The sequence below is a fragment of the Ranitomeya imitator genome, chromosome 1 (assembly GCF_032444005.1).
Source record: "Ranitomeya imitator isolate aRanImi1 chromosome 1, aRanImi1.pri, whole genome shotgun sequence".
Classification (NCBI taxonomy): domain Eukaryota; kingdom Metazoa; phylum Chordata; class Amphibia; order Anura; family Dendrobatidae; genus Ranitomeya; species Ranitomeya imitator.
Window position 1 is genome coordinate 674,418,229 of NC_091282.1, and position 72,089 is coordinate 674,490,317.

Below are 72,089 nucleotides of genomic sequence, written 5' to 3' on the forward strand. Positions count from 1 at the left end.
CTCATGCTTATTATGGCGTTGTCTGCACTAACCAGCCGTGTGCATTCCTCAAAACACTGAAGGACTTGACACATGTCTTGTATCTTCGACCACTGCACACCTGACAACTCCATGTCTGCCATCCTACTGCCTGCCCGTGTATGTGTATCCTCCCACAAAAACATAACAGCCCGCCTCTGTTGGCACAGTCTCTGAAGCATGTGCAGTGTTGAGTTCCACCTTGTTGCAACGTCTATGATTAGGCGATGCTGGGGAAGGTTCAAAGACCGCTGATAGGTCTGCATACGGCTGGAGTGTACAGGCGAACGTCGGATATGTGAGCAAAGTCCACGCACTTTGAGGAGCAGGTCGGAGAACCCAGGATAAGTTTTCAATAAGCACTGCACCACCAGGTTTAAGGTGTGAGCCAGGCAAGGAATGTGTTTCAGTTGGGAAAGGGAGATGGCAGCCATGAAATTCCTTCCGTTATCACTCACTACCTTGCCTGCCTCAAGATCTACTGTGCCCAGCCACGACTGCGTTTCTTGTTGCAAGAACTCGGACAGAACTTCCGCGGTGTGTCTGTTGTCGCACAAACACTTCATAGCCAATACAGCCTGCTGACGCTTGCCAGTAGCTGGCCCATAATGGGACAACTGGTGTGCAACAGTGTCAGCTGCCGATGGAGTGGTTGGCCGACTGCGGTCTGTGGAAGAGCTGTCGATTCTGCAGGAGGACGAGGAGGAGGGGGTGCGAACACCTACAGCCAACTGTTTCCTAGACCGTGGGCTAGGCACAAGTGTCCCGAAATTGATGTCCCCTGTGGACCCTGCATCCACCACATTCACCCAGTGTGCCGTGATGGACACGCAACGTCCCTGGCCATGCCTACTGGTCCATGCATCTGTAGTCAGGTGCACCTTTGTACTCACAGATTGCCTGAGTGCATGGACGATGCGCTGTTTAACATGCTGGTGCAGAGCTGGGATGGCTTTTCTGGAAAAAAAGTGTCGACTGGGTAGCTCGTAGCATGGTTCAGCGTACTCCATCAGGGCTTTGAAAGCTTCGCTTTCAACTAACTGGTAGGGCATCATCTCTAACGAAATTAGTCTAGCTATGTGGGCGTTAAAACCCTGTGTACGCGGATGCGAGGATAAGTACTTCCTTTTTCTAACCAGAGTCTCATGTAGGGTGAGCTGGACTGGAGAGCTGGAGATCGTGGAACTTGCGGGTGTGCCGGTGGACATGGCAGACTGAGAGACGGTTGGAGACGGTATTGTTTCCGCCGGTGCCCTAGATGCAATATTTCCTCCTACAAAACTGGTGATTCCCTGACCCTGACTGCTTTTGGCTGGCAAAGAAACCTGCACAGATACTGCCGGTGGTGCGGAAAATGGTGGCCTTACAGTGACGGAAGGGATGTTGCGTTGCTGACTAGCTTCATTGGCCGAGGGTGCTACAACCTTAAGGGACGTTTGGTAGTTAGTTCAGGCTTGAAAATGCATGGTGGTTAAATGTCTATGCATGCAACTTGTATTGAGACTTTTCAGATTCTGACCTCTGCTTAAGCTAGTTGAACATTTTTGACAGATGACTTTGCGCTGATCAATTGGATGTTGTTTAAAAAAATGCCAGACTGCACTCTTCCTAGCATCGGATCCCTTTTCAGGGATTGCAGACTGAGCTTTAACCGGATGGCCATGCTGTCCTCCAACAGGTTTTGGCTTTGCCACGCGTTTTGGGCCAGATACGGGCCCGGCAGATGGAACCTGTTGCGATGTTGATGCCTGCTGTGGCCCCTCCTCCACCTCCGCTTCTGAACTACTGCCGCCTGCACCCTGTTCCCCCAATGGCTGCCAATCGGGGTCAACAACTGGGTCAGCTATTACCTCCTCTTCTAGCTCGTGTGCAACTTCGTCTGTGTCACCGTGTCGGTCGGTGGTATAGCGTTCGTGACGGGGCAACATAGTCTCATCAGGGTCTGATTGTGGATCAGTACCCTGAGAGGGCAATGTTGTGGTCTGAGTCAAAGGACCAGCATAGTAGTCTGGCTGTGGCTGTGCATCAGTGCACTCCATGTCAGAATCTACTTGTAATGGGCATGGCCTGTTAAGTGTTTCACTTTCTAAGCCAGGGACAGTATGTGTAAAGAGCTCCATGGAGTAACCCGTTGTGTCGCCTGCTGCATCCTTCTCTCTTGTTGTTGTTTTTGCTGAAGAGGACAAGGAAGCGACTTGTCCCTGACCGTGAACATCCACAAGCGACGCACTGCTTTTACATTTACCAGTTTCAGAAGAGGAGGCAAAAGAGCTAGAGGCTGAGTCTGCAATGTAAGCCAAAACTTGCTGTTGCTGCTCCGGCTTTAAAAGCGGTTTTCCTACTCCCAGAAAAGAGAGCGTTCGAGGCCTTGTGTAGCCAGACGACGAACCTGGCTCCACAGCTCCAGACTTAGGTGGAATATTTTTTTTCCCACGACCACCTGATGCTCCACTACCACTACCATCATTACCAGCTGACAATGGACGCCCACGGCCACGACCTCTTGCACCAGACTTCCTCATTGTTTTAAAAACTTAACCAAAGTAACTTTATTTGTTGCTGTCAAACAACTTACACGGTGAGCTATAACTTCAGTATGATTTCAATATCCCTTTACAGGTTGGTGAGACCACAAGGAAAATCAGGCACAATGTTACACACTCTGTTTTCTGTGGCACCAAATCACAGAGATGCCACACACGCAGGACTGTCACTCAAGCACAAATGTCAATATTAATCTCCCACTGTTTTTTTTTTTTTTTCAGGGAGACTTTAGAAAAAAATAAAATAAAATGATTTTTTCAGGAAGAATTTAGAAACCAAATAAAATAAAATGATTTTTCAGGGACAATTTAGAAACCAAATAAAAAAAAAAGGCTTTCTATGGCCCACTGAGTGAGAGATGGCACACACAGGAGTCAGGAGTGGCACAAAAGCCCAGAGGGCAATATTTTTCTCCCACTGATTGATGTACTGATTTTTTCAGGTAGATTTTGGAACCCAAATCAAGCAAAAAAATAAATAGGCTTTCTATGGCACACAATTTGAGAGAGAGAGAGAGAGATGGCACACCCAGGAGTCAAGACTGGCACACAAGCAGATAGGGCAATATTAATCTCCCACTGTTTTATTTATTTATTTATTTTTTCAGGGAGACTTTAGAAACAAAATAAAATAAAATGATTTTTTCAGGGACAATTTAGAAACCAAATAAAAAAAAAAAAGGCTTTCTATGGCACACTGAGTGAGAGATGTCACACACAGGAGTCAGGAGTGGCACACAAGCCCAGAGGCCAATATTTTTCTCCCACTGATTGATGTACTGATTTTTTCAGGTAGATTTTAGAACCCAAATCAAGCAAAAAAATAAATAGGCTTTCTATGGCCCACTGAGTGAGAGATGGCACACACAGGAGTCAGGAGTGGCACACAAGCCCAGAGGTCAATATTTTTCTCCCACTGATTGATGTAGTGATTTTTTCAGGTAGATTTTAGAACCCAAATCAAGCAAAAAAATAAATAGGCTTTCTATGGCCCACTGAGTGAGAGATGGCACACACAGGAGTCAGGAGTGGCACACAAGCGCAGAGGCCAATATTTTTCTCCCACAGATTGATGTAGTGATTTTTTCAGGTAGATTTTAGAACCCAAATCAAGCAAAAAAAATAGGCTTTCTATGGCCCACAATTTGAGAGAGAGAGAGAGAGAGATGGCACACCCAGTAGTCAAGACTGGCACATAAGCAGATAGGGCAATATTAATCATCCACTGTTTTATTTGTTTTATTTTTTTTCAGGGAGACTTTAGAAACAAAATAAAATAAAATGATTTTTTCAGGAAGAATTTAGAAACAAAATAAAATAAAATGATTTTTTTCAGGAAGAATTTAGAAACCAAATAAAATAAAATGATTTTTTCAGGGACAATTTAGAAACCAAATAAAAAAAAAAAAGGCTTTCTATGGCCCACTGAGTGACAGATGGCACACACAGGGATGGCACTCTAGCAGAAATGCCAATCTTAATCTCCCAAAAAAAAACAAAAAAAAACAGGGACTGTCCTACAATTACTATCTCCCTGCAGTAATCTCAGCCAGGTATGGCAGGCAGCAATAAGGAGTGGACTGATGCACAAATTAAATAAAAAGTGTGGACAAACAAAAAAGATAGCTGTGCAGAAAGGAAGGAACAACAGAATTTGTGCTTTGAAAAAAGCAGTTGGTTTGCACAGCGGCGTACACACAGCAATGCAGCTATCAGGGAGCCTTCTAGGGCAGCCCAATGAGCTACAGCGCTGAGAAAAAAAAAAAAATGTAGCTTCCACTGTCCCTGCACACTGAAGGTGGTGTTGGACAGTGGAAATCGCTACAGCACAAGCGGTTTGGTGGTTAATGGACCCTGCCTAACGCAATCCCTGCTTCTGACGAAGCGGCAGCAACCTCTCCCTAAGCTCAGATCAGCAGCAGTAAGATGGTGGTCGGCGGGAACGCCCCTTTATAGCCCCTGTGACGCCGCAGACAGCAAGCCAATCACTGCAATGCCCTTCTCTAAGATGGTGGGGACCAGGACCTATGTCATCACACTGCCCACACTCTGTGTTCACCTTCATTGGCTGAGAAATGGCGCTTTTCGCGTCATTGAAACGCGACTTTGGCGCGAAAGTCGCGTACCGCATGGCCGACCCCGCACAGGGGTCGGATCGGGTTTCATGAAACCCGACTTTGCCAAAAGTCGGCGACTTTTGAAAATGAACGACCCGTTTCGCTCAACCCTAGAAATCAGATTTTAGCATAGGAGGCCATACTAGCTAAAAAGATAGAATAGAACAGAGTACTATGCGGTTAGTATTAAAACACTAGAAAATATCCACCACAGAAAATACAGATCTCCACATCTGACTAAGGACCTGGAGGGTATATCTGCATCTCCAGAGACACAGCTTGGCTGCAAAAAAATCCTTCACAGACAAAGCTGGACAAGACAAACATGAATATGCACAGAACTATAAGGTCCACAGCAGGTGGACAGCAAAACAAAAGCCAGGACTTATCTTTGTAGAAAAGCACAGCAAACTGGAGAGACCAGCAAGGAAGTGAATCCTCCAAAAACAATGGACAACTGGCAGTGACTAAAGAGTCCTGCAAGGCTATATTCCCCAGTCAGTCTTGCAATTAGTAGATACACCTGTCCAATCCTGCAGTCCAGGCACAACTGCATTACCCTCTACAACCACCGGAGGGAGCCCAAAAGCTGAATTCACAACAGATGAGACACTGTGTGGGCAAGAGGGGGATGATGAGGTAGTGTGTGGGGAATAGGGGGATGATGAGGAGCTGTGTGGGGAATGGGGGGATGATGAGACTTTGTGTTGGGAATGGGAGATGATTTGACGCTATGTGGGGAATAGGGGGATGATGAGGAGCTGTGTGGGGAATGGGGTGATTTATTGTGTGGGGAGAATTGGAGTGGGGATGGGGGTATTTAATGTGTGTGGGGAGATTTGGAGAGGAGATGGGGGATTTAATGTGTGGGGAAGATTTGAGGACACAAAATGAAGAGCAAAGGGGGAAATGGGGGGCATATATGAGGAAACAGTACAGGGGAATGGGTTGGCATGTATGATTAAACAGTACGGGGGAATGAGGGCATGTATGAGGAAACATGTATGAGGGTGATGGGATGCGTGCAGACACAGTATGGGGAGCCAGGTGAGCAGGCAGTATAAAAAGTGAGGGGTTAAATATATGAAGAGACAGTATGGTGAACAGGAGGGATGTGAAAGGAGTCAGTATGAGGAGGGAGAGGAATAGTGTGAGGAGACAGTATGGGGGAGAAAAGTGAGTGGGCACAGAATAGAAACTGAGTAGTGGGGTTGTAGTGTGGAGGGACAGTGTGAGGGCACAGCCAGGAGGGGACAGCATACCAAGGAGGGGGAGTGTGATGAGAGTACAGTATAAATGCTGGGCCCTATAGGGGGACACAGTATGAGAGGACAGTGTGAAGAGGCGCCGGTATGGAAAGGAGAGGTCAGTGTGAAGAGCATGTACTATAAGAGGGACAGTGTGGGGGTCATATTTTGTGCAGACAATATAGTGAGGGGCAATTTTTAAAAAGGAACATTATAATGACACTTGTATCTTTAAGGGCATCATGTGGAGATTTTCTGCAAAAGAGCGGAGAAGATGGAGGTCTGCATAGACTGCTGTGGATGAGAAAACTCAACATGGGGTCTGGACAAGATGAAGAAAAGAAGAACGACTCCAGAGACTACGTCATCTATAAGGTACCTGGATGTAAATGTTATTTGTGATACTGACTAATTCTCATGTTTTTATTTATGTTAGGAGCATTAAAGCGAATGTCCAGGTTTGTGATGAGTCTGCAGTCATTCTTTGTGACTTCTGAATTCTCACAGTGCGCCCTGCACGCTGTCAAGATTCTCTCGTGCTGGCGATTTACATACATGTGGTCATGTGCTGACTAGTGTGGCCTCACTCAGTGAAAATGAACTGAGTGAGGCCAGGCACGTCTAGTCGGAATGTGGCCAGAGGTATACAAATCGCATGATTGTGCTGACATGACTGTCACCGGCAAGGGAGAATGCTAAAAGTGTGCAGTGCATTAGCTGTGAGAATTCAGAAGCCTGCGATGTCAGGATTCAGCTCTGCAGGTTCCAGCAGTCCCAGCAGTCGTCACATGGTTACTTCACTCATATGCGATTTTCAAACTTATAGTCCTGTGACAATGAGCTTCTCTTCCTGCTTCTCTGTTTTTCACTGAACATTGAGAGCATTAGAGAGAGGAGCTCGTGGGTACATGACTAAAGCCCCCGTCTCACATAGCGAGATCGCTAGCGAGATCGCTGCTGAGTCACAAGTTTTGTGACGCAACAGCGATCTCAGTAGCGATCTCGCTATGTGTGACACGTAGCAGCGATCAGGAACCTGCTGTGAGATCGCTGGTCGTGTCGGAATGGCCTGGACCATTTTTTGATCGTTGAGGTCCCGCTGGGTAACACACATCGCTGTGTTTGACACCTTACCAACGACCTCATTGACGACTCAGACACCGACATATAGGCGTGCATTTGCGTTGCCTTTTACGCGCCCATTCAGTTCCGATTGGTGGTCGCTACTGCGTTCTGATTGGTTTGCGGCCAAGAGGCGACACATTACTTCCGTCCTTTGTTCCTGAGCGCGTGGTGGATTGCAGATCGTTGTAGAGTTCTCCGGCCTGCGACTCCTCTTCCATTTCGATAATCTGTTATTCAAGGATTCTTCTGACAACTATACATTGTGCACGGTAGGTATTGTTTGGGGTCGCAAGTGCGTTTTCATTTTCCCCTAAATTTTTTATAGGGCACCTACAAATAATTTCCTGCTATCATAGCTGTGGAGGGAGGGAGTGAGGGCTTGGCTGCTATCTGTGTACATATACTTTTAGGCCGGCGTCACACTTGCGAGTTTTACGGACGTAAGAGCGCAGAAACTACGTCCGTAAAACTCGCAAAAAATACGGCACAATTATTCTCTATGCCCCTGCTCCTATCTGCCGTATTTTACTGATCAGCATTATACGGCTTTCTACGGCCGTAGAAAATCGCAGCATGCTGCGTTTGTAACCGTATTGCGCAAATAAAATACCAATGAAAGTCTATGGAAGCCCCAAAAATACGGATTACACACGGACCAGCAGTGTGACTTGCGAGAAATACGCAGCGCTGTTACAGAGAAAAGCCGGCAATTCAGTGCGGTGTACAGTAAAATCACACTGACAGCTTACAGTAGAATAGGTAGAATAAATATGTACACATAGAATAGGTATATACAGTTAGGGCCAGAAATATTTGGACAGTGACACAATTTTCGCGAGTTGGGCTCTGCATGCCACCACATTGGATTTGAAATGAAACCTCTACAACAGAATTCAAGTGCAGATTGTAACATTTAATTTGAAGGGTTGAACAAAAATATCTGATAGAAAATGTAGGAATTGTACACATTTCTTTACAAACACTCCACATTTTAGGAGGTCAAAAGTAATTGGACAAATAAACATAACCCAAACAAAATATTTTTATTTTCAATATTTTGTTGCAAATCCTTTGGAGGCAATCACTGCCTTAAGTCTGGAACCCATGGACATCACCAAACGCTGGGTTTCCTCCTTCTTAATGCTTTGCTAGGCCTTTACAGCCGCAGCCTTCAGGTCTTGCTTGTTTGTGGGTCTTTCCGTCTTAAGTCTGGATTTGAGCAAGTGAAATGCATGCTCAATTGGGTTTAGATCTGGAGATTGACTTGGCCATTGCAGAATGTTCCACTTTTTGGCACTCATGAACTCCTGGGTAGCTTTGGCTGTATGCTTGGGGTCATTGTCCATCTGTACTATGAAGCGCCGTCCAATGAACTTTGCAGCATTTGGCTGAATCTGGGCTGAAAGTATATCCCGGTACACTTCAGAATTCATCCGGCTACTCTTGTCTGCTCTTATGTCATCAATAAACACAAGTGACCCAGTGCCATTGAAAGCCATGCATGCCCATGCCATCACGTTGCCTCCACCATGTTTTACAGAGGATGTGGTGTGCCTTGGATCATGTGCCGTTCCCTTTCTTCTCCAAACTTTTTTCTTCCCATCATTCTGGTACAGGTTGATCTTTGTCTCATCTGTCCATAGAATACTTTTCCAGAACTGAGCTGGCTTCTTGAGGTGTTTTTCTGCAAATTTAACTCTGGCCTGTCTATTTTTGGTATTGATGAATGGTTTGCATCTAGATGTGAACCCTTTGTATTTACTGTCATGGAGTCTTCTCTTTACTGTTGACTTAGAGACAGATACACCTACTTCACTGAGAGTGTTCTGGACTTCAGTTGATGTTGTGAACGGGTTCTTCTTCACCAAATTAAGTATGCGGCGATCATCCACCACTGTTGTCATCCGTGGACGCCCAGGCCTTTTTGAGTTCCCAAGCTCACCAGTCAATTCCTTTTTTCTCAGAATGTACCCAACTGTTGATTTTGCTACTCCAAGCATGTCTGCTATCTCTCTGATGGATTTTTTCTTTTTTTTCAGCCTCAGGATGTTCTGCTTCACCTCAATTGAGAGTTCCTTTGACCGCATGTTGTCTGCTCACAGCAACAGCTTCCAAATGCAAAACCACACACCTGGAATCCACCCCTGACCTTTTAACTACTTCATTGCTTACAGGTTAACGAGGGAGACGCCTTCAGAGTTAATTGCAGCCCTTAGAGTCCATTGTCCAATTACTTTTGGTCCCTTGAAAAAGAGGACGCTATGCATTACAGAGCTATGATTCCTAAACCCTTTCTCTGATTTGGATGTGGAAACTATCATATTGCAGCTGGGAGTGTGCACTTTCAGCCCATATTATATATATAATTGTATTTCTGAACATGTTTTTGTAAACAGCTAAAATAACAAAACTTGTGTCACTGTCCAAATAGTTCTGGCCCTAACTGTATATATATATATGTCAGTGAGACACATATATGTATATATATTCTTACTTCATACAGCCGCGATATAGCAAAAAGCCGGTAATTCAATTACCGGCTTTTGCTTTCTCCTTCCTAAAACCCGACATGATATGAGACATGGTTTACATACAGTAAACCATCTCATATCACCATTTTTTTTGCATAATCCACTGGCTGTTCATAGATCGTGGGAACTTTCCTAGAAAGCCTGGGAGCTTTCTAGGTAAGTTCCCACGATCTATGAACAGCCAGCAGAGGGCGCCTCACCGCAAATGAAGCTAAATATAAATCATTGACCTATATTTAGCTTCATTCCCCGGGGTTTTGCAGCAAGGAGCAGCCTGCATTAGCGGAACTCCTTGCTGCAAAATGTTTTAACCCCTTCAGAAGGATTTACATCGTTGGACTTTACAGATCTGCGGAAGGTAAGTATATTGTTGGTTTATTATGTTTTTTCTTTTACAGAACGAGGGTCTTCAGTGATTGGATTGGGCGTTAAATAAAATATTACAACAACCTTTGTTTTTATTTCATTAAAATAATTTTTAATAATGTGTGTGGTTTTTTTTTAACCCTTTCATTCAATTGGATTAATAATGGATAGGTGTCATAATTGACGCCTCTCCATTATTAATTAGGCTTAATGTCACCTTACAATAGCAAGGTGGCATTAACCCTTCATTACCCCATATCCCACCGCTACACGGGAATGGGAAGAGAGTGGCCAAGTGCCAGAATAGGCGCATCTTCCAGATGTGCCTTTTCTGGGGTGGCTGGGGGCAGGTGTTTTTAGCCAGGGGGGGGCCAATAACCATGGACCCTCTCTAGGCTATTAATATCTGCCCTCAGTCACTGGCTTTACTACTCTGGCGGAGAAAATTGCGCGGGAGCCCACGCCAATTTTTTCCGCCATTTAACCCTTTATTTTAAGAGCTAGAACGGCCAAATTTTGCAGATACACACTACTAACATTAGTAGTGTGGATCATGCAAAAAAAAATGGTGATATGAGATGGTTTACTGTATGTAAACCATGTCTCATATCATGTCGGGTTTTAGGAAGGAGAAAGCAAAAGCCGGTAATTGAATTACCGGCTTTTTGCTATCTCGCGCTGTATGAAGGAATAATATATATATATATATATATATATATATATATATGTGTCTACTGACATATATATATATATATATATATACATATATATATATATATATACAGTATATATGTTTTTATTTTTTTTTTAACACATGGATCCCTTGTATAGGTGTATGTCGGTTTGGCAAGCCTGCGATAAAAACACGCAGTACGGCTGCCATACGGATTACATACGGAGGATGCCATGCGCAAAAAACGGTGACACACCCTGCCTACGGAGGAGCTACGGACCACTATTTTCGGGACTTTTCAGCGTATTACGGCCGTAATATACGCTGAGTGTGACGCCGGCCTTACATGGGCTGCTATTTTAGGGGGTCTTGTGCTTGCACACCCGTACAGCATGTTTTCTGTCATGCATGGTAACGGAATGGAGTGCATTTATTTTTTTATAATTTTTTTTTTTTTTTTATTTATTAACTTTCTCATCTTTTTCTTTTATGTGTTTCAGTTTGCAGCATCATGAACAATGCGCAGTGATGAGGCCCGGATGCTAGAGAGGCGTTCCAAAACGAAAGCGTCGCATGTGGACCAGAGAATGGCTGCAGAAGAGGTATGATTTGTCCCACATGCAACTTGTAAGAGAGCTTCAGGATAAGAATCCTCATGATTTCCGCAACTATCTGCGGATGTCTGAGGAATCCTTCAAACATTTACTGGAAAGAATTACTCCACTGATTCAACGGAAGGATACAGCGATGCGTGCTGCCATCCCGGCAGATGAAAGATTGACAGTCACGCTGCGATTCCTGGCCACCGGGCGCTCGCTACAAGACTTGCATTTTTCTTCAGCCATTTCAAGGACCCTGCTCAGCGTTCTAATTCCAGAGACATGTGATGCGATTTTCCACAGTCTACGTAGCTACATGCAGTTTCCCAACACGGAGGAGGAATGGAAAAAGATTGCCTCCGATTTTGAGCAGCTTTGGCAGTTCCTTAACTGTGGTGGGGCTTTGGACGGGAAACATGTCCGGATCACTCAACCACCGAACAGCGGATCCTACTTCTTTAATTATAAGGGCTATTTCAGCATCATCCTGATGGCCCTTGTTAACGCGAATTACGAATTTATAAATGTAGATGTTGGCATGAACGGAAGGGTTTCCGATGGTGGTGTTTTAGAGCACACACTCTTTGGAGAGCGTTTGAACAACTGTGACCTTCACTTGCCTCCCAACTCTGAGACTAGAGGCAACCTTAATTTTGTTTTTGTCTGTGATGAGGCCTTCCCGCTTCATCCCAATCTTATCAAACCGTTCCCCCAAAAATGTCTAACAGAGGAAAGAAGAATTTTCAATTACCGCTTGTCAAGGGCACGTCGGGTTGTAGAAAATGCATTCGGTATCATGGCTAATCGCTTCAGAGTTTTCCACACGCATATTAACATGAAGCTTGAATCGATAGACTCCGTTGTTTTGGCTTGTTGTGTGCTTCACAACTTCCTTCGCCGTCGCGATGCTTTGGCGTACAGTCCACCTGGCTTCATGGACTCTGTGGGCCTAGTAAATGGGGAAGTGCAGCTCGGTGAATGGCGCGCAAATGATCCCGCAATTGCAGGCCTTCAACCATTGGGACCTGGCAGAAACACCCACGATGCGAAGACCTGCCGAGACAACTACTGCCAATATTTTAACGGTCCTGGTGCTGTTACTTGGCAGCATCAGAACTTATAGTGGGCTACTACTGACATTTATACACTGTATTAATTATTGTACTGATTTGTCTAATAAACTGTGTGTTTTACTTTGCAAAAGCTTTGTTTCTCATTCTTTCTGCAGTAAGGGCCCGTATATACATACGTGTATTCCTATGTATACAGATACATCCATATACATCAACATTGAAATCTACACAGATACCTACATATACACATACATACTCACAGACATACAAATATAAATACCTATCTAAACATAAATACATATCCATACATTAAACCACCAACACTCCAGTCTTCCAGTGCAACCGGAGACGCTGTATTGATAATGCGTAACTTTTAGAACGCAGTAGCGTCTTCGGTCTGACCTGGAGATTACAATACAGGCCGCTTCCTTCGCGAACGCAGTAGCATCCTATAATAACCGCGGTGACGTTGATGCGTCGTGGGCGTGGTTTACGGCGCTGATGCGTTGTGGGCGGGTTAAAGGACATTGCTGCGGCCTTGCTTGTAACTAGTGGCGGCAAAATGGCGGCCAGGCGACGTGCAACACCTTGGGGCGACGCAGAAGTGCGGTACTTAGTTAAAGAGGTAGATGCCCGTGATTATGGGTGTCATGAGCACTCTGAACATCCAGTCCTCCACAAGCAGGCTGTGCTGCGGAGGATGAGTCGGGGCCTAGCCCAGAGATTTGGGGTGCAGCGCTCCAGTACCCAGATCCGGAAGAAGCTGGCGGATCTGCAGTACAGGTCCAGTGAGCGCCTAGCCAGCATCCGGTCACAGAGCCTTCCACATCGTGGTGAGTGGTGTTAAGATAGGTTAGCATAGTATATGGCCACGACCGTTTTTAGTGTTTCTGCTGCCCTCGGCACTTTTCGTGCTGCCTCCCCAGTTGATAAGTATGCAGAGACTGTAAGCACATTCATGGCAGATCCAACAGTTTTTGGGTGGCGTGCACCCAACGTCAGACACACCATTGTAAAATGAGGGGCATGTATACACACATATACGTATACACCACACAGTGCTCCATCTTGTATATTAGCAGCACGTAATGCTCTGCTCCGTACACACACACGCATGTGGCTCTGCACACATGCCGGTCCGCTCCACACACACCCGGCTCGGCTCCGCACGCCTAGTACACACTCGGCTCGGCTCCGCACGCCTCGTACACACCCGGCTACGCTCCGCACACCTCGTACACACCCGGCTACGCTCCGCACTAGGGTTGAGCGAAACGGGTCGAGATTTTTCAAAAGTCGCCGACTTTTGGCAAGGTCGGGTTTCATGAAACCCGACCCGACCCCAGTGTGGGGTCGGCCATGAAGTCGGCGATCTTTTGAATCTGGAATCGGTATTCCTGTTAGGTATATTAGGTATATATATTAGGTATAACAATATTCCTGTTAGGTATATACTCACCCTCGGAAGCGCCCTGCTTCCTTCCGACAGCCTTCCTTCCTAAGAATCAGCGCTTGAAGGACCTTCGGTGACGTCACGGCTTCTGATTGGTCGCGCGAGCGGTCACATGGGCGGCCGCGCGGCCAATCACAAGCCGCGACGTCACCGCGACGTCACCGCCAGGTACTGGAAGGCTGATTCTAAGGAAGGAAGACTGCCGGTTAGTACCAGGGCGCGTCAGAGGGTAAGTATTGCGATATTTTTTATTTTAATTCTTTATTTTACACTAAAATATGGATCGCAGGGCCTGAAGGAGAGTTTCCGCTCCTTCAGACCCTGGGAACCATGGAAACCCAATGCACTGCATTGGGTTTCGAGTTTCGGACGACCTCGACCCCGACTTTTTTATAGGATCGGCCGATTTCACTCGACCCGACTTTTGAAAAAGTCGGGTTTCGTGAAACCCGACCCGATCCTATAAAAGTAAAGGTCGCTCATCCCTACTCCACACACCTCGTACACACCCGGCTACGCTCCGCACACCTCGTACACACCCGGCTCGGCTCCGCACGCCTCGTACACACCCGGCTTGGCTCCGCACGCCTCGTACACACCCGGCTACGCTCCGCACACCTCGTACACACCCGGCTTGGCTCCGCACGCCTCGTACACACCCGACTCGGCTCCGCACGCCTCATACACACCCGGCTACGCTCCGCACACCTCGTACACACCCGGCTCGGCTCCGCATGCCTCGTACACACCCGGCTACGCTCCGCACGCCTCGTACACACCCGGCTACGCTCCGCACACCTCGTACACACCCGGCTCGGCTCCGCACACCTCGTACACACCCGGCTCGGCTCCGCACGCCTCGTACACACCCGGCTATGCTCTGTGCTCCTCGTGCATACAATGAGGCTCCTGATCATATGACCCAAAATACGGCCCTGTATATGGCGGCACATTAGTTACAACAGTAATTACAGTGCAGCACCTCAGGTATGTAATAATGTAATAATTTATTTTTTCTCCAGCACCAGCAGACCCGGAGCCCCAGCAGGAGTCACCGACAGGCTCGTCACCAACAGGCTCGCCAGCATCACTCCATGATATGGGTGAAGCCTTGTCTCCCGGTAACTCTTGCACTAAAAAAAAGGTCCATACAACTTGTAAAGGATAGGACTGTCGTGTACTATGAAGTGTTGTATCTTTCCCTAGGCGGTGATGCCAGAGGATCCGGGTGGTCCCTTAGTTCTTCATCACCCGATTTACACGGAAACCGTAAGTGTTAAATAACAAACACGTACCTGATAGTTAGATGCATGTACAAACTAAGTTTTACCATTCCCTCCATAGAAATCCCAACATTAGAGGAACTCCTGGCTTCACACAGGAGGATGATGGCGACACAGGGGACACTGGCTGAGCAAGTCAAACAGCACGGAGTGATGCTGGCTTGTTTTGTGGCTGCACAACAGCAGAGCGGCAGCCATTAATTTTTGTTTGTTGTTGTTGGTTTTGTTATATTTAAGTTTTTTGTTGTTGTTATCTTAATTTTCGTTATAAAACAAAATTACAGTTTATCTCCCCTGATGTGTACGCTTTGTTAAAAACAACAAACATGTTTCATCACGCACACTCATTATATGTATGCATCTGTATACATGCACCCAGCCCATTACCCCGCCTACTAGACCTGCCTGCAAATAACTATATGCTGAATTCAGTAAAGCAGGCTGCAAGTTTGAATCAACAAAACATTGTTATTTATAACAAATATAAACATTAATAAACATTTTAATTTAACTCTTTTATATAAAATAACTTAACTATACAACAATTATACTAAAACCCTAAATGGAACTAAAGTTCTTCATAATGGTTTTCACCATTCAAAAATCCTTGGCTGGGCGGAGAAGATAATTGTCCAAGGAAAGAATGGGAAAACCTGGGATATTGTGGTGGAGGGGCAAGCGGCAGGTTTGGATGAGATATAATTCGACGGTGTGCTGGTGTGCCACGCATTGCCTCAGGCGTTTCGTTCATTGGCTGCCATGAACAAGGATCACGATCCTTCCAACTGCGCACACTTGACCTTTCATCCAGCTGACCAGCTGCCGCTTTGCTTAAAGTTTCAAATATGACCCTCTCGGCGTGGATCCTTTGTGTGTCTTGCAGCTTCCCTAGCCGATCAGCGGCAAAGTTGGCAAAGCTGTCCACGGTACTGTTGCTCTGCTGGCTTAACATCTGCTTTGCCAAAGTGACCAACTCTGTTGATGGCGACACGGTGTCCTTTCTTCTACGACCATTGTTAATCCGCCGTGGTACATAAGCTGAGTTGGGGGTTGAGGGTGCAGGGTCTTCACTCGACCCCTCAGTAGCCTCCGCCCGGCTCGGTTCATCTCCAAGCAGGTCGTTACTGGTCGGGGTGGACAGATCATCATGCCGATCATGCTGCAGGAACAGAAAATTAGAAAATTAAGAATTAAGGGGAGGAACTAGTAGTACAGGATAGGATTTTTCATTCAACGGTATGAGCACTGAGTGGGGCAAAAAAGTAAAGGATTGTACTTATCTGAAGTGGAAGGGATAACTTGGAGAAAATGCAGCATAATAAAAGAGGGAAAAACTTAGTTACTATTTTCTATTCTACTATGGCGTGAGAGACCAAGTTTTAATGCTTTTTACCGGGAAGCAAGCAAAGAAGGTACTTACATCTCCAACAGGGGTGTCAGTCGGGATCACAGGGTCTTGATCCAGGGTCTGCCGCATTAAAGATGCCATTGTGCGCGGGAGCTCCTGGTCACGGGTGAAGCCAAGCAAGTCATAATACCATAACGATGGCACATAAACCTCATCTGTGGCGGCACCAGACTTCTTTGACTTCACCACCTTGTTCAGCTCCTTTTTATAAACTGTGCGTAGACCCTGGATCTTTTTCCGGACAACACTCTCATCCACCTTCTCGCTGGGGTTATGCTGCTTAAAAAGAGCAACAAGTTTGGCAAATGCCTCCCTTTTCTTATTTCTGTTACTGTAGTCAGCGGATTTAATCTGCCAAAGGCAGGGCAGGGATCGATACATCTCAATTAATTCCCGTACAAATTCCTCGCTATTGAAAGACATCTGAAAGAAAGAATAGCATACAGTGAGCATATATGGAAAATTTGAAACAACATTTTGAAAAGAGTTATGTATGAGCCACACTACTGTGAATGTAGAATAGAGAACAATGTGCCAGGACTGCTAATAATCTCTGCCAGTCTGCGGTCCCTCCTTCCAATAGTCCTCCACTGACCACACCAATGCTGCCTGTGTACCCCTGCCAGCTAATGGAACCGGCATAGAGCCAAATTTATTATTTAAAAAATAAGGCCTAGTAAGCCAGTCTGCGGTCCCTCTGTGCCCAAGAGACTACCTAAAATGGCTCCATGTGCAAAAGTATATGTACACAGATAGCAACAAAGCCCTCCCTCCCTCCTTCCAGAGCAAAGATAGCAGATTAGTAGGTGCCCTATAATAAATTAAGGAATGGAAATGCATTTGAGACCCCAAACAATACCTACCGTGCACAAAGTATAGATATCCGAAGAACAGTTGAAGAATAGAATCGAATAGAAGTCGCAGGCCGGAGAACTCTACAACGATCTGCAATCCACCACGCGCTCAGGAACAAAGGACAGAAGAGCTATCGTGTCGCCTCATATGGCAAGGCCGCCAACCAATCAGAACGCAGTAGCGACCACCAATCGTAACTGATTGGGGGCGGAAAAGGCAACGCAAAGGCACGCCTGTGTGACTACAACGTCACACAAGACGTCCCTCATCGAGGTCTGTATCGTCATAATAGCAGCCTTGTGACAGGGTCACAACGACCAACGACATCGTTGTACAGGTCGCTATAGGTCGCCGCATCGCTGCTGCGTCGTTGGGAAGATCGCACTGTTTGACATCTCACCTGCGACCTCATAGCGACGCAGCAACGATCCCGGACAGGTCGTATCGTTGTCGGGATCGCTTAAGCGTCGCTATGTGTGACAGGGCCTTAAGTGTGCAAATCGCATATGTCCCGGGGGGGGGGAAGGATGGCCTGGACGCCAAACTGAACTCTTGCCCCGGGTGTCAGAAACCCTAGATACATCTCTGCATAGCCAAATGCAGTGGGGAGAAAATTAAGCGGTGCTGGTTCAGTCACCGCTCTGAGTATACAGGGGAGCCACTGTAACCTCACCCCCAGCACTGACTGGTAGCTGTCTCACAGCTCTGATTATACAGAGCGGCCACTGTAACTGCTCCCTCGGCCCTGACTGACAGTCGTCTCACAGCTCTGAGTATACAGAGAGGCCTCTATAACCGCTCCCCCACCCTGACTGACAGCCGGCTCACTGCACTGAGTATACAGAGTGGCTGCTGTAACCACTCCCCCAGAACTGACTGACAGCCATCTCACCACTTTGAGTATACAGAGCGTCCTCTGTAACCGCTCAACTGGCCTTGGCTGACAGCTGGCTCACCACTCTGAGTATTCAGAGAGGCCGCTGTAACCGCTCCACTGGCCCTGACTGACAGCCGGCTTACCGCTCAGGAATCAAGTTGTCACAGTGGTATTGCCTGCCTCCCTGGGAGGGAGATGCCATGCCTGGAAGCGAGAAGAAATCCCCTTAGCAGGTGACACTTACATACAACACTTTCCTGACTCCAGGCCAGAAGGGGGGGGGCTCTAAACCCGGTTTCAGGGTAGCTTCTCTATAAGTTCTGATCTGGAGGAGGAGTTAGGAGTCAGTATGTGTGAGACAGTAAAGGGAGAAGGAGAAAGAGAAGAGAGAAAGAGCACAAGAAACGGAACATCGGGGTCCGAGGTTCTGAGGGAACTGTATGCCCCACAGCAGAAACTGGAGGGAAGGAGATTGCAGATCTTCTAGCTACAACAGACACCCAAAGGCGCAGCAGCAGATTAGAGCCCGGAGTCACCACGAGAGATGGACACCTGCAAAAAAAGTTCGAGCTGCCTGACACTCTGGTAGTGTTCCACCTGAGGGACAGATTGACAAAGAGACTTGAATAGAGCATAAAGCATCAAGAACCCAGAATTCAGCACAGAAAGGAAGTGTTCCAACCCCACCTGGCTAGGGGGATTCCGAACCTCTTTTAGGCTGCCCGGATTTCTAATATCACCTGTAATCTGTGCACTGGACTGCAATTTCACGAGTAAAAGGTAAAGAGACTGCAAATCCTGTGTCCTCCAATTATTTCCTGCACTTCAACATCTATCATCCTTTACCAACTGCATCGGGAACCCTTGGGACTAAGCTCTACTTGTGGGGAGCTATACCAACTCAACTGCAATACCATTATCCCCAGTGGACCCCTTTAAGCAGTGTCGGCCAGCCCTGGCTGAGTACCAGAGGTGGGGTCATGAACACTTATCCCATAAACTCCATTCCCCTTATTCATATTTTATTGGCCGCCCAGTGCCACGGATCGGGTCATTGCTGCTGAGGCACATCCCTTTAAGAACTGTACCGACCCGGTACTGAGTACCCCACGGTCCTAGCGGGTGCTCCATTTTGGCATCACAAACAGGATGGACTGACCCGAAAAATCAGGTCCTGTGCATCATGGTCTTTAAATTGTTCAATTGCCGCCATTGTTGCGCCACATGGCGGGTGAGGAACAGAGAACTTGTGCTGTCGTGGGTGGAGCCCGAGAAAGGGCACAAAAGCTGGACCCGCCCTCTGTGAGGATGAGAATGTGAAAGGAACTTGTCCATCAGGAGGATGGATCCACCCCCTGAAATGGCTGGTGGGAAAAGGGAGCAAGGACTGCCCAGGGAAGAAGGAGGAAGAGAAGTGTGCGGGAAAGCATGCGGCAAGCATGGCTGAATGCTACCCGGTGCACGCGATGGCGGGCGGCAGTAAAGAGATGCCAGAACATACCGAAAGAGAAGTGGGCTTCCTTGGTCAGCGAGATGAAACCCCAGACCAGATGACAGTGGTGGATCCGGAGCTCCTTGGCGCTGAAATGGAGCAGCTGACACAACTACTCTTGCGGTCGAAGCTGGCAGCGGTGACCAGGTGGAAGTAGGCTCTGCTAGAGAGGATGGCGCTGCCTAAGAAACCTCTGGAGCCAGCGCTCTCAACCCTAGCGGAGCCAGAGAAGGAGAGTCGCACCGGAGGAGAAGGTATGAGCATTGCCCCGGTAGTGGAAGAGAACCTGATGGGACCTTTAAGACCCCCACTGAACCTACCGCCTGGCCAGGTAGTGAAAGATGTAACCTGGGACCGGATAGCAGACCAGGGGGGTGCCCTGAAAGAACCGATGGTACGCGAGCCCTTGCCCCTGGCAGTATGCAGAAAAGGGGAGGCAATTCACTGGAGACACCCAGAGACTGATTTAATGGTGTTCCCGGTGGAGGCCCAAGCAGGAGTCAACCATGTGGAAGCGATTAGTAAGGAAGATTGTTGTCGGAAGCAGATATTAAAACTGGAGGCAGAAAGGAGGGAACGCAGAGCTCAGTGGGAAGACATAGAGCACTGTAATATGCAGGCCAAAACACAGACCCCAAAAGCTGGACCAAAACCATTTGAGTCACCTGTTGTGACAGCTGCAGAAAACTGTTCCCAACCAGGAGGTTGCAGACCTGAGGCTCTGCCCTGGAAAAAGCAATAAATAAATAAAAAAGTGAACAAATGCAAATTAACAGTTTGTCACCAGGTTAAGAATGCTTATTATTGTTTATTAAAGTTTAAAGGACAGCAGGGTCATGTACAGTGAATAACCTGAAAACTTTCCTTGTAAATAGTAGGCACTTAGTCTAAGTTCACATTTGCGTTGTGCGCCGCAGCGTCGTCGCCGCAACGCACAACGCAAACAAAAACGCAGCAAAACGCATGCACATGCTGCCCCATGCGGCGCCAATGTTAAAGATAGGGCCGCACGACGCATGCGTTTTTTAAAAGGTCGGCGCCGCACAAAAAATCCAACATGTTGCGTTTGCCGCGCCCAGACAGGTGCGCCCTAACGCCGCATGCGGAGTAAAACGCAACACAACGCATGCACATGCGGCCCCATGCGGCGCCAATGTTAAAGATAGGGCCGCACGACGCATGCGTTTTGTTGCGGCGGCGACGCTGCGGCGCAAACCGCAAATGTGAACGTACCCTTACAGTGCTCCATATTGGTTTTGCCATGCACTGCCAGCGTGGGTAGAACCCTGTTTGTTTGAAAGCGACCAAGAGCCAAAACCATTTGGCGTAGCCGAAGAATAGTCTGAATAGTAATGCCACGCAGCATGCCTAAGACCTACGCTGGGGGTTTGGAACGGGTCCCCCAAATCACTACAGTTGGTGAGAAGGACACCCTGATATGGGATCTCACAACCTGCAGAGCTGTTTAAAATGTTATGTTTTGCACTTGAAAATTGTTTGGCACTTCTGATATGTTTGCACTTTTTTGTGTTCCTCTAATTATGCAACGTTTAAGCAAAAGAATCTCCCATAAAGGTTTTATGTTACCTGTTACAGTTGAAAAGCATTTAAAAAATGTTTGGATGTCTTCACCTGGTTATTGTTTATGTTTTCCCTGTCTGAGAGTACTGGATTTAACGGGGTGGGGGAATGTAACACCCCAGGAATCCGGATGTCACAGTGGTATGCCCTGCCTCCTGGGAAGGGTGATGCCATGCCTGGTAGCTAGAAGGAATCCCCTTAGCAGGTAACACATACAACACTTTCCTGACTCCAGGCCAGAAGGGGGAGCTCTAAACCTGGTTTCAGGGTAGCTTCCCTATAAGTTCTGATCTGGTAAAGGAGTTAGAGGTCAGTCTGTGTGAGACAGTGAAGGGAGAAGGAGCAAGAGGAGAGAGAAACTGGGAGTAGAGCTGCGACTGAGCTCACTCCTGGGATAGAGCTCAAGAAACCGGACATCAGGGTCCGAGGTTGTATGGGAACTATATGTCCCACAGCAGAAACCAGAGGGCAGGAGATTGCAGGTCTTCTAGCTACAACAGACACCCGAAGGCACAGCAGCAGATTAGAGCCTGGAGTCACCACGAGAGAGGGACACCTGTAAAAAGTCTCAATCTGCCTGCCATGCGAGTAGTGTTCCACCTGAGGGACAGATTGAGAGAGGGACTTGAATAGAGCATAAAGCATCAAGAACCCAGAATTCTGCGCAGAAAGGAAGGCTTCCAACCCCACCTGGCTAGGGGGATTCCGAAACACTTCGAGGCTGCCTGGATTTCCAAGATCATCTGTAATCTGTGCCCTTGACTGCAATTTCACGAGTAAAAGGTAAAGTGACTGCAAATCCTGTGTTCCCAATTATTTCCTGCACTTCACCATCTATCATCCTTTACCAACTGCATCGGGAGCCCTGGGGACTAATCTCTACCTGTGAGGAGCTATACCAACTCTGCTGCAATACCATTATCCCCAGTGGACCCCTTTAAGCAGTGTCGGCCATCCCTGGCTGAGTGCCACAGGTGGCGTCACGAACTCTTGTCCCATAAACTCTATCCCCTTTTTCAAATCTTATTGGACGCCCAGTGCCACGGACTGGGTCATTGCTGCCGTGAAACTTCTCTTTAAGAACTGTACCGACCCAGTACTGAGTACCCCACGGTCTTAGTGGGTGCTCCATTTACAGAACGGCCGCTGTAACCACTCCCCCAGTGCTTACTGACAGCCGGCTCACCACTCTGAGTATACAGAGCGGCTGTTATAACTGGACCCCAGCTCTGACTAACAGCAGGCTTACCGCTCTGAGTATACAGGATGCCACAGTAATTGCACCCCCAGCACTGACTGACAGCCATCTCACAGCTCTGAGTATGCAGAGCATCCACTCTAACGGCTCACCCAGCTCTGACTGACAGAAGGCTCACAGCTCTGAGTATATAGGGCGGCTCTGTAACTGTGCCCTCAGCCTTGACTAACACTGGCTCTACAATGCGACTGGCTGTCAACCAGGGCGGGGGCGCAGTTAAAGTGCCGCTCTGTGTACTGTGATGCAGTGGCCCCTGTTACAGCTAGGGGGCGCTGCATGTGCTCCTCAGGATATACATGAAGGCATATCTGTAGTTGTAATGGTTGAACTAGCCACACACAACTCCCACCTATGGGAGTGGCTACAAGTATATAATGTGACCATGTGGGTCACATGGGGAAGAATGGATGGACCTGAGTGGTCTGTGAGCCAGGTCCTGGAGGGCCTCTGTGTTGGGAGGTCCTGGGAGTAGGACTAGATCCCTGAAAAAAACATGGGGGAGGCCTTGAACCTGGGGGCCTGTGTGTTGGACGGTCCCAGTTGGGGATGTACGTCCTGAATAGCGCACAGAGAGGACGCGTGTGCAGAGTCCGTGATGCCACTGCGTTTGGGGAAGGAAGCTACAGCCAGTCTGAGGATCTGGACTGTCAGGTGGCCTGGTGAGCAAGGCATTGCACGGGAAGGTGATCCAAGTTCAGCAGCTTCCCTGAGAGAGTACTGACAGGAGTCAGCGTGTGGAGCAGGAGCTCCTAGAAGGTAACCCAGCGTATGGGGTGCTGTGCGGTCACCCACGGCAACTGGTCAGATAAGGATAAGCGTGTTTAGAGACTGCGACCCAATGTCATGTAGCTATATGACTAGGGACGTTGATGAACTGTTCGGTGTACAGACACCCATGGTAACTAGACGAAGTGAGAGGTCCAGCATGTTTAGTGTCCGTGAGATAAAGCCGAATATAAAGCGTCTAAAGATAAAGCTGCAACTTAATGTCACCGGTTTTTGCCTATTGTGTTCAATGAAGTGTACATGATGAACTGTGAATAATCAGGTTTATGATGCCATAATAAACCGTGTGGACTGTTTAAGTAGAAAAACCATGCCTAAGTGCTTGAATCCCGTGCCAAGCGAGCGTCCCCCAATACACTCAGTAAGTGCAATCTTACAGTACTCAAAGCAGTGACTGAACCGATGCAGACCCTGCCTCCATGAGTGAATACTGAATGCTGGCAGGGAGAATAAAGTTCATTTCTTCTCCGCTGCATACGGCTATGTGTATGCCCTGGGCAGCATCATAATGCTGTTAACCTGCAGATTAACCGCATATATGCAGGTTAATAGCATTATTTCTGGTGACAGGTTCCCTTTAAAGAGAATCTGCCACCTGTTGCTACCCCATCTGAGAGCAACATAACGTACGGGAAAATACACTTATTCCAGCAATTTGTCCCATTCCTGGGCATGGTTGAGCAGTTTTGGTAAAATTCCTGTTTATCTGCTGCAGTTCTCTGAATATTGAGCTCTGTATAATCACACCCATACCACTGATTGGCAGAACATGCTCAGTGAAGACAGAAAGATGCCAATCAGTGGTGGGGTGCGGGGTTATACACAGCTCATGAATATGGAGGACGACATGGTAACAGATTTACTAGTCCTCTAGTGATAATCTGCTGATAAAACTGTGATTTTATCAAAACAACAGCAAGTAGCCCAGTAAGTGATACATTGCTGGAATCAGGGTCTCTGATCCCTACATTATACTGCTCTCAGATAATATAGAAAACCCTAGTGACAGATTCCCTCTAGAACCAACACACTCATCTCTTAAAATACTTTATGCCCCTGTCAGTGACCCTACTCCTTCAACTAAGTAAGGACAAATTCAGATGTCCTTGTTTCTCGTACAAGTTATAGCCATATTTTTCAAGGAAAGAACACTATAAAGTTTTGGGTTTTGTTAAAGGGGTTATCCAGGACTTTAACATTGATGGACTATACTCATGATAATCAATGTCTGATCAGTGGGGGTGAGACACTTGTCACTCCGGTCGATCTGTTGTTCCTAGTGTTGGCGGCAGCCAGAATTGTAAGATATGCAGCTGAACAGCATATTTCCCTCAACGGAACAGTGACTGTGGCCAAATACTGCACATCCACCTTTCAAAAAAGGGTGGACGTGTAGTACCCATTCGCGGCCACTATTATGTCAACAGAGCTGTGCAGCTCCATAATCGAGCAGTTCTGGCCACCGCTGAACCCGGAAACAACTGATCGGCGGGAGTTCCGAGTGTCACACCACCACCGATCAGACATTGATGACCTATGCTAAGGATAGGCCATCAATGACAAAGTCACGGACAAAACTTTTAGGGTATGTGCACACGTAGAATGATCCTCTGCGTGTGCACATAGCCTAAAATAACAACTTGTTAGTTTTTTATCATACTCACACAAACTCTCCAGTGCAAGTCTATGGTTTCTGATAAACAGCACTCCGGAGCCCTCCTGGTTGCATCCTACTACTGTCTAATTTTCATGCCTGTTGGAAAGAAGATGCTTGAGAAACCTTCTTTTATGCCAAAAAATATGCGGAACATGTAATTGCGGAACATGTGATCCAATGCACAATCTTTTCTGCTGTTTGAAACAAACGAATGAAACGAGAACAATGTAAATGGCTTAACACAACTAATATAATAAGTGGATTCTCCAAATTTTACTCAAAAGGCTACTTTAAATGACGACTGCAGTATCTAATATATAATTGCCTAGAATACTACTTCCTGCAATTTGTGCCAACTTCCGTGGCTTTGTCCGGAGCTAATGTCCGGAGCTAATGTCCGGAGCTAATGTGCGGAGATAATGTCCGGAGCTAATGTCCGGAGCTAATGTCCGGAGCTAATGTCCGGAGCTAATGTCCGGAGATAAGTGACGTCAACAGTGTCCAGTGTCTGATTGGTTGCCGCCTGCTGCGAGCGACCAATCAGAAACGTGCCGTACTGTGACACACTCCGCCCGCCATTTTGGTGTGATTTTTGAATTTTTACCTCACAGCAAGTTTCTACTGCGTGGAGGCGGGCCCAGTGACGTTGCTCTTCAAGCTCCTGCCGAATTTCGTCAAAAAAATGATAATACCATTTACCAAAACTATATATATTTAGTTGTGAAGTGGTTCAGTGACATTTTCACACCAATTTTGAACTTTTGTTTGGTGTTTTCTCCATATACTGCCTATTATTCACTGACTGTTATACTGAGAGACTACCGTTTATTAACCTCTTCTTTGCCACATTGGGTATATTGCTCTATTATTTGCCACATAAGGACATTTTCCATTATTGCCCAGCAATTTCTCTGCAATATAAACTGCCTATTTATTAATATCTGCATTCCTGCAAAGAACTATTGCCTATTATTAACTGGCTATTTTCCTACTACCTGACACTGCCTCTTATTAACCTGTTGTTTGCCACCACCACGCTTAAAGCTGTTTAGCTTAGCCAACATGAGCTCTAATAGTAAGGATACTAATGACACAGAGCCCAAAGCTGCTGATGGCGCACGTAAGATTAGGTCTGATAGAAAGTATACTAATAATGCAGAGCAAAAAGACGCCGATGCCGCATGTAAGCGCAAACAGCGTGCTAACAAGAGTACAGAGGATAGATGCAAGCGCATGGACACTGTTAAGTATACTAATGACACAGAGTCCAAAGCTTATGATGGCGCACGTAAGATCAGGTCTGATATAAAGTATGGTAATGATGCAGAGCGAAAAGCCGCCGATACCGGACGTAAGCGCAAACAGCGTGTTAACAAGAGTACAGAGGATAGATGCAAGTGCCTGGATACTGTTAAGTATACTAATGACACAGAGCCCAAAGCTGCTGATGGCGCACGTAAGATCAGGTCTGATATAAAGTATGGTAATGATGCAGAGCAAAAAGCCGTCGATGCCGCACGTAAGCGCAAACAGCGTGTTAACAAGAGTACAGAGGATAGATGCAAGCGCCTGGATACTGTTAAGTATACTAATGACTCAGAGTCCAAAGCTGCTGATGGCGCACGTAAGATCAGGTCTGATATAAAGTATGGTAATGATGCAGAGCGAAAAGCCGCCGATGCCGCACGTAAGCGCAAACAGCGTGCTAACAAGAGTACAGAGGAGAGATGCAAGCGCCTGGACACTGTTAAGTATACTAATGACACAGAGCCTAAAGCTGCTGATGGCGCACGTAACATCAGGTCTGATAATAAGTATACCAATGACGCTGAGCGAAAAGCCGCCGATGCCGCACGTAAGCACAAACAGCGTGCTAACGAGACTACAGAGGACAGACATAAGCGCCTGGACACTGTTAATGCTGCTTGCAATAAACGCATTACTAATGAGTCTTTTGAGGACAAAACTAATCGATTAAGTAATAAAGCTGCTGCTGCACGCTCTCAACGTTGCAAACATAATATTTCCACGTCCTCAGTCATAGATTCTGCCCACAATACAGCTTCTTTGTCTCCATTCATAGAATGTGTGCAGCTTGAAGCTCCTTTAACCGTTGGTAAATCTGCACGTAAGCGCAAACACTGTCCTACTTACACTCCAAATGATAAACGCCGTCGCCTGCACACTGTTAAGTCTGCTTATAAGACATGCTTCACACCTGACTCTTCTAAGGCAACAAACAAACCATTACCAAATGCAGCTGGTGCACGCCGTGAATGGCGCAAAAAAAACGCTTGCACCTCCATATTAATAAACTCTGACCACGATACACCTTCCAACTCCTCAGTGATCGTCTGATGTCTTTCATCCCTCCCCTCATAAGCATGTTCATGGATCCTGTGTAACTGTACCTTAAATAACAAGAATTGTCAAGAGCTGGTGAGTGCAGCCATTTTTTGTTCTTTCTTACTATTATTTATTAATTGTATTATTCTTACATTTGAATAAATAAAGTATATATGGATTCTAGACTCCCGATTCTTTAGAATCGGGCTGCCATCTAGTCTTATATATAATTGCCTAGAATACTACTTCCTGCAATTTGTGCCAACTTCCGTGGCTTTGTCCGGAGCTAATGTCCGGAGCTAATGTCCGGAGCTAATGTCCGGAGATAAGTGACGTCAACAGTGTCCAGTGTCTGATTGGTTGCCGCCTGCTGCGAGCGACCAATCAGAAACGTGCCGTACTGTGACACACTCCGCCCGCCATTTTGGTGTGATTTTTGAATTTTTACCTCACAGCAAGTTTCTACTGCGTGGAGGCGGGCCCAGTGACGTTACTCTTCAAGCTCCTGCCGAATTTCAAGTATATATGGATTCTAGACTCCCGATTCTTTAGAATCGGGCTGCCATCTAGTCTGAAATAAAAAGGCTGACCACTACTTTTTTACTGATGGTCTATTCTTATGATCATTTGTTCAGTGGGTTGATCACTAGGGTTGAGCGAAGCGGGTCGGCCAGATTCAGAAGTCGCCGACTTTTGGCAAAGTTGTGTTTCATGAAACCCGACCCGACCCCTGTGTGGGGTCAGCCATGAGGTCGGCGATCTCTGAACTGGAATCGGAATTCCGATACCGATTCCCGATATGTTTAAGATATCGGGAATCGGTATTGGAATTCAGATTTAAGTGTAAAATAAAGTATAAAAATAAAAAATATTGCTATACTCACCCTCGGACGCGCCCTGGTTCTAACCCGCAGCCTTCCCTCCTAAGAATCAGCGCTTGAAGCACCTTTCGATGGCGTCGCGGCTTGTGATTGGTCGCGTGACGCCCATGTGACAGCTCACGCGACCAATCACAAGCCGCGACGTCATCGAAAGGTCCTTCAGGCGCTCATTCTTAGGAAGGAAGGCTCCCGGTTACAACCAGGGCACGTCCGAGGGTGAGTATAGCAATATTTTTTATTTTTATTCTTTATTTTACACATTAATATGGATCGCAGGGCCTGAAGGAGAGTTTCCTCTCCTTCAGACCCTGGGAACCATTAGAAACCCAATGCACTGTATTGGGTTTCGTGTTTCGGCCGACCCCGACCCTGACTTTTCTATAGGATCGGCCGATTTCACTCAAACCGACTTTTGAAAAAGTCGGGTTTCGTGAAATCCGACCCAATCCTATAAAAACAAAAGTCGCTCAACCCTAGTAGCCACTATAGAAATAACAACTTTGGTCTATGTGCATCATTCGAGAACTTATGGCTGTTGCCAGCACCGGTAACAGCACTCACCCCCACAGATCAGATATTGATGGCCTGTCCTTAGGATAGACCAACAATAAAAAAAAAAAGTGGTCAACCTCTTTAACAGACTCTTCAACACTTAGTAGATCACTGATGGCTGTTATGACCTGCTGCATACGTCATACATAGCCATTCACCAGCTTATGGTAGCGTTCCTGAGAATGTGAAAACTGCATTTTTAAAAAAGATCATGGAAAAACACTGGGATGGTTCCTAAGCAATTGCAGAAATGAAAGGCAAGTATGGTGGGTCCAACATGAAACATTTCAAAATCACAAGAGGTTCTTAATCGTGGCATCGTAGTCCTCTTCGAGGAGGATGTGATGGGAATGGAATGGCTACCATTATGTCCCCTTTATTGCATTGTTACTTGCTATATAAAATATCACAAGGACAGGACCCTTGGAAGACTTTGTCAGCAAAACATGCATGCATCAGAAGATTCAAATGTTTCACCAAAAATAAGGTCCCCATGGTAATTGACCACGCAACAACCAATCAAATATATAATTTTAAATTGGCTCTGTCACAAAAGTACGCCGACTGCCATATTGGAATACCCAAGTGATGGGTATTCCAATATGGCACCCGCTGGTGGTACCAGGCCCTTATGCAGTACCATCAGCGGGTCATCGCTGAACCTTCCGGGTCGGCGGGGAAGGTGGAGCGGCGGCTGTCACATACTCGCCTGCTCCTGGTGCGGTCCCTGCATCTCCGATGGTCTCCGGGTACCGGCAGCTCTTCCTGTATTTAGAGGTCACATGGTACCGCTCACTCCGATATTCACCTGTCCCCGTTCCACCGCTGGGCGCCGCTCCATCTTACGCGTCCTCTGGCTGTGATGTTCAGGTCAGAGGGCGCGATGACGTGTTTAGTGCGCGTCGCCCTCTGCCTGAACAGTCACAACAAGAGGACCCGAATTATGCAGCATTATATGGGGCACATCTTATGGGGCCATAATCAACCATTATGCATTATTATATAGGGCACATCTCATGGGGCCATAATCAACCATTATGCAGCATTATATGAGGCACAACTCTATGGGGCCATAATCAACCATTATGCAGCATTATATGGGGCACATCTTATGGGGCCATAATCAACCATTATGCAGAATTATATAGGAAATGAAAAGGAATTCCAGCTCAACGAGGCAGTGAAAAGTAAAAACTTGGTACTTTATTCACTTCATATAGGAAGCAGAGGATAAAACATCAGCACAATGAAGATAAAAAACACACTATCTACGCGTTTCAGGTGACAAGGCACCCTTAGTCATGATATAGGGTGCCTTGTCACCTGAAACGCGTAGATAGTGTGTTTTTTATCTTCATTGTGCTGATGTTTTATCCTCTGCTTCCTATATGAAGTGAATAAAGTACCAAGTTTTTACTTTTCACTGCCTCGTTGAGCTGGAATTCCTTTTCATTTTCTGGTTCTCTCACGCCTTGACACAGCGTTTCCGTGCCCCGAGCCTCCTGGGATCTTCACTATGGTGAGCTGGATTTCTCTTTTTGTTAGAATTATATAGGGTATATGTTTCTATAGAGCATCTTATGGGGCCATAGTCAACATTTATGCAGTATTACATGTATGGAGCAACTTATGGGGCCATAATCAACCTTTATGCAGGATTGTAAGAGAGCACAGACAGGAGAACTCAGCACATGGTGGAAAGACAGAGTAGATAGGTGGGTGAGAGCTCAATGAGCGGCGCAGGATTCAAATCCCCCACCGGATGAGCCAATGAGCTTTACCGCGTGGGATTTGAATCCCCCGCCAAGCAGCGTGGCACCGCTCATAGGCTGAGCCGCCCCTGGCCGCGCGGCTTTGGCAGAGAATTCAAATCCCGTGCGGCACCGCTCATTGGCTCAGCTGGTGGGGCGGGGGATTTGAATCCCGTGCCGCTCATTGGCTGAGCCGCCCCTGGCTGCATGGCTTTGGCAGGGGATTTCAATCACACGCGGCACCGCTCATTGGCTGAGCCGCCCACCGGCTGAGCCAATTAGCGTGCCGCGCGGGATTTGAATCCCCGCCAAGGCTGGCGACCAATCAGCTGCTAGCGGTATTGGTGCCAGATTTTAATACCGCTAGCAGCTGATGTGATTGGTCGCCCGCAGCCGGGTAGCCGATCTATAAGCTGTTACCTGTATTGCTGATCTCCCGGCGGTATCGGCGTGGGAGATTTAAACACGGGTGTGACACAAGTCCACTGCTCCTTTTAGCACGACTACAGATACACAGATGTTCATTTCACCGCACTCCCGATGCAATAGCATCGGGCCTATTTCTAGTATAATATAACCAATGAGTGTTTCGCAGTCTGGCACATGCTTCATCAAGGGGTAAAATGACATAAAAGTCAAGATGGGGCAAAAGAAACCTTTACACACATCGATTGACAATTAGCAATTGCAGTTCATGCGCAGTTACTGATGTAAAGCATAAAATTCCAGGTAACGGTGCCACGTACAATCATTTAGGCTGTCATGCGATCGGGGCACAGCATCATGACTGTGAGTGTCATTATACATCATATTTATTTGTACTTTCTATTGGTCAGAAGGTTTAGCAAGGAATGAGTTTATGGGGAATGAGGCTGTTGTTGCAATAAAATCAGTGTTTTATCAGTGGGAGATTATCACCAGAGAACTATGTGTCTTGTGCCTCCTTGTCCAGCCTCACCCCTACCACTGGTTGGCAGCAAAAACCTGCTGACAGATTCCCTTTCAACAGTAGATATAAGAAATTTGATTTGCATTGCTCTGGCCTGGCATCCAGTCCTGCCATCCATGGCAGCTGGTGTTCTTCACTTGCTGGGACAAGGGTGCTATGAACAGAAGTGAAGACCTGCTGCCAAGTAGGACTGGACTAGACACCGGACCAGAGGAGCACAAATCAAATTGCTCATCTTTAGTTAATAGAGGTATTAATTGGAGTTTAATCTGCGATTGCACCAGCAGCATGTCTCAGGAGCCAAAGGAAGAAACTCATGAGAAAACATGTCTGATCATTGTGCTAATTGTTTCATCAAGACATTTTCATGACCTTGCACAACCACACATGGTGCCGCCTCAGCAGAAAACAACATCTATGGGCACCTGTGTTACTCAGCAGAACTGAAAATGCTCAGGATGGAGATTTAGAAATAGGCGTCTTATAATAGAAAATAGATTGGCATTCGGATTGTGAGATGGACAGAAATATACAGTTATGGCCAAATTTGGAGTCAGACACAAAATTTGTTCCTTCAGTGATATTAGATCTTTTAGTTGGATGTTTCTATAGTCACTGATGTACAATTATCAGCATTTCATACGTTTTAAAACTTTTGACAAAAACATCAATTTTATGCAAAGACTCGATATTTACAGTGCTGGCTTTTTTTCTAGACTTCCGCCCTTCGTTCCTGGCAGATGGATATCGGCTTCTGGGCCAGATCCTGACTGATGACTGCACATTCACGTCTAATTAGTGCTTGGAGTTTATCACAATTCTTGTATTTTTGTTTGTCCGTCCACTTTTTGAGGATTGATCGCAATCAAAGGGATTGAGGTGTGGTGAGTTTTCTGGTCATGGACCCAAAATGTCAATGTTTTGCTCATCGACCCACTTAGTTATCACTTTTGCCTTGTGATATGGTATCATGTCATACTGAAAAAAACCATTGTTCATTACCAAACTGCTCCTGGATTGTTGAGAAAAAAACTGCTCTTGGGGGATATTTAAAGCCCAGTCTTTATTCATGGCAGTGATCTTAGGTATTTTGTTCTTTATCCAAGCCAGCTGACCATGGCTGATCAGACTGTGTGCAGGTCTGATGTCCTACTACCCCTTACTCTCTCTGTAGTGCTATACTGCTAAGGCTGTGTTGTGAGGTGATGGGATATATGTCCCTGACCATCACCTACCATTAGAGGGGACCAAAAGGTACCTTCAACTGTGGAGCCCCTGAAGGTCCAGTCACCACAGAGGCACTGCATCTCATACAGAGGTGTGGTACCCAAACTCTCTGGTAAGGAGGGGACACTGTACAGAATCCTAACACTTACACCCAATACTAGACCTCCCTATGCCAGGGAGGGATTAGGTAGAAGGTGTGGGTGGAGAGTGAGGAGTTGTCAGGGGAGACAGGAGGGAGGAGTTGAGCAGTCTGTGGGAAGAGAGAGAAGTGAGCAGACGTGTAAGAGAGCTGAAACTGGGGACTGGAGCTCATCCCAGCAGGAAAGAGAGAAAAAGAAGGGAGAAAAGCTCCCAGGAAGAAGAAAGGATCCTAGGGGCACTGGAAGTGCAGAAGTCACCCATGGGGCCCACATCCAGGCTGACCAGCGTCAGGTGGAGAGACCAGGTCGTAGTAAGGGGAACTGGCCCCTGATCTAGTGGAAGATCTACAGGTCTCAACTAGGAACCCGAAGGCTGTCGTGTATGTAAGAACGGCAGCAAAACTCACACCTACTTCGCTGAAAAGGTGGACACTGAGGTTCAAGGGGACAGTGAAGACATCGCCTGACAGGACCCATATCTACTGGCTCGCATTAATGGGTGTGAAGCCCAGGGCAGGAGAGGCAGCCAGCGCAGTGAGACAGCCAGAAAAAGCATGCAAAAAGTGGGTTCTGGACAGGTGCCCCAATTTGCTGGAGAGTTGCCTGGACCGCTCACCTGGAGGACACAGCACCCCGGCTGAGGAATAACATCTGAACTGTAAGTAAAATGTGAAAACTGCATCTTGCTGTGTGCTCTCAATTCTTTCCTGCGATGCCTGCCCTGCACCACTACCACCATCCGAACTTTACTGTAAAACATCTTTAACTGCACTGGGGACTAAGCTCTACCTGTGGGGAGCTATACCAACTCTGCTGCAACACCATCAGCCCCAGTGGTCCCTTTAAGCAGCGTCGGCCATCCCTGGCCGAGTATCACAGGTGGCGTCATGAACATTTCCCCTTTATCCCTTACAAACTTTATCATCACCCCCTCATCTCACTTTTATTGCATGCCGAGGGCCACGGACCGAGTCACCGCTGTCACGACCAACCATTTAAGAATCGTCTGACCCTATTCTGAGTGCCCCATGGCCCTAGCGGGTGTTGCACAACCATTTTATCTTAATTTTTATTTTTGAAGAGAACCTTCATTTTATACCCCAAACTTGCTTTAATGCTTACTTTTGTTGTAAAATTCCATTTTGCTATTTAACAGAAATCAAAAGATGAAAGTGTATGCTAATGAACCACAAGTACAGTGGATGTCCACTGCCTGACTCCTGTCTTAAACTTAGAAGTCACTAACACATGGTTTAATTAAAAAATATATATCATTTCTTTTTAATGGTGTAAAATATGAAAAATTATTTAAAAAGTTTTGATATTTTTCACTTTTAAACATTAGGGGGAGCAACTGCTGACATTGGAAATAAAAACCTAGTGTGTAAAATGATAAGGGAGGAACCAGCAGAGGGAAAGCCAGTGACTGGGATATGTGTTTATAGCCTGGGAAGGGGGTAATACCATGGAGCTTCCCAGGCTATTAATATAAGCTCACAGCTGTATACTTAGCCTTTACTGGCTTTTAAAATAGGGACCCCCCCCAAAAAATGATGTGGGGTTCCCCTACAATTAATAACCAGCAAAGGCTATGCAGACAGCTGCGGGCTGTTGTTAATAGCCTAGGAAGGGATCATGGATATTGCCCCCCTGGCTAAAAACATCAGCACTCAACCACCCCAGAAAAGGTGCATCTCTAAGATGCACCAATTCCGTCACTTAGTCTCGCTCTTCCCACTTGCCCTTCAGCGTTGGCAAGTGGGGTAATAGTGTGGGGGTTAATGTCACCTTTGTATTGTAAGGGGACATCAAGCCCGGCATAGTAATGAGAGATGTGAGGGGGAAAATGAGACGTGATGGGGAAACGAGAGAAGTGAGGTGCTGCTGTAGTATGAGGCTGTGTATAGAGAAGAGTGAGGCACTGCAGGTGGAGATTGCCACATAAGGCCACATTCAATATTTGGTCAGAATTTTACCTTAGTATTTATAAGCCATAACCAAGAGTGGGAGAAAAATACAGAAATGGTGACTTGTTTCTAAAATACTTTTCCTCTGATTGTTTTACTCCAAGTTTTAGCTTACAAATACTGAGGGGAAAAATACTGACCAAATAACGTGTAAACGAGGTCTAAAGGAGAAAAGTGTGGTGCTTCAAAAGAAGTAGGCTATGTACACAATACACTTTATTGTAATTAGTGCAATTTCTCTCAGGATCAAGTGTTTCCAATTGTATATGTAAGAGGAGTGTGAGGTACTGCCGGATGGAGAAAAGCTGTGCTGCAGAAAAATTCTGTGTATAAAGGAGGAGTGTGAGGTGTAGGAGGAGACTTTGTAAAAACAAAGAGCATGAGGTGCAGGAGGAATAAGGCCCCTTAACTGCCGTGGTTACAAGCAGTTTAACTGCCCAGGCAACGCCGGGCTCTTCAGCTAGTAAATTGTAAAGTTTCTCATAGACTTTTGTTAGGCTCACCAGGTGAGTTGAATCCCCTAAATCTCAGGTAAGAGTGGGCAAATGGCACATGGGCAGCGAGGATTTTGGTACAGTCAAGAATCTCAGGAGCAGTAGATTGATGAAGTGGAAGCCAGCAGAGATGGAAGCAAGTAAAAGCCCAGTATACATAAAGGTGGCGCACACCAAGCAAAATAGCCTAGAGTCTCTCAATCGGAAGACACAGGGTGTGTGTCTCAATGGGCCTTAAATAGGTCTAGGGAGATGATGTAGTTGATGCATGCAGAGCAACTTGCAAAACTCGACGTGGAGCAAAATAAAGGGCAGTGAACCTAGGGGAAGGCAGCGGAACCTGGGATATTGGGGACAGATGTGTAACACTTTTCAACATTTTAATAATTTGTGTACCTATAAAACCTCTTTAACTGTATTCTAAAGTGAAGCTAAGCTGAGGCTCTGGATCTTTAAAATTGAGTTTGGTTTACTTCTAAAGATACATGATAAAATTGTTCAATGCTGAACTCATTGTTCAGATGAATGTTCCTTTATAATGCTTTTTTTGCAGTTAACATGTTTGAATTGTATTTTTCTGAATACTAGCTAAAATTGGTACTGCAGTAAAATCTCTTGGCATCGACCAAGAACAAATGTGCACCACTAACATATAACCATACAGGAATTTCTCCAAATGTGAACCTACACTTTATGATACCATTACCCCCTCACCTTCATCCTTTGATATACCAAAGGGATAGTACCATGTGGAGTATTTCCCTAAAAATTACATTTGGGGCTGTACTAGTTCTTTTGGTAAGTGAACATTCCTATTAAATAAATGTTACATTTATGATTTTCTGGGACTTCTGCATTTCACCTCCCAGCTGAATCTGATGATTTCCAACATTTTGTTCCTGGCGCAGTGAGCTGTGATGAGCTTATTAGCTGGTGATTCGCCTCCTCTCTAGTCCTGACATTTCAAAAACCCTATAAATTCCAGCTGACCAGGTACACAGTAATTTGGTAGCCTTAGAGCATTTTCATGGCAGATGTAGTAAAGATATACCATCCTGGCAGCGGGAAATGTGTCTCTGCAGATATGAAACCATCTCCTTTATTCTACTGCATCTGGAAAATGCCTTCCAGAGAGCAGTAAGACGGATTTCATGGGAGAAGATCTGTTGTATCTATTCCCTATATGTAGGCCACAATTTATGGATAATAGAATAAAGATTCAGACTGGTGCATCTCAAAATCTTTAGGTAGGCTCAAGTGTACGCATTCAGATTGGAAAACCGAAAGGTCCTTTGAGGAACTCAAGGCAACTCCATTTGAAGTCAATCACTTTCCAAAAGAGTCCTGTACAAAGATAACTGAAGTTTAATATGCATTTTGTATGGGACACATCATTCGTAGGTGTGTCCATTTGGGGTGATAACTTCAGTGCATCCTAATAGACTAGTAGTCATCCAGTTTTTTTTTAAATAGATGTATGAGGAAATAGAAAACAAGTAATTTTCATAAATCTATTTCTTGGAAATGTGACCACCACGTTTGCTGATATTTTATAACGGTGTCTAACTTGTTTATAAACAGGATTGAATAGTCCATTTATTAGAATTAATGAGTTACAAACGCAATCTATAGGATACGAGATACTGTATCTTGTTGATTGCTGGGAGTCTCAGTGCTAGGACCCTACAATCCTGTCCTAAGAGTTTAGGGCTTTAGAACCTTGAGACCGATACTCGGCAATCCCATTGTCATTGAATGGAGCTGAAGCTGAGCTTGCATACCTCTTCTCCATTCGGGATGGGGCTGCTGGACTGTAATCTCACGGTTCTAGACCCCTGATAACTTAGGGTTCGAGCAGTAGGACTACAAAGTGATAAACAAGTTATTTCCTATCCTAATGGAACCAGATAAATTGATTTTTTTTTTTTTGGGGGGGGGCAGATAAATCTTTAATAAAGCATGTTGGGGGCAGCATATCCTGGCAATGGAGAAGTGAATTCGCACAATCCATAGCTTCCGTCCCTGGACCTTCTCCTCAGCCTTCCTGACTCTTCTTTAATGCCTTTGATCACGTCCAATCCTAGTGAAGAAGAACTCACCTTCCTGCGGCCTCACCAGCGAGCATTACTCACTTTCTGAGAAGCAACGGCCTCTTCACTGTCAGCGCCGAAGGCTTCCAAGATGGACTCGGCGTCTGCTCTGCTCTATGACACAACAAAGTTTGAGGTGAGCTGCCTCACACTTTGCTCGCAGAGAGAGTTCTTCCCCCATCATGAACTCTGAGATCCCAGATATTAGGTCCCGGGCCAGGAGAATATGTACCCCACACAACAGGCGGATCCTCATGGTCATAAAATGGCGCCTTGTGGAAACGCAGGTTTCACACAGCTGCACTCTGCTATGGATCAAGTCAGCCTCTAGCCTCCAGTTCTCCTAGCTCAAGTACCTGCATCCTCAAGTCTATCACCAATATTTAAGGAGTTTCATCTATGACTCCTGTTAGTATAGAATGGTAGGAGACAAAAAAAGAGCAAATAGGGTCCTATCCCCAGGATTGTTTCAAATCAATTATGAGAGAACTGCTCACCTGGTGGTACACAGTAAAAGTGTGTAGTTGTCAGCTGCTGCAGATCCACAGATTGGCGCTGCGACCTCTCAGAACCGTTATAATAGATGAATGTGGATAAAATCAGTGCTGCTGCAACAAATGATGGATCCAGATATAGTTATAGGATGTTCGGGTGGTTTATTCAATGCGTTTCGAAGCTCATGTTTTCTTCTTCAGGAAGTTTCCACAGAAAGATATCTTTCTGTGGAAACTTCCTGAAGAAGAAGCCATGAAGAAGCCATGAGCTTCGAAACGCGTTGAATAAACCACCCGAACATCCTATAACTCTATCTGGATCCATCATTTGTCGCAGCAGTGCGGATTTTATCCACATTCATCTATTATAACGGATCTATGACTCCTGATAATATTGGGGGATCTTTTCATGACGCTTTTCCTTCCCTCTCCCAGAGGCTCAGAAGGGGAAACACATGAATTACCATTACAACGGAAGACAATATGGGAAGAGATGAGAACTGTTGTGAATTCTGTTGTCGAACTCCCTCCTGTGGTCGTGAATGGTACTTCGGCGAGTTCTGTCTATGGGCTCCCTCTGGTGGCTGTGAGTGAAGCTGCTGCTTCTGAGGTTCCTTACACAGGTGACGTGGTTTATTCTTTGGTTGACTGCTCTATTTAAATCCTCTCAGATCGTTACTCCATGCCAGCTGTCAATGTGTAAGCATTGGTTCAGTTCGCTCCTGGATCTCTCTGGTGACCTGCCTTCTCCTGCAGAAGCTAAGTTTCTGATAGACATTATTTGTTCATTGTTTTCTTGTCCAGCTGGTTTTCATGATTTTGTCTTGCTAGCTGGAAGCTCTGGGATGCAGGGTGGCCCCTCCGCACGGTGAGTCGGTGCGGAGGTCTTTTTTGCACACTCTGCGTGGTCTTTTGTAGGTTTTTGTGCTGATAGCAAAGTTACCTTTCCTATCCTCTGTCTATTTAGTAAGTCTGGCCTCCCTTTGCTGATACCTGTTTCATTTCTGCGTTTGTGACTTTCATCTTTACTCACAGTCAATATATGTGGGGGGCTTCCTTTACCTTTGGGGAATTTCTCTGAGGCAAGGTAGGCTTTATTTTCTATCTCTAGGGCTAGATAGTTCTTAGGCTGTGACGAGGCGCCTAGGTCTGGAAAGGAGCGCTCCACGGCTATTTTTACTGTGTGTGTGATAGGATTAGGGCTTGCGGTCAGCAGAGCTCCCACATCCCTGAGCTCGTCCTGTATGAGGTTTAACTATCAGGTAATTCCGGGTGCTCCTAACCACCAGGTCATAACAGTACAGCTGGCCCAAAGTATTAATGCTTCTCAATAGAGGGATAAGAGAACTTCTGAGACCATTTTTTTTTCTTTGCACTGTGTTTTGTCTTTCTTTTCCCCTAGACCTTTGGGTGGTTCAGGACACAGGTGTAGATATGGACATTCAAGGTCTGTCCTCTTGTATGGATCATCTCTCTGCAAGGGTACAAAACATTCAAGATTTTGTGGTTCAGAATCCTATGTTAGAGCCTAAAATTCCTATTCCTGACTTATTTTCTGGGGATAGATCTAGGTTCTTGAATTTCAAAAATAATTGTAAACTGTTTCTAGCTTTGAAACCCCGCTCCTCTGGTGACCCCGTTCAACAGGTAAAAATCATTATTTCTTTGTTGCGTGGTGACCCTCAAGACTGGGCATTTTTCCTTGCGCCAGGAGATCCGGCATTGCGTGATGTTGATGCGTTTTTTCTGGCGCTTGGATTGCTTTATGATGAACCTAATTCAGTGGATCAGGCAGAGAAAATCTTGCTGACTTTGTGTCAGGGTCAGGATGAAGCGGAGGTGTACTGTCAGAAGTTTAGAAAGTGGTCTGTGCTTACTCAGTGGAATGAATGTGCCCTGGCGGCAATTTTCAGAAAGGGTCTTTCTGAAGCCCTTAAGGATGCCATGGTGGGATTTCCCACGCCTGCTGGTCTGAATGAGTCTATGTCTTTGGCCATTCAGATCGATCGGCGCATGCGTGAGCGCAAAGCTGTGCACCATCTGGCGGTATTCTCTGAGCATAGGCCTGAGCCTATGCAATGTGATAGGACTTTGACCAGAGCTGAACGGCAAGAACACAGACGTCGGAATGGGCTGTGTTTTTACTGTGGTGAATCCACTCATGCTATTTCCGATTGTCCTAAGCGCACTAAGCGGTTCGCTAGATCTGCCATCATTGGTACGGTACAGTCTAAATTTCTTTTGTCCGTTACTCTGATTTGCTCTCTGTCATCCTATTCTGTAATGGCATTTGTGGATTCAGGCGCTGCCCTAAATTTGATGGACTTGGAGTTTGCCAGGCGCTGTGGTTTTTTCTTGGAGCCCTTGCAGTATCCTATTCAATTGAGAGGAATTGATGTTACGCCTTTGGCCAAGAATAAGCCTCAGTACTGGACTCAATTGACCAAGTGCATGGCTCCTGCACATCAGGAGAATATTCGCTTTTTGGTGTTGCATAATCTGCATGATGTGGTCGTTTTGGGGTTGCCATGGCTACAGGTCCATAATCCAGTGTTGGATTGGAAATCTATGTCTGTGTCCAGCTGGGGTTGTCAGGGGGTACATGGTGATGTTCCATTGCTCTCAATTTCACCTTCCACTCCTTCTGAAGTTCCTGAGTTTTTATCAGATTACCGGGATGTATTTGAAGAGCCCAAATCTGGTGCCCTATAGCACCTCATAGGGATTGCGACTGTGCTATTGATTTGATTCCTGGTAGTAAGTTTCCTAAGGGCCGTCTGTTTAATTTATCTGTGCCAGAGCACGCCGCTATGCGGAGTTATATAAAGGAATCCTTGGAGAAGGGTCATATTCGCCCGTCGTCATCACCGTTGGGAGCAGGGTTCTTTTTTGTGGCCAAGAAGGATGGTTCTTTGAGACCTTGTATTGATTACCGCCTTCTCAATAAGATCACAGTCAAATTTCAGTATCCTTTGCCGCTGCTGTCTGATTTATTTGCTCGGATTAAGGGGGCTAGTTGGTTCACCAAGATAGATCTTCGTGGTGCGTATAATCTTGTGCGAATTAAACAGGGTGATGAATAGAAGACGGCATTTAATACGCCCGAGGGCCATTTTGAGTACCTGGTTATGCCATTTGGGCTTTCTAATGCTCCATCTGTGTTTCAGTCCTTTATGCATGACATCTTCCGAGAGTACCTGGATAGATTCATGATTGTATATTTGGATGACATTTTGGTCTTTTCGGATGATTGGGAGTCTCATGTGAAGCAGGTCAGAATGGTGTTCCAGGTCCTTCATGCGAATTCCTTGTTTGTGAAGGGGTCAAAGTGTCTGTTTGGAGTTAAGAAGGTTTCATTTTTGGGTTACATTTTTTCCCCTTCTACTATCGAGATGGACCCTGTTAAAGTTCAGGCCATTTACGATTGGACTCAGCCGACATCGGTGAAGAGCCTACAGAAGTTCCTGGGCTTTGCTAATTTTTATCGTCGCTTCATCGCTAACTTTTCCAGTGTTGCTAAGCCGTTAACTGATTTGACCAAGAAAGGTGCTGATGTGGTCAATTGGTCCTCTGCGGCTGTAGAGGCATTTCAGGAGTTGAAGCGTCATTTTGCTTCTGCCCCTGTGTTGTGCCAGCCAGATGTTTCGCTCCCTTTTCAGGTGGAGGTTGATGCTTCTGAAATTGGAGCTGGGGCTGTTTTGTCGCAAAGAAGTTCTGATGGCTCGGTGATGAAACCCTGTGCCTTCTTTTCTAGAAAATTCTCGTCTGCTGAGCGCAATTATGATGTGGGCAATCGGGAGTTGTTGGCCATGAAGTGGGCATTCGAGGAGTGGCGACATTGGCTTGAAGGAGCTAAACATCGCGTGGTGGTCTTGACGGATCACAAGAATTTAACTTATCTCGAGTCTGCCAAACGGTTGAATCCTAGAAAGGCTCGATGGTCGCTCTTTTTCTCCTGTTTTGATTTTGTGGTTTCATAACTTCCGGGATCTAAGAATGTGAAGGCTGACGCCCTGTCAAGGAGTTTTGTGCCTGACTCTCCGGGTGTTCCGGAGCCGGCGGGTATTCTTAAAGAAGAGGAAATTTTGTCTGCCATTTCCCCTGATTTGCGGCGTGTGCTGCAAAATTTTCAGGCTGATAGACCTGACCGTTGTCCTACGGATATACTGTTTGTCCCTGATAGATGGACTAGTAGAGTTATCTCGGAGATTCATTGTTCAGTATTGGCTGGTCATCCTGGAATCTTTGGTACCAGAGATTTAGTGGCTAGATCCTTTTGGTGGCCTTCTTTGTCACGGGATGTGCGTTCTTTTGTGCAGTCCTGTGGGATTTGTGCTCGGGCTAAGCCCTGCTGTTCTCGTGCCAGTGTGTTGCTTTTGCCCTTGCCGATCCCGAAGAGGCCCTGGACGCATATTTCCATGGATTTTATTTCTGATCTCCCTGTTTCTCAAAAGATGTCGGTCATTTGGGTGGTTTGTGATCGCTTCTCTAAGATGGTCCATTTGGTGCCCTTGTCTAAACTGCCTTCCTCCTCTGATTTGGTGCCATTGTTTTTCCAACTTGTGGTTCGTTTGCATGGCATTCCAGAGAACATCGTCTCGGACAGAGGTTCCCAGTTTGTTTCGAGGTTTTGGCGGTCCTTTTGCGCTAAGATGGGCATTGATTTGTCTTTTTCTTCGGCTTTCCATCCTCAGACTAATGGCCAAACCGAACGAACTAATCAGACTTTGGAGACATATCTGAGATGCTTTGTTTCTGCTGATCAGGATGATTGGGTGTCCTTCTTACCTTTGGCTGAGTTCGCCCTTAATAATCGGGCCAGCTCGGCTACTTTAGTTTCTCCTTTTTTCTGTAATTCTGGTTTCCATCCTCGCTTCTCTTCAGGGCAGGTTGAGCCTTCGGACTGTCCTGGTGTGGATGCGGTGGTGGACAGGTTGCAGCAGATTTGGACTCATGTGGTGGACAATTTGACATTGTCCCAGGAGAAGGCTCAACGTTTCGCTAACTGCCGGCGTTGTGTTGGTCTCCGACTTCGTGTTGGGGATTTGGTTTGATTGTCATCTCGTCACGTTCCTATGAAGGTTTCCTATCCTAAGTTTAAGCCTCATTTCATTGGACCATATAAGATTTCTGAAGTTCTTAATCCTGTGTCATTTTGTTTGGATCTTCCAGCTTCTTTTGCCATCCATAATGTGTTCCATAGGTCGTTGTTGCGGAGATACGTGGCGCCTGTGGTTCCCTCCGTTGATCCTCCTGCCCCGGTGTTGGTCGAGGGGGAGTTGGAGTATGTGGTGGAGAAGATTTTGGATTCTCGTGTTTCGAGACGGAAACTCCAGTACCTGGTCAAGTGGAAGGGTTATGGTCAGGAAGATAATTCCTGGGTTTTTGCCTCTGATGGTCATGCTGCCGATCTTGATCGTGCCTTTCATTTGGCTCATCCTAATCGGCCTGGCGGCTCTGGTGAGGGTTTGGTGACCCCTCCTCAAGGGGGGGTACTGTTGTGAATTCTGTTGTCGAACTCCCTCCTGTGGTCGTGAATGATACTTCGGCGAGTTCTGTCTATGGGCTCCCTCTGGTGGCTGTGAGTGAAGCTGCTGCTTCTGAGGTTCCTTACACAGGTGACGTGGTTTATCCTTTGGTTGACTGCTCTATTTAAATCCTCTCAGATCGTTACTCCATGCCAGCTGTCAATGTGTAAGCATTGGTTCAGTTCGCTCCTGGATCTCTCTGGTGACCTGCCTTCTCCTGCAGAAGCTAAGTTTCTGATAGTCATTATTTGTTCATTGTTTTCTTGTCCAGCTGGTTTTCATGATTTTGTCTTGCTAGCTGGAAGCTCTGGGATGCAGGGTGGCCCCTCCACACCGTGAGTCGGTGCGGAGGTCTTTTTTGCACACTCTGCGTGGTCTTTTGTAGGTTTTTGTGCTGATAGCAAAGTTACCTTTCCTATCCTCTGTCTATTTAGTAAGTCTGGCCTCCCTTTGCTGATACCTGTTTCATTTCTGCGTTTGTGACTTTCATCTTTACTCACAGTCAATATATGTGGGGGGCTTCCTTTACCTTTGGGGAATTTCTCTGAGGGAAGGTAGGCTTTATTTTCCATCTCTAGGGCTAGATAGTTCTTAGGCTGTGACGAGGCGCCTAGGTCTGGTCAGGAGCACTCCACGGCTATTTCTAGTGTGTGTGATAGGATTAGGGCTTGCGGTCAGCAGAGCTCCCACATCCCAGAGCTCGTCCTGTATGAGGTTTAACTATCAGGTCATTCCGGGTGCTCCTAACCACCAGGTCATAACAGAGAACACGCATAAGGGCAATGCGAACTAGAGAGGACATGGAGAATTACCGTATATACTCGATTATAAGCCGACCCGAATATAAGCCGACCCACCTAATTTTGCCACAAAAAACTGGGAAAACTTATTGACTCGAGTATAAGCCTAGGGTGGAAATGCAGCATTTATCGGTGAATTTCAAAAATAAAAATAGATCATTCTTGCCCCATAGCTGTGCCATATAGTGCCACCATGACATCCTTAAGGGTTTCAGAAAGACCCTTTCTGAAAATTGCCGCCAGGGCACACTCATTCCACTGAGTAAGCACAGACCACTTTCTAAACTTCTGACAATATACCTCCGCTTCATCCTGACCCTGACACAAAGCCAGCAAGATTTTCTCTGCCTGATCCACTGAGTTTGGTTCATCATAAAGCAATCCAAGCGCCAAAAAAAACGCATTTACATCATGCAATGCAGGATCTCCTGGCGCAAGGGAAAATGCCCAGTCTTGAGGGTCACCACGCAACAAAGAAATAATGATTTTAACTTGTTTAACGGGGTCACCAGAGGAGCGGGGTTTCAAAGCAAGAAACAGTTTACAATTATTTTTGAAATTCAGGAACTTAGATCTATCCCCAGAAAACAAATCAGGAATTGGAATTCTAGGCTCTAACATCGGATTCTGAACCACAAAATCTTGAATGTTTTGTACCCTTGCAGTGAGATGATCCACACAAGAGGACAGACCTTGAATGTCCATATCTACACCTGTGTCCTGAACCACCCAGAGGTTAAGGGGAAAAGAAAGACAAAACACACAGCAGAGAAAAATGGTCTCAGAAATTCTCTTATCCCTCTATTGAGATGCATTAATACTTTGGGCCAGCTGTACTGTTATGGACCTGGTGGTTAGGAGCACCCGAAAAGACCTGATGGTTAAACCAACAAAGGACAAGATGTGGGAAGTGGGAGCTCTGCTGACCGCAACCCCTAATCCTCTCACAAACACTAGAAATAGCCGTGGAGCGTTCCTGACTCTCCCTAGATGCCTCTTCACAGCCTAAGAGCTAACTAGCCCTAGAGATAGAAAATAAAGCCTACCTTACCTCAGAGAAATTCCCCAAAGAAAAAGGCAGCCCCCCACATATATTGACTGTGAGTTAAGATGAAAGTCACAAACACAGAAATGAAACAGGTTTCAGCAAAGGGAGGCCAGACTTACTAAACAGACTGAGGATAGGAAAGGTAACTTTGCGGTCAGCACAAAAACTACAAAAAGACCACGCAGAGTGTGCAAAAAGACCTCCGCACCGTGAGAGGTGCAACTCTGCATCCCAGAGCTTCCAGCTAGCAGGACAAAATCATGATAGCAAGCTGGACAAGAAAAAAAAGAACAAATAATGAACTAGCAGGGACTTAGCTTCTGCTGGAGTAGACAGGTCACCCGAAAGATCCAAGAGCGAACTGAACCAGTACAAGAACATTGACAGCTGGCATGGAGTAACGATCTGAGTGGAGTTAAATAGAGCAGCGAGCCAAAGAATAACCTACGTCACCTGTGGTAGGAACCTCAGAAGCAGCAGCTCCACTCACAGCCACCAGAGGGAGTCTATGGACAGAACTCGCCGAAGTACCATTCATGACCACAGGAGGGAGTTCGATAACAGAATTCAAAACAGTACCCCCCCCTTGAGGAGAGGTCACCGAACCCTCACTAGAGCCCCCAGGCCGATTAGGATGAGCCAAATGAAAGGTACGAACTAGATCGGCAGCGTGAACATCAGAGGCAAAAACCCAGGAATTATCTTCCTGACCATAACCCTTCCACTTGACCAGGTACTGGAGTTTCCGTCTCGAAATACGAGAATCCAAAATCTTTTCCACCACATACTCCAACTCCCCCTCGACCAACACCGGGGCAGGAGGATCAACAGAGGGAACCATAGGCGCCACCTATCTCCGCAATAACGACCTATAGAACACATTATGGATGGCAAAAGAAGCTGGAAGGGCCAAACGAAATGACACAGGATTGAGAACTTCAGAAATCTTATACGGACCAATGAAACGAGGCTTAAACTTAGGAGAGGAAACCTTCATAGGAACATAACGAGACGACAACCAAACCAAATCCCCAACACGAAGTCGGGGACCAACACAGCGGCGGCGGTTAGCGAAACGTTGAGCCTTCTCCTGGGACAATGTCAAATTGTCCACCACATGAGTCAAAATCTGCTGCAACCTGTCCACCACAGTATCCACACCAGGACAGTCCGAAGGCTCAACCTGCCCTGAAGAGAAACGAGGATGAAAACCAGAATTACAGAAAAACGGCAAAACCAAAGTAGCCGAGCTGGCCCGAATATTAAGGGCGAACTCAGCCAAAGGCAAGAAGGACACCCAATCATCCTGATCAGCAGAAACAAAGCATCTCAGATATGTTTCCAAAGTCTGATTAGTTCGTTCGGTTTGGCCATTTGTCTGAGGATGGAAAGCCAAAGAAAAAGACAAATCAATGCCCATCTTAGCACAAAAGGACCGCCAAAACCTCGAAACAAACTGAGAACCTCTGTCCGAAACGATGTTCTCCGGAAGGCCATGCAAACGAACCACATGCTGGAAAAACAATGGCACCAAATCAGAGGAGGAAGGCAATTTAGACAAACGTACCGAATGGACCATCTTAGAGAAGCGATCACAAACCACCCAAATGACCGACATCCTTTGAGAGACAGGGAGATCTGAAATAAAATCCATGGAAATATGCGTCCAGGGCCTCTTCGGGACCGGCAAGGGCAAAAGCAACCCACTGACACGAGAACAGCAGGGCTTAGCCCGAGCACAAGTCCCACAGGACTGCACAAAAGAACGCACATCCCGTGACAAAGAAGGCCACCAAAAGGATCTAGCCACCAAATCTCTGGTAGCAAAGATTCCAGGATGACCAGCCAACACCGAACAATGAACCTCAGAGATAACTCTACTAGTCCATCTATCAGGGACAAACAGTTTCTCCGCTGGACAACGGTCAGGTCTCTCAGCTTGAAACTTCTGCAGCACCCGCCGCAAATCAGGGGAGATGGCAGACAAAATTACCCCCTCTTTTAGAATACCCACCGGCTCAGGAACACCCGGAGAGTCAGGCACAAAACTCCTTGACAGGGCATCAGCCTTCACATTCTTAGAGCCCGGAAGGTACGAAACCACAAAATCAAAACGGGAGAAAAACAGCGACCATCGAGCCTGTCTAGGATTCAACCGTTTGGCAGACTCGAGATATGTCAAATTCTTGTGATCCGTCAAAACCACCACGCGATGCTTGGCTCCTTCAAGCCAATGTCGCCACTCCTCGAATGCCCACTTCATGGCCAACAACTCTCAATTGCCAACATCATAATTGCGCTCAGCAGGCGAGAATTTTCTAGAAAAGAAGGCAGTAATCAATACAAGGTCTCAAAGAACCATCCTTCTTGGCCACAAAAAAGAACCCTGCTCCCAATGGTGATGACGACGGGCGAATAAGACCTTTCTCCAAGGATTCCTTTATATAACTCCGCATAGCGGCGTGCTCTGGCACAGATAAATTGAACAGTCGGCCCTTAGGAAACTTACTACCAGGAATCAAATTAATAGCACAATCGCAATCCCTATGAGGAGTTAGGGCACTAGATTTGGGCTCATCAAATACATCCCGGTAATCCAACAAAAATTCAGGGACTTCAGAAGGAGTGGAAGGCGAAATTGACAGCAATGGAACATCACCATGTACCCCTTGACAACCCCAGCTGGACACAGACATAGATTTCCAATCCAATACTAGATTATGGACCTGTAGCCATGGCAACCCCAAAACGACCACATCATGCAGATTATGCAACACCAAAAAGCGAATATCCTCCTGATGTGCAGGAGCCATGCACATGGTCAATTGAGTCCAGTACTGAGGCTTATTCTTGGCCAAAGGCGTAACATCAATTCCTCTCAATGGAATAGGATACTGCAAGGGCTCCAAGAAAAAACCACAGCGCCTGGCAAACTCCAAGTCCATCAAATTTAGGGCAGCGCCTGAATCCACAAATGCCATAACAGAATAGGACGACAAAGAGCTAATCAGAGTAACGGACAAAAGAAATTTAGACTGTACCGTACCAATGGTGGCAGACCTAGCGAACCGCTTAGTGCGCTTAGGACATTCGGAGATCGCATGAGTGGAATCACCACAGTAAAAACACAGCCCATTCCGACGTCTGTGTTCTTGCCGTTCAGCTCTGGTCAAAGTCCTATCACATTGCATAGGCTCAGGTCTATGCTCAGAGAATACCGCCAAATGGTGCACAGCTTTGCGCTCCCGCAAGCGCCGATCGATCTGAATGGCCAAGGACATAGACTCATTCAGACCAGCAGGCTCACAGCAAAGCAGGAGCCAAGTGTCATGAGTCTGTGCTCTGATTTCTCGCACAGGGAGTATCATAGCACAGCCGCTGAGGAGGCGGAGAAATGAATTTCTCCATCTCCTCCATTGCTGGGGTCCGTTTATAGCGCACATCACTCGGATGATATCCGAGTGGTGTGTGCTGTCTCTCTCGCACCCATAGGCTTATATGGGTGCGAGTGAGCCGAGAGTTTTCCTCGGTCCGAGACAATTGCAGCATGCTGCGATTGTCTCGGACCGAGGAAAACAGACGACAAAAAGTCAGCTGGTGGGAGCGGCCCCATATGGTAGCATTGGTCCGAGTGCAATGCGATTTTTTTTATCGCATTGCACTCGGCCGTATTACGGTCTAGTGTGACCCCGGCCTAAGATACAGTGGGGCAAAAAAGTATTTAGTCAGTCAGCAATAGTGCAAGTTCCACCACTTAAAAAGATGAGAGGCGTCTGTAATTTACATCATAGGTAGACCTCAACTATGGGAGACAAACTGAGAAAAAAAAAATCCAGAAAATCACATTGTCTGTTTTTTTTATCATTTTCTTTGCATATTATGGTGGAAAATAAGTATTTGGTCAGAAACAAACAATCAAGATTTCTGGCTCTCACAGACCTGTAACTTCTTCTTTAAGAGTCTCCTCTTTCCTCCACTCATTACCTGTAGTAATGGCACCTGTTTAAACTTTTTATCAGTATAAAAAGACACCTGTGCACACCCTCAAACAGTCTGACTCCAAACTCCACTATGGTGAAGACCAAAGAGCTGTCAAAGGACACCAGAAACAAAATTGTAGCCCTGCACCAGGCTGGGAAGACTGAATCTGCAATAGCCAACCAGCTTGGAGTGAAGAAATCAACAGTGGGAGCAATAATTAGAAAATGGAAGACATACAAGACCACTGATAATCTCCCTCGATCTGGGGCTCCACGCAAAATCCCACCCTGTGGGGTCAGAATGATCACAAGAACGGTGAGCAAAAATCCCAGAACCACGCGGGGGGACCTAGTGAATGAACTGCAGAGAGCTGGGACCAATGTAACAAGGCCTACCATAAGTAACACACTACGCCACCATGGACTCAGATCCTGCAGTGCCAGACGTGTCCCACTGCTTAAGCCAGTACATGTCCGGGCCCGTCTGAAGTTTGCTAGAGAGCATTTGGATGATCCAGAGGAGTTTTGGGAGAATGTCCTATGGTCTGATGAAAACAAACTGGAACTGTTTGGTAGAAACACAACTTGTCGTGTTTGGAGGAAAAAGAATACTGAGTTGCATCCATCAAACACCATACCTACTGTAAAGCATGGTGGTGGAAACATCATGCTTTGGGGCTGTTTCTCTGCAAAGGGGCCAGGACGACTGATCCGGGTACATGAAAGAATGAATGGGGCCATGTATCGTGAGATTTTGAGTGCAAACCTCCTTCCATCAGCAAGGGCATTGAAGATGAAACGTGGCTGGGTCTTTCAACATGACAATGATCCAAAGCACACCGCCAGGGCAACGAAGGAGTGGCTTCGTAAGAAGCATTTCAAGGTCCTGGAGTGGCCTAGCCAGTCTCCAGATCTCAACCCTATAGAAAACCTTTGGAGGGAGTTGAAAGTCCGTGTTGCCAAGCGAAAAGCCAAAAACATCACTGCTCTAGAGGAGATCTGCATGGAGGAATGGGCCAACATACCAACAACAGTGTGTGGCAACCTTGTGAAGACTTACAGAAAACGTTTGACCTCTGTCATTGCCAACAAAGGATATATTACAAAGTATTGAGATGAAATTTTGTTTCTGACCAAATATTTATTTTCCACCATAATATGCAAATAAAATGTTAACAAAACAGACAATGTGATTTTCTGGATTTTTTTTCTCAGTTTGTCTCCCATAGTTGAGGTCTACCTATGATGTAAATTACAGACGCCTCTCATCTTTTTAAGTGGTGGAACTTGCACTATTGCTGACTGACTAAATACTTTTTTGCCCCACTGTATGTACACAGTGGTGGTGTACATATCTTACAGTAGTTGTTTTTCTTCCCTTTTCTTCTTCACAAGACACACTTTACCACAATAAGTCATGCATTAATTGTGAATCCAGTTAACTAATACATTGCATCTAGTGCCATACATGCATTCTATATTACATTGCAAAAGCAGCTAGCATTAAGCGAGGCTTTTTGGACATTACAATTGGATACCAAATACTCCCATGAAATTAGCTTTAGAAATGACCTTTTCTATATTTATTAGAATTATTGCTTCTAGGAAGTTTGCAATGTTGTATTATTACTTGCATGGATTATTCATGATTGGCTTTTTGATTTGACATTTTGAATTTGTCTTTTTGTAGTCCCAAGTTGTATCTTGCACATTAACTTTCGTGGATAAGCGCAGCTGACTTTTTTTCCAAATTCAACTAGTTGTTCTCATTAGTGAATTGCAGTGGATATAAATGGTTGTATGTTTATTTACCTCAAATATCTTATGAGTAAGGTTTCTGCTTTTTAACAATTTTTAAAGTTTAACCCCTTCCCGACCTTTGACGCCACGTAGGCGTCATGAAAGTCGGTGCCAATCCGACCCATGACGCCTATGCGGCGTCATGGAAAGATCGCGTCCCTGCAGATCGGGTGAAAGGGTTAACTCCCATTTCACCCGATCTGCAGGGACAGGGGGAGTGGTAGTTTAGCCCAGGGGGGGTGGCTTCACCCCCTCGTGGCTACGATCGCTCTGATTGGCTGTTGAAAGTGAAACTGCCAATCAGAGCGATTTGTAATATTTCACCCATTATAACGGGTGAAATATTACAATCCAGCCATGGCCGATGCTGAAATATCATCGGCCATGGCTGGAAATACTAGTGTGCCCCCACCCCACCCCTCCGATCGCCCCCCCACCCCCCCGATCTGGCCGGTACACTGCTCCGGCTCCCCTCCGCCCTGTGCTCCGCTCCCCCCCGTGCTCGTGTCCGCTCCCCCCGTGCTCCAATCACCCCCCCGTGCTCCAATCACCCCCCCTGCACTCCGATCCACCCCCCCAGTGCTCCGTTCCACCCCCCCGTGCTCCGTTCCAGCCCCCCCGTGCTCCGTTCCACGCCCCCCGCGCTCCGTTCCACCCCTCCCGCGCTCCGATCCCCCCCCCCGTGCTCCGATCCCCCCCCCCGTGGTCCCCCCCCACCCTATCATACTTACCGATCCAGCCGTGGTCCCGTCCGTCTTCTCCCGGGCGCCGCCATCTTCCAAAATGGCGGGCGCATGTGCAGTGCGCCCGCCGAATCTGCCGGCCGGCAGATTCGTTCCAAAGTGCATTTTGATCACTGAGATATAATCTATCTCAGTGATCAAAATAAAAAAAATAATAAATGACCCCCCCCCTTTGTCACCCCCATAGGTAGGGACAATAAAAAAATAAAGAAATTTTTTTTTTTCCACTAATGTTAGAATAGGGTTAGGGTTAGGGGTAGGGTTAGGGGTAGGGTTAGGGTTAGGGGTAGGGGTAGGGGTAGGGGTAGGGTTAGGGGTAGGGGTAGGGTTAGGGGTAGGGGTAGGGGTAGGGTTAGGGTTAGGGCTAGGGTTAGGGGTAGGGTTAGGGTTAGGGGTAGGGGTAGGGGTAGGGGTAGGGTTAGGGGTAGGGGTAGGGTTAGGGGTAGGGGTAGGGGTAGGGTTAGGGTTAGGGCTAGGGTTAGGGGTAGGGTTAGGGGTAGGGTTAGGGTTAGGAATGTGCACACGTATTCTGGTCCTCTGCGGATTTTTCCGCTGCGGATTTGATAAATCCGCAGTGCTAAACCGCTGCGGATTTATGGCGGATTTACCGCGTTTTTTTCTGCGCATTTCACTGCGGTTTTACAATTGCGATTTTCTATTGGAGCAGTTGTAAAACCGCTGCGGAATCCGCACAAAGAAGTGACATGCTGCGGAATGTAAACCGCTGCGTTTCCGTGCAGTTTTTCCGCAGCATGTGTACAGCGATTTTTGTTTCCCATAGGTTTACATTGAACTGTACACTCATGGGAAACTGCTGCGGATCCGCAGCGTTTTCCGCAGCGTGTGCACATACCTTTAGAATTAGGCTATGTGCACACGGTGCGGATTTGGCTGCGGATTCGCAGCAGTGTTCCATCAGGTTTACAGTACCATGTAAACATATGAAAAACCAAATCCGCTGTGCCCGTGATGCGGAAAATACCGCGCGGGAACGCTGCGTTGTATTTTCCGCAGCATGTGAATTCTTTGTGCGGATTCCGCAGCGTTTTACACCTGTTCCTCAATAGGAATCCGCAGGTGAAATCCGCACAAAAAACACTGGAAATCCACGGAAAATCCGCAGGTAAAACACAGTGCCTTTTACCCGCAGATTTTTCAAAAATGGTGCGGAAATATCTCACACGAATCCGCAACGTGGGCACATAGCCTTAGGGTTAGGGTTGGAATTAGTGTTGTGGTTAGGGGTGTGTTGGGGTTAGGGTTGTGATTAGGATTATGGCTACAGTTGGGATTAGGGTTAGGGGTGTGGGGGGGTTAGTGTTGGAGTTAGAATTGAGGGGTTACCACTGTTTAGGCACATCAGGGGTCTCCAAACGCAACATGGCGCCACCATTGATTCCAGCCAATCTCGTATTCAAAAAGTCAAATGGTGCTCCCTCACTTCCGAGCCCTGACGTGTGCCCAAACAGTGGTTTACCCCCACATATGGGGTACCAGCATACTCAGGACAAACTGCGCAACAATTACTGGGGTCCAATTTCTCCTGTTACCCTTGTGAATCTAAAAAAATGCTTGCTAAAACATAATTTTTGAGGAAAGAAAAATGATTTTTTATTTTCACGGATCTGTGTTGTAAACGTCTGTGAAGCACTTGGGGGTTCAAAGTGCTCACCACATATCTAGATAAGTTCCTTGGGGGGTCTAGTTTCTAAAATGGGGTCACTTGTGGGGGGTTTCTACTGTTTAGGCACACCAGGGGCTCTGCAAACGCAACGTGACACCCGCAGACCATTCCATCAAAGTCTGCATTTCAAAAGTCACTACTTCCCTTCTGAGCCCCGACGTGTGCCCAAACAGTGGTTTACCCCCACATATGGGGTATCAGCGTACTCAGGAGAAACTGGACAACAACTTTTGGGGTCCAATTTCTCCTGTAACCCTTGGGAAAATAAAAAATTCTGGGCTAAATAATTATTTTTGAGGAAAGAAAACGTATTTATTATTTTCACGGCTCTGCATTATAAACTTCTATGAAGCACTTGGGGGTTCAAAGTGCTCACCACACATCTAGATAAGTTCCTTTCAGGGTCTAGTTTCCAAAATGGGGTCACTTGTGGGGGGTTTCTACTGTTTAGGCACATCAGGGGCTCTGCAAACGCAACGTGACGCCCGCAGAGCATTCCATCAAAGTCTGCATTTCAAAACGTCACTACTTCAATTCCAAGCCCCGGCATGTGCCCAAACAGTAGTTTACCCCCACATATGGGGTATCACCGTACTCAGGAGAAACTGGACAACAAATATTGGGGTCAAATTTCTCCTGTTACCCTTGGGAAAAATAAAAAACTCTGGGCTAAATAATTATTTTTGAGGAAAGAAAACGTATTTATTATTTTCACGGCTCTGCATTATAAACTTCTATGAAGCACTTGGGGGTTCAAAGTGCTCACCACACATCTAGATAAGTTCCTTTGGGGGTCTAGTTTCCAAAATGGGGTCACTTGTGGGGGGTTTCTACTGTTAAGCCACATCAGGGGCTCTGCAAACGCAACGTGACGCCCACAGAGCATTCCATCAAAGTCTGCATTTCAAAACGTCACTACTTCACTTCCGAGCCCCGGCATGTGCCCAAACAGTGATTTACCCCCACATATGGGGTATCAGCGTACTCAGGAGAAACTGGACAACAACTTTTGGGGTCAAATTTCTCCTGTTACCCTTGGGAAAATAAAAAATTGCAGGCTAAAAGATCATTTTTGAGAAAATAATTTTTTTTTTTTTTTTCATGGCTCTGCGTTATAAACTTCTGTGAAGCACTTGGGGGTTCAAAGTCCTCACCACACATCTAGATTAGTTCCTTTGGGGGTCTAGTTTCTAAAATGGTGTCATTTCTGGGGGATCTCCAATGTTTAGGCACACAGGGGCTCTCCAAACGTGACATGGTGTCCGCTAATGATTGGAGCTAATTTTCCATTTAAAAAGCCAAATGGCGTGCCATCCCTTCCGAGCCCTGCCGTGCGCCCAAACAGTGGTTTACCCCCACATATGGGGTATCAGCGTACTCAGGACAAACTGGACAACAATATTTGGGGTCCAATTTCTCCTATTATCCTTGGCAAAATAGGAAATTCCAGGCTAAAAAATCATTTTTGAGGAAAGAAAAATTATTTTTTATTTTCATGGCTCTGCGTTATAAACTTCTGTGAAGCACCTGGGGGTTTAAAGTGCTCAATATGCATCTAGATAAGTTCCTTGGGGGGTCTAGTTTCCAAAATGGGGTCACTTGTGCGGGAGCTCCAATGTTTAGGCACACAGGGGCTCTCCAAACGCGACATGGTGTCCGCTAACAATTGGAGCTAATTTTCCATTCAAAAAGTCAAATGGCGCGCCTTCTCTTCCGAGCCCTGCCGAGTGCCCAAACAGTGGTTTACCCCCACATATGAGGTATCGGCGTACTCGGGAGAAATTGCCCAACAAATTTTATGATCCATTTTATCCTACTGCCCATGTGAAAATGAAAAAATTGAGGCGAAAAGAATTTTTTTGTGAAAAAAAAGTACTTTTTCATTTTTACAGATCAATTTGTGAAGCACCTGAGGGTTTAAAGTGCTCACTAGGCATCTAAATTAGTTCCTTGGGGGGTCTAGTTTCCAAAATGGGGTCACTTGTGGGGGAGCGCCAATGTTTAGGCACACAGGAGCTATCCAAACGCGACATGGTGTCCGCTAACGATGGAAATAATTTTTCATTCAAAAAGTCAAATGGCGCTCCTTCCCTTCCGAGCCTTACCATGTGCCCAAACAGTGGTTTACCTCCACATGTGAGGTATTGGTGTACTCAGGAGAAATTGCCCAACACATTTTAGGATCCATTTTATCCTGTTGCCCATGTGAAAATGAAAAAATTGAGGCTAAAAGAATTTTTTTGTGAAAAAAAAGTACTTTTTCATTTTTACGGATCAATTTGTGAAGCACCTGGGGGTTCAAAGTGCTCACTATGCATCTAGATAAGTTCCTTGGGGCGTCTAGTTTCCAAAATGGGGTCACTTGTGGGGGAGCTCCAATTTTTAGGCACACGGGGGCTCTCCAAACGTGACATGGTGTCCGCTAAAGAGTGGAGCCAATTTTTGATTCAAAAAGTCAAATGGCGCTCCTTCCCTTCCAAGCCCTGCCGTGCGCCAAAACAGTGGTTTACCCCCACATATGAGGTATCAGCGTACTCAGGACAAATTGGACAACAACTTTCGTGGTTCAGTTTCTCCTTTTACCATTGGGAAAATAAAAAAATTGTTGCTAAAAGATAATTTTTGTGACTAAAAAGTTAAATGTTCATTTTTTCCTTCCATGTTGCTTCTGCTGCTGTGAAGCACCTGAAGGGTTAATAAACTTCTTGAATGTGGTTTTGAGTACCTTGAGGGGTGCAGTTTTTAGAATGGTGTCACTTTTGGGTATTTTCAGCCATATAGACCCCTCAAACTGACTTCAAATGTGAGGTGGTCCCTAAAAAAAATGGTTTTGTAAATTTCGTTGTAAAAATGACAAATCGCTGGTCGAATTTTAACCCTTATAACTTCCTAACAAAAAAAAATTTTGTTTCCAAAATTGTGCTGATGTAAAGTAAACATGTGGGAAATGTTATTTATTAACTATTTTGTGTCACATATCTCTCTGGTTTAACAGAATAAAAATTCAAAATGTGAAAATTGCGAAATTTTCAAAATTTTCGCCAAATTTCCGTGTTTATCACAAATACATGCAGAATTTATTGACCTAAATTTACCACTAACATGAAGCCCAATATGTCACGAAAAAACAATCTCAGAACCGCTAGGATCCGTTGAAGCGTTCCTGAGTTATTACCTCATAAAGGGACACTGGTCAGAATTGCAAAAAACGGCAAGGTCTTTAAGGTCAAAATAGGCTGGGTCTTGAAGGGGTTAACCAATAAATGAGTTCATTTTATCTTCTGGTCAGATGTGCTGATGAATTCCCCATTCCTCTTTCTCCTATGTATGGTTGTAATCACCAGCGGTTGTGATACACACCAGATAGACTCAAGCTAGAACTGAAGATTCCAAGCCATCAGTGGTGAGCTCCTACGCTCGCCGTTTCCCTCTTCCCTTACATGCTGCGATCAGGCTGTACATGGCACAACTATTTAAAGAATGATGTGTAACCCAATCGTGGATGGTGCTCTGGCCATTGTACTCGCACCTAATGGAGAGAGGACATGGAAAGTAAAGAAGAGAGGAGTGCGGTGGATGCTATGTGCTACCGCTGACAAAGACTAATCTAGGCGGTAAGTATAAAAATACTCCAATTTATTACAAAGCATTTTGGCGTAGAACCTGTTCATTCCACAACCTTAACAGAAAAGAAATCACGTCCTCCCTTATAAAGGGGTCAGAAGTGAAATCTATGTGGCGGTGGATTGGCGCAGCTTAACCCCTATCTGACCTCGGACGAGATAGTACGTCCGAGGTCAGATCCCCTGCTTTGATGCAGGGCTCCGCGGTGAGCCCGCATCAAAGCCGGGACATGTCAGCTGTTTTGAACAGCTGACATGTGCCCGTAATAGGCGCGGGCAGAATCGCGATCTGCCCGCACCTATTAACTAGTTAAATGCCGCTGTCAAACGCAGACAGCGGCATTTAACTACCGCTTCCGGCCGGGCGGCCGGAAATGACGTCATCGCCGACCCCCGTCACATGATCGGGGCTCGGCGATGCGTCTCCATTGTAACCATAGAGGTCCTTGAGACCTCTATGGTTACTGATCGCCGGTGGCTGTGAGCGCCACCCTGTGGACGGCGCTCACAGCACACCTCCATTTCTGCTACATAGCAGCGATCAGCAGATCGCTGTTATGTAGCAGAGCCGATCGTGCTGTGCCTGCTTCTAGCCTCTCATGGAGGCTATTGAAGCATGGCAAAAGTTAAAAAAAAAAGTTGAAAAAAAATGTTAAAAAAATAAAAAAAATATAAAAGTTTAAATCACCCCTCTTTCGCCCCAATCAAAATAAATCAATAAAAAAAATATAAAATCTACGCATATTTGGTATCGCTGCGCTCAGAATCGCCCGATCTATCAACTAAAAAAAAGCATTAACCTGATCGCTAAACAGCGTAGCGGGAAAAAAATTCAAAACGCCAGAATTACGTTTTTTTGGTCGCCACGACATTGCATTAAAATCCAATAACGGGCGATCAAAAGAACGTATCTGCACCGAAATGCTATCATTAAAAAGTCATCTCGGCACGCAAAAAATAAGCCCTCAACCGACCCCAGATCACGAAAAATGGAGACGCTACGGGTATCGGAAAATGCGCAATTTTTTTTTTTTTTTTAGCGAAGTTTGGATTTTTTTTTCACCACTTAGATAAAAAATAACCTAGTCATGTTAGATGTGTATGAACTCGTACTGACCTGGAGAATCATAATGGCAGGTCAGTTTTAGCATTTAGTGAACCTAGCAAAAAAGCCAAACAAAAAACAAGTGTGGGATTGCACTTTTTTTGCAATTTCACCGCACTTGGAATTTTTTTACCGTTTTCTAGTACATGACATGCTAAAACCAATGATGTTTTTCAAAAGTACAACTCGTCCCGCAAAAAATAAGCCCTCACATGGCCAAATTGACGGAAAAATAAAAAAGTTATGGCTCTGGGAAGGAGGGGAGTGAAAAACGAACACGGAAAAACGAAAAATCCCAAGGTCATGAAGGGGTTAAAAGAAATTTGAAGGTGGGACTGGGAAATTCAGATGATTTATGCTGTCAGTCTTATATCATTAGCAGAAAAGACAGTCTGGGTTGGAGAAGGAAAAGAGATGAGGGAAGAGATATTAACAGTGGAGCGCTGCAGAGAGCTTTGGGGTTGTGTATTTTGCACTGGTTAGGTAACCTGTACGTTTACTGGCACAGTGTGGATGCATCGGTGTAGTGGCTGGATATTTTTATGAGGTTAGTTGCTACATTCTGGATATATTGAAGAGGGGAAAGTTTAGTGAGAGGAAGACTTGTTAGTGGTGTGTTGCAGTGGTCCAGATGAGAATGATACAGAAGACTTTTTGCAGTTTCAAAGGTAAGATAAGTGTTAGCACCACGCCGCATCCCTGCTCTGACAGGCAGGGTCTCCGGCGTGTCACTTCACTCACCTTTGCTGCAGTCGGTTCCATTCAGCAGAGTTTCCAGCCAGGCTCAAAACCACCCATCTGCGCTCTTGGCCTCTTAAAGGGCCAGCGCATGCACTTGCTATTTGCACTCCAGCCAATGGCTGTGGGGCATTATGTACAGTATATATTGCTTCCTCCTTACTGGGAAGATGCCTGAGCAACCTTCCTCTTCTGCAGTCTAAGTTACGTACCAGTTCCTGCTGCCCTCTGGTGCAGATCCTGCCTGCCGCACTCTGATACAGATTCTGCCTGCTGTACTCTAATGCAGATCCTGCCTGCTGCACTCTGATACGAATTCTACCTGCTGCACTCTGATACGTACTCTGCCTGCAGCACTTTGATTCAAGCTCTGCCTGCGGCACTCTGATACCTCTGCTGCACCATCCAGTCTGTCCTCTGATTCCAGCTGCTGTGTGTCTGTTGGTCTGTCCTGGAGTGGCACCTGGCGTTCATCGGGAGCCAAGCCTAACCTCACCATCATAGGCTCTAGTAATCAGTTCGGCACTCGCTTAGTCACCTCGCTCCAGGCTCTCTGCGGTCTGTGGCACAGTGGTTCCACAAACCACGTCCGTGACAATAAGGAAGGATTCTGTAGATGATTTTGGAGTATAAGTAAGGTTTATTGCCTTCCATTGATATGGTGAAAATAATTGTATGCATTACTCCAGAGATTTACTTGTTCAATTTATTGGAGCTAGAGTTGAGCAAATCTCCCAATATTTACTTCAGGCAGATTTTCAGGCAGGTGAAAAATAAGCTGATTTCATGGCCATTTTTCAGTATATTTATTAGCCAGGGAATATTTATTTTCTTTTAACTCCTTTATATTAAATGATTTCCAGGAGTCTCAATGCTGTTTCTGCTTCTCATGCCACGTTCTGTAATGAAGATTATGAAATACTAGCTGAAGAGCCCGGCGTTGCCTGGGCATAGTAAATATCTGTGGTTAGTTATAGCACCTCACTTCTCTCATTTTCCCAATCACATCTTTCATTTTCCCCCTCACATCTCTCATTTTCTTCCTCACACCTCTCATTTTCTCCCTCACTCCTCTCATTCCCCCCTAACACTTGTCATTTCAACCTCACATCTGTCATTTTCTGATCACTCCACTATTTTTCCTCACTCCTCTCATTTTGCACTCACACCTTTTCATTTTCACCTCACACCTCTCATTTTCACCTCATCACCTCAGTATATACATGTTTATCATCTCCCTTATATATAGTATACATCTGTATGTCATCTCCTGTATATAGTATATACCTGCTGTGTGTCATCTCCCCTGTATATAGTATATACCTGAATGTCATCTCCTTCTATATATAGTATATACCTGTATGTCATCTCCTCCTGTATATAGTATATACCTGTGTGTCATCTCCCCTGTATATAGTATATATCTGATTGTCATCTCCTCCTGCATATAGTATATACCTGCATGTCATCTTCTATATATAGCATATACCTGTATGTCATCTCCTCCTGTATATAGTATATACCTGTGTGTCATCTCCCCTGTATATAGTATATATCTGAGTGTCATCTCCTCCTGCATATAGTATATACCTGCATGTCATCTTCTATATATAGCATATACCTGTATGTCATCTCCTCCTGTATATAGTATATACCTGTATGTCATCTCCTCCTGTATATATATGTACCTATATGTCATCTCCTCCTCTATATAGTATATACCTGTGTGTCATCTCTCCTGTATATAGTATATATCTGTGTGTCATCTCCCCTGTATATAGTATATACCTGTGTGTCATCTCCTCCTGTATTAGACCTCGTTCACACGTTATTTGCTCAGTATTTTTACCTCAGTATTTGTAAGCTAAATTGGCAGCCTGATAAATCCCCAGCCAACAGGAAGCCCTCCCCCTGGCAGTATATATTAGCTCACACATACACATAATAGACAGGTCATGTGACTGACAGCTGCCGCATTTCCTACATGGTGCAATTGTTGTAGTTTGTCTGCTTATTAATCAGATTTTTATTTTTGAAGGATAATACCAGACTTGTGTGTGTTTTAGGGCGAGTTTCGTTTGTCAAGTTGTGTGTGTTGAGTTGCGTGTGGCGACATGCATGTAGCGACTTTTGTGAGATGAGTTTTGTGTAGCAACATGCGTGTAGCAACTTTTTGTGTGTCGAGTTACATGTGAAAGGTTAGTGTAGCAAGTTGTGTGCAGCAAGTTTTACGCATGGCGAGTTTTGCGCGTTGCGAGTATTATGTGTGGTGCCTTTTGAGTATGTGCAAGTTTTGTGTGAGGCAACTTTTGCATGTGTTGCAACTTTTGTGCATGTGGCAATTTTTCCGCGTGTGCAAGTTTTGCGTGTGGCGAGTTTTTCATGAGGAGAATTTTGCACTTGTGGCGAGTTTTGCAAGAGCCTAGTTTTTGCATGTGGCGAGTTCTGCGCGTGGCGAGTTTTGAGTGGCGACTTTTGTGTTTTGACTTTTATGTGGAGAGATTGGTGTATTTGTGGTGAAATGTGTGCTGAGGGTAATATGTGTTCAAGCACGTGGAAGTGTGTGGCGCATTTTGTGTGTGTTCATATCCCTGTGTGTGGTGAGTATCCCATGTCGAGGCCCCACCTTAGCAACTGTACGGTATATACTCTTTGGCGCCATCGCTCTCATTCTTTAAGTCCCCCTTGTTCACATCTGGCAGCTGTCAATTTGCCTCCTACACTTTTCCTTTCATTTTTTCCCATTATGTAGATAGGGGCAAAATTGTTTGGTGAATTGGAAAGCGCGGGGTTAAAATTTCACCTCACAACATAGCCTATGACGCTCTCGGGGTCCAGACGTGTGACTGTGCAAAATTTTGTTGCTGTAGCTGCGACGCTTCCAAACACTTTTCCTTTCACTTTTTCCCCATTATGTAGATAGGGGCAAAATTGTTTGGTGAATTGGAATGCGCGGGGTTAAAATTTCACCTCACAACGAAGCCTATGACGCTCTCAGGGTCCCGACGTGTGACTGTGCAAAATTTTGTTTCTGTAGCTGCGACGCCTCCAACACTTTTCCTTTCACTTTTTTCCCCATTATGTAGATAGGGGCAAAATTGTTTGGTGAATTGGAAAGCGCGGGGTTAATATTTCACCTCACAACATAGCCTATGACGCTCTCGGGGTCCAGACGTGTGACTGTGCAAAATTTTGTTGCTGTAGCTGCGACGCTTCCAACACTTTTCCTTTCACTTTTTTCCCCATTATGTAGATAGGGGCAAAATTGTTTGGTGAATTGGAACGCGCGGGGTTAAAATTTTGCCTCACAATATAGCCTATGACGCTCTTGGGGTCCAGACGTGTGACTGTGCAAAATTTTGTTGCTGTAGCTGCGACTCCTCCAACACTTTTCCTTTCACTTTTTCCCCATTATGTAGGTAGGGGCAAAATTGTTTGGAGAATTGGAACGCGCGGGGTTAAAATTTCACCTCACAACGTAGCCTATGACGCTCTCAGGGTCCAGACGTGTGACTGTGCAAAATTTTGTTTCTGTAGCTGCGACGCCTCCAACACTTTTCCTTTCACTTTTTTCCCCATTATGTAGATAGGGGCAAAATTGTTTGGTGAATTGGAAAGCGCGGGGTTAATATTTTACCTCACAACATAGCCTATGACGCTCTCGGGGTCCAGACGTGTGACTGTGCAAAATTTTGTTGCTGTAGCTGCGACGCTTCCAACACTTTTCCTTTCACTTTTTTCCCCATTATGTAGATAGGGGCAAAATTGTTTGGTGAATTGGAACGCGCGGGGTTAAAATTTTGCCTCACAATATAGCCTATGACGCTCTTGGGGTCCAGACGTGTGGCTGTGCAAAATTTTGTGGCTGTAGCTGCGACTCCTCCAACACTTTTCCTTTCACTTTTTCCCCATTATGTAGGTAGGGGCAAAATTGTTTGGAGAATTGGAACGCGCAGGGTTAAAATTTCACCTCACAACGTAGCCTATGACGCTCTCAGGGTCCAGACGTGTGACTGTGCAAAATTTTGTTTCTGTAGCTGCGACGCCTCCAACACTTTTCCTTTCACTTTTTTCCCCATTATGTAGATAGGGGCAAAATTGTTTGGTGAATTGGAAAGCGCGGGGTTAATATTTCACCTCACAACATAGCCTATGACGCTCTCGGGGTCCAGACGTGTGACTGTGCAAAATTTTGTTGCTGTAGCTGCGACGCTTCCAACACTTTTCCTTTCACTTTTTTCCCCATTATGTAGATAGGGGCAAAATTGTTTGGTGAATTGGAAAGCGCGGGGTTAAAATTTCACCTCACAACATAGCCTATGACGCTCTCAGGGTCCAGACGTGTGACTGTGCAAAATTTTGTTTCTGTAGCTGCGACGCCTCCAACACTTTTCCTTTCACTTTTTTCCCCATTATGTAGATAGGGGCAAAATTGTTTGGTGAATTGGAAAGCGCGGGGTTAATATTTCACCTCACAACATAGCCTATGACGCTCTCAGGGTCCAGACGTGTGACTGTGCAAAATTTTGTTGCTGTAGCTGCGACGCTTCCAACACTTTTCCTTTCACTTTTTTCCCCATTATGTAGATAGGGGCAAAATTGTTTGGTGAATTGGAACGCGCGGGGTTAAAATTTTGCCTCACAATATAGCATTCAGCTTTATATAGTAGACTGTCAGGGACATTGGTATTTGTGCCCTGTCAGGGAAAAAAATCTTATTGGTGCTGACAATTATTCATACCGTCCTGATGAGCCGAACTTTTATAATGCTCTGAGTTGTTTCTTTGTGACTATAGAGCAGAATTTAATGGAGAAGTGGAGAATGTTTATCTGCTCTCTTTGCAGAAAACTGTGAGTGATTTTCCTTCCGTTTGTGAAGTGGCCTCTCTTCGCATCGGATGATGTTTCCTCCTTCACCAGTACATTTTTAATTTGTTTGGGGCTTTCTTAGACAAAACACAGCTTTATCAGGTACTGGTTGTGGAGGCACCATAAATGGGATTAACTTCTGAGCATAGCATAACATATACTCATTTTAGAAAAAAAATTCATAATTGCACCACATACCTGATTGTCGACCACAGTCTGCACTACTTGTGTATAGTTTTGCCGTGCGGCTTGGCGTTGGATTCAAATCCCAGTCAACGCTCAGCCGGCGGGGAGTTGGGGCTATTGTTACATGCGGCACTGATCCTCTGATTTTCCTGCTCTCCACCCACATGGGTAAGAACTTTGTGCGTCCTGTATTTTGATTGGCATCTTATAGTGTGGTAGGGCAGCAACACTTGAGAGTATACATATTTTATGCCAAACCGCTATAGAGTTAGATATTTATATAAATGGGATTGACTCCAAATGGAGTATAATTATAACAAAATGATGACCTTATGTGCCCTTATTGGTCGCATGGAAGGAATCAGAGGGAGACACCTGTAACTAGAAATCCTCCCCTCTTTCTCATCTGTCTATGTATGGTAATGTGATTGTTGTCTTTATATTTGTAAGTAGGCTATTTAATAAAATTTATACTTGTGATACATATCGGCCTCACTACAGTTTATTTGAGAGCAAGTTTGCTCCATTGTGGTTTGTAAGATCAATTTATGCATGGGAGCTGCCCTCAGTGTTAGCGATAGGTATACGTTGATAGTATACATTGATATGTATCCGCAATATCAGGTGTTGTTAAACATTAGCATCACTGGCTACCACATGTGCACTTTGCTCTGCCCTCCTGCGGGCAGTGTACAAAGCATAACTGTGCATACGCCCGGGAAATGTCATTCCAGTGAATTGGTTTCAGTAAAAAGGAGCTGGAATGATGTTTCTTGGGTGCACGTACAGTTATGTTTTGTGCTCTACACAAAGCAGAGCACAAAATAAAAACTCACACCGCTAGTACCCTGATTTGTCCTGCTGCGCTTTCTGACCTTGCCCATGTCTATTCCTCCTTCCTTGCCTGTCTTGTCTCAGTGTTTCCTGATTGCTTTTGGATTTCTGTGTTTGACTCGGCTTTGACTCTGACTTGACTCTGGTCCCTGGTACTTCTCCCTCTTGTCTCTTATTTGACCCTTTGGCTCTCCACTGACTCTGTTATTGTTTTTTCCCTTTGTACTGTGTGACGGTTTAGGTTTTAACTCGGCTTGTTTGACTATTCTGCTGCCACCTGGTGGTAGCTTCGCTGCGCCACTGAAGGTCTGCCCTTGCAGACTTGTTACTCTCCTTCCACTCTGTTGCCATCTGGTGGAAGTTGCAGTTACCTGTATAGCTGCAGCGTGACATTGTAACTGACCATTGACAGTTTTTTTTTTCTTTACTCCTCTCTTTCTGGATCCGCTTCGCACGCTGGTGGATCAGATGTCTAGCCTGACTCAAATGATGCAGGATTTGTCTGTTGAACGTAGAGCCCTGACCACTTCTCATAATCAGCTTCAAATGGAGCTCTCTGAGACTGTTAGGTCTGTTCAGGGTTCTATTTCTCAATCTGCCTGTAGACACTCGGACCCCATAGATGTTTTGTTCCACGCTCCTGAGCCTACGCTCAGGCTCCCAGATACTTTTTCCAGAGAGAAGGAGAAGTTCCATACTTTCAGGGAGAATTGTAAGCTATTTTTCTCGATGACACCCCTCTGGGGATGAGAGTCGATGAGAGTCAATGGGTGGAGATAATTATTTCGTTGCTCCGGGAGGGTCCCTAGACTTGGAATGACTCTGCACTTAGATGTCAGTTCAGGAGAGGACTGTCGGATCATCTTAAGGATGCTCTGGCTCACCATCCGCCACCCAGCTCCTTGGAGGAGGCTATGACTCAGGCCATTCGTATGGATTGGAGGTTGCGGGAGAGAGGCGTAATGCAACAAGAGACTCCTTTATGTCTGGCTAATCCTGATGTGGCACCCTATACTGAATCTATGGAGGTAGGGGCCATCAACCTAAGGGAGAAGGAGAAGAGATGATGTCGAGAGAGCAGATTGTGCTTTTTCTGTGGAGATCCTGGACATTGAAAAGAACCGTCCCTCTTGCCCATCGCATAACAAGATGCCGAGCATAGGTGATAGTCGAAGAGGTCACCCAGACTCTCAGGTACCTTTTTCCTCCTGTTAAAAAATGTTATTGGAGGTGGAACTTTGTTATGGGGATTGTTTCACACCCACTTCTGCTTTCATGGACTGTGGGTCATCCATGAACTTCATTGACTCACGCTAGATGTCTAAGTGTCAGATAGGAACTGTTAGGCTTGACACACTAATTCATATAATTGCTTTTGATAAGACTCCACTGGTTAAGAACATTGTTAATTTTGTCTTAGAGGAGTTCCTCCTCAAGGTTGGTTCCTTGCATCAGGAACACATCTCATGTTATGTTCTGGACAATCTTCCAGCGGGTCTGGTGTTTGGATTCCCCTGGTTACAGTTACATAATCCTGTTTTTACCTGGGAATCTCGGGATATTGTGAAATTGGGGGCCTAATTGTTCCAAAGGTTGTCTTTCTACTGTATTGGTGACGTCCATTGATCTGGAGGGTATTCCGGAGTACCTGAAGGATTTTAAGGACGTATTTTCCAAAAAAAAACTGAGGTTTTACCACCACATAGCTCCTATGATTGCACTATCAATCTCGTTCCTGGTGCTAAATTGCCCAATGCCCATCTGTACAATCTTTCTGGCCTTGAACGTTCCACTATGAACCAGTATGTCCCTGAAAGTTTACGTAAAGGACACATCCGTCCCTCTGTCTCTCCTGTGGCTGCTGTGTTTTTTATTAAGAAAAAAGATGGTTATTTACTTACCCTCTCCCGCTTATCCCTGATCTTTACAACCAATTGTCTGGGCCTAGGTGGTTTTCCAAGTAAAGGTACCTTCACACTGAAGAACATTACAACGATAACGATAGCGATCCGTGACGTTGCAGCAAACTGGATAGCGATATCGTTGTGTTTGACACGCAGCAGCGATCAGGATCCTGCTGTGATGCTGTGACATCACTGGTCGGAGCTAGAAGGCCAGCACCTTATTTCATTGCTGGATCACCCGCTGACATCGCTGAATCAGCGTGTGTGATGCCGATCCAGCGATGTCTTCACTGGTAACCAGGGTAAACATCGGGTTACTAAGCGCAGGGCTGCGCTTAGTAACCCGATGTTTACCCTGGTTACCATTGTAAATGTAAAAATAAAAAAAAAACACATACTCACATTCCGGTGCCTGTCACGTCCCCGGCGTCCGCTTCCCTGCACTCCTCCTGCATCCTGTGTCAGAGCCGGTCGGCCGTAAAGCAGAGCACAGCGGTGATGTCACCGCTCTGTTTTACGGCTGGTGCTTACACAGGATGCAGGAGGAGTGCAGGGAAGCGGACACCGGGGACGTGACAGGCACCGGAATGTAAGTATGTAGTGTTTTTTTTTTTTACATTTGCAAAGGTAACCAGGGTAAACATCGGGTTACTAAGCGTGGCCCTGCGCTTAGTAACCCGATGTTTACCCTGGTTACCCGGGGACTTTGGCATCATTGGTCACTGGAGAGCTGTCTGTGTGACAGCTCTCCAGCTACCACACAAGGACTTTCCAACGATCACGGCCAGGTCGTATCGCTGGTCGTGATCGTTGGAAAGTTGCTGAGTGTGACGGTACCTTTAGACCTCAGGGGAGCATATAATCTTATTTGTCTTTGGGAGGAGGATGAGTGGAAAACGGTATTTCTCACCTTGGAGGGTTTGTTTGAAAGCTTGATTATGCCCTTTGGTCTTACCAATGTGCCTACTGTGTTTCAAGATTTCATTAATAATGTTTTTTATGACTTCATTGGGCACTTTGCGGTGATATATTTAGATTACATCCTGGTATTTTCATGTGACAAGGAATCTCACATGGGTCATTTACGTGCAGTTCTCCAGAGGTTATGGGAGAATTTGCTGTTCGCTAAACCAGAGAACTGTGTATTTTTTGTCCAAGAGCTGTCCTTTCTTGGTGTCATTCTGTTTGCTAAAGAGTCGCATGGACCCTGGATAGGTACAGGCCGTTGTTGATTGGGTGCAACCCAAAGACCTGAGAGGTCCAGCAATTTTTTGGGTTTGCTAACTATTATCAGAGGTTCATTAAACGGTTTTCTCAGGTGGTCAAGCCTCTCACTGATCTCACTCGTAAGGGGGCTGATCTTAAAAATTGGTAAGTCTTGGCAGTTACAGCATTTTCTTCATTAAAAAAATGTTTTATAGCTGCTCCCGTGTTGGTCCAGCCCGATCCGTCTGAAACTTTCATTGTTGAGGTAGATGCATCGGAGGTGGGAGTGGGGGCAGTGTTGTCTCAGGGACCCACCACTTTGACTAACTTGAGACCTTTTCTCCAAGAAATTTTCTCCTGCTGAGTGAAATTATGATGTCAGGAATCGTTAGTTGTTAGCCATAAAACTGGCTTTTGAAGAATGGAGGTACTTTTTGGAGGGTGCTGTTCACTGGATTATAGTGATTGCGGACCACAAGAACCTGTCTTGTATTGAGTCGGCTAAACGGCTATCTCCTAGGCAGGCACGGTGGTCGCTTTTTTTTTTTCACGGTTCCATTTTTCCATCACCTTTCGGCCTAGTTCCAAGAATGTCAAGGCCGATGCCTTGTCTCGCAGTTTGGATCCGGTATCGCCTCCCGAACCTCCTTCCTCCATTCTTCTGCATAGGGTGGTCGTTGCTGGGGTGTCATCCTAGTTGGAGTGGGAGATTCGTGAGGCTGTCTCTTGCTCCTCCGTCATTGCCTGAGAATAAGCTCTTCGTCCCCGTTCAGTATCGGTTTAGGGTTCTCCGGGAGTTTCATGACTCTGCTCTCAGTGGGCATCCAGGGGTCTCGGCTACTCAGAGAGCTGTGGCTTGACTGTTCTGGTGCTCCATCATGTTTTCTGACATTGCAAGGTTTGTGTCTGCTTGTAATACCTCTGCCTGTGCTAAAAGCTCCCATAGCCGACCGGCCAGGGAATTGGTGCCATTGCCACTTCTGCATAATCATTTGTCCATAGATTTTATCACTGATCTCCCTCCTTCCAATGGCAAAACTTCTCCCTCCTTCCAATGGCAAAACTGTGTGGTCTGGGTAGTGGTTGACAGATTTAGTAGACACATTTTGTACCATTGGCAGGACTATCTAATGCTGAAACTTTATCAAAGTTATTTATTGAGCATGTTGTGCCTCTGAATATGGTCTCTGATAGAGGGGTACAATTTGTGTCCAAGTACTGGAGGGCTTTCTGTAAGAGACTGGGTATTGATTTGACCTTCTCCTCAGCCTACCATCCTGAAACCAACAGGCAGACGGAGAGAACCAACCAGTCACTTGAACAAATTTTGTGGTGTCTTGCAAGATGATCGGTGCTACTCACTGCCGGTGGCTGAATTCGCATTAATAATCGGGTTAAATCAGTCCACTGGTACTTCCCCGTTTTTCTGTAACTACGATTTTCACCCCCATTTTGGTGAATTTTCCAGGCTGGATTTGGGGTGTCCAGGGGCTGATTTGGTGTTCCAACGGTTGGAGGAGGTGTGGAGGGAGGTTCGGAGGAACATTGGGGTGGCTCAGGGCAAACAAAAACATTTTGCTGATAAGCAATGATCTGTGGGACCTAAATTGCTGGTGGGGACAAGATGTGGTTGTCTACCATACGTCTGAAAGTTCCCTCTATGAAGCTGGGGCCTAAGTTTATTGGTCCTTATGAGGTCATTGCGGTTGTCAACCCAATTGCCTTCCGTTTATACTTATCTACGTCGCTTCAGAGCCCCAATGTATTTCATAAGTCCCTTCTTAAGCCATGTATACCTTCCTCTGTTGGGTCGCCATCCCCTCCACCCCCTGTCTCGGTGGATGGTCAGACTGAGTATGAAGTTGAACGGATTGTCGATTCTTGGAGGGTTTGCAATTGCTTCAGTACTTGGTCCATTGGAGGGGTTATGGTCCTGAGAAGCGATCTTGGGTTCTGGCGCATTCTGGTGAACCTGGCCCCCCTTGAGAGGAGGGTGATGTCATGATTCGGTACCAGGTTTTGAGTCCTGTCTACCCTTTTCCTGGGCTGATCATGTCAAGGATTAACTTTGCTCTGCTTCATTCATTCATGGTTTAGGTTTGCTATTTAGCTCCGTGGCATCCTGCAGGCAGTGTAAGTTATATTTTCTGCCTTCGGTGTGAGTACCTCATACCGCTAGTACCCTGATTTGTCCTGCTGCGCTTTCTGACCTTGCCCGTGTCTATTCCTCCTTCCTTGCCTGTCTTGTCTCAGTGTTTCCTGATTGCTTTTGGATTTCTGTGTTTGACTCAGCTTTGATTCTGACTTGACTCTGGTCCCTGGTACCTCTGCCTCTTGTCTGGTATATGACCCTTTGGCTCTCCACTGACTCTGTTATTGTTTTTTCCCTTTGTACTGCGTGACGGTCTAGGTTTTGACTTCGCTTGTTTGACTATTCTGCTGCCACCTGGTGGTAGCTTCGCTGCAGGTCTGCCTTTGCAGACTTGTTCCTTTCCTTCCACTCTATTGCCATGTAGTGGATGTTACAGTTGCCTGCATAGCTCCAGCGTGACACTGCTATTCAGAAGCAGTGTTTGCCGCGATCTCATGCACATTATAGCATGGCAAGCAGCGATGATCGGGTTCCCCATTCAAGTGAATGTGGTCTTGGTACTGTTCAGGTACTCGAGCCCCAACTTTTTTTAAATGTTTGGCTGAACTTCCTGGATCAGAACATCCAGGGGTCCGCCCCTCTCTAGTTGTAGATAACAATCTAGAGATAATGAGAACAGTCTGTATAAGAAAGTTCAGGAGCTGGAGACTGGAACAAGACAAAAGTACCTTCACACTGAACAACTTTCCAACGATCACGACCAGCGATACGACCTGGCCGTGATTGTTGGTAAGTCGTTGTGTGGTCGCTGGGGAGTTGTCACACAGACAGCTCTCTCCAGCGACCAACGATCAGGGGAATGACTTTTGCATCGTTGAAACTGTCTTCAACGGTGCCAAAGTCCCCCTGCAGCACCCGGGTAACCAGGGTAAACATCGGGTTACTAAGTGCAGGGCCGCGCTTAGTAACCTGATATTTACCCTGGTTACCATTGTAAACGTAAAAAAAAAAAACACTACATACTCACATTCTGATGTCTGTCATGTCCCCCGCCGGCGTTCACAGGGTTAAAACTGCTTTCAGCAGGAGCGCTGCTAATGCACGTGCTGCTGCCGAGAGTTTCCCTGCACTGACTGTGTCAGCGCCGGCAGTAACAGCGGTGACGTCACCGCTGTGCTCTGCTTTACGGCCGGCGCTGACACAGTCAGTGCAGGGAAACTCTCGGCAGCAGCACGTGCATTAGCAGCGCTCCTGCTGAAAGCAGTTTTAACCCTGTGGACGCCGGGGGACGTGACAGACATCAGAATGTGAGTATGTACTGTTTGTTTTTTTTTACTTTTACAATGGTAATCAGGGTAAATATCGGGTTACTAAGCGCGGCCCTGCACTTAGTAACCCGATATTTACCCTGGTTACAAGTGAACACGGCGTGTGTGACGCCGATCCAGCGATGACAGCGGGTGATCAGCGACCAAAAAATGGTCCTGATCATTCCCCAATGACCAACGATCTCCCAGCAGGGGTCTGATCGTTGGTCGCTGTCACACCTAACGAGATCGTTAGCGGGATCGTTGCTACGTCGCCAAAAGCGTGACGTTGCAACGATATCGTTAACGATATCGTTATGTGTGACGGTACCTTAACAGCAAGACACAATACTCAAGCAATGAGTGAGGGATCCATGTGGATTTAAGTTTTAAGTAGGCCCAAACGGGAAGCAAGATGGATTGTAAGCTCACAAGGGGAGGGTCCTCTCCCCTCTATCAGTTTGTGATTGTTAGTTTGTTTACTGTAAGTGATATCTGTAATTTGTATGTAACCTCATGGTTACACCATGGAATCAATGGTGCTATAAAAAAAAAAAAAAAAATAATAATAATAATAACATCACAGGTTCAGAATCTGCCTTCTTAAGTAACGGGAAATTACAGAGCACAACAGCAGCCTCCCACAGTAAGGAGTAGGATTGCAAATCAATTAAGGTGAACAATAGTAGCAAATGGTGGACAAACTGTAAAAGGACAACAGGAATCCTGACAATGAGACATTCATATTGTATCAGTGTGAAGTTCAAATATAGCACACTATAAAAATTAATGTTTAAATTCGTAATCCT